The sequence below is a fragment of the Aulonocara sp. 'chitande type north' Nkhata Bay genome, linkage group LG2 (genome assembly GCF_057382095.1).
Source record: "Aulonocara sp. 'chitande type north' Nkhata Bay isolate Kocher_YH1m ecotype deep benthic linkage group LG2, A_spYH_male_GT1.1, whole genome shotgun sequence".
Classification (NCBI taxonomy): Eukaryota; Metazoa; Chordata; class Actinopteri; order Cichliformes; family Cichlidae; genus Aulonocara; species Aulonocara sp. 'chitande type north' Nkhata Bay.
The window spans coordinates 35,540,192-35,607,738 of NC_141345.1; the positions used below are offsets into that span (position 1 = coordinate 35,540,192).

Sequence of the window (67,547 nt, forward strand, 5' to 3'; positions counted from 1 at the left end):
TTGATTTAAATGATTTCCCACCCCTTTATTTTATGGAACTAATGGTGTTTTTTGCATAGCCTGAAGGTGAATATGATCTGAACTACGCTGCACTGCATTTCTCTGGAAGCAAAGCTACAAGAGGAAAGAAGAGGAAGAATGAACTGGAAACTGAAGAAAGTGTTTATTCTCAAGTTAAATGCAGAATGTGAAAGTGTGTATGAAAAACTGTGGGTTGACTTTGAGTACCAATCTCATTCACTGAAAATAAACTAATAAAGAACTTGTTTTTAATTTTACTGAAAACATGATGTATCAGGTTGTTCGTTATATATTCTGTTACCCCATTCTTGTTTTTGTATTCATTAATGTATGACTTTATGAATTTTCAAATCGAACAGTATTAGATAGAACAGTATTACTGTGATTTAGTCTACCTTAGCTTTCACATGTCTGCGACAAAGGAAGTAAGGTTTCCAATCAGACCTGGGTATTGTACACCCATTTCAACGTCCCTGATCAGCTTGCATGACGACAGGGGAAAATTAAGATTCAAACACAAATAAGTAAACATGACTAGTGTTTGTCCCATTTCAGCCACCATAACTCTTTAATAACCTCCCCATCAAAGGCTTGCTGATTTTTTGTGATTCGTGTACACACTGTCCACATTTATAAAGTGCTCTACAAACAATGACATTACAACTAATAGGGGCATTTTCTTGCTTCAGTTCAGTTAGCCAAACAACAGACAATCACTGACGGCTAAGAGACTGAGTAAAAGTGGACAACATAGCCTTAAATAAAAAAAAATCATTGTTGCAGCCAGGGGTAGTGCAAAAGTGACCCCCTTAGACTGTTTTTCAGTTTTAGATTTTTCTACTGAATTATCACTTCTGTCACTAGTTAGTTAACATAAGCTATTGGAAGTCTATTACGAGAAACTAACCAGCCAATCCAGTGATGTCACGTTTTGTAAGGGCACAAGATGGCACTAAACATGGTCTAAAAACTTTAACCCCCTAAAGCGTTGTTTCCCAACCACTGTGTCGCGGCACACAGGTGTGCTGTGAGAAATGATCAGGTCTGCCGTGGAAGATTATCTGGTTTCACCTGATTGGTACTTTAAGCGACCGGCAGGAGTATCAGGCAGAATAATTACATTCTCTTCCACTAGAGGGCAGTACAACTTATTGCTCCAATTAAATGGGTTGCCAACTGCCAGTAAAACAGAAGAAGATGAAGAAGAAGCAAGATGCAAGATGGGGGGTTCAATGGTCACTCAAGCCGGCGAGAGCAGCGGACTCCCGGCTTCATCATTTTCAGACCCCCGCTCTTTCGCTACTCAGGTTAAACATGATATATAAGTCACTCGGATAACTTAAAAATGTAATTTTTCACCCTTTTTTGGTATTTTATTTGTTCCGGAGTAAATCGGTTTGGCTGAGATCAAAGTTATTAGATCCTGTTTCATATGTTAGGCTATGCCCTCTCTATTTTTGGTAATTCCACACTGGTTGAAACCCAAACAAAACACACCTTAAGAGGCTCTAATGCCTGGGTCTCAATCTCGCGGCCCACGTCCCCTCTACTTGCAGCCCACATAATGACGTGAAGAAATATTTTTAAAAAATTATTATTCAAAAAATTACTGCAATAGGCAGGGTGTTACAGGCATAGCCCTAAAGAATGTAGCCTCATGGGCAGTGTAGCCCAGTTGTAAGTAAGCTGTTACGACTTGACTGTACACTGTGTTTGTGTTTTCCTCTGAAACAATAAGCTCCGTTGGAGCAGCCTTTCAATGCCTCTCTCTGTCTCTCGCTAGCAAAGTTGACCCAGACAACAAAGTAAAGCTAGTTTTCGGCTACGAGCCCGACACGAGCCCGACACGAACCCGACGTATTAGCCAGAGGTCCCTTTACTACGGTTCAGAGCCGCGGACCTGTTTTATATATGTGTGGAATAGTTTTCTATACGAGATCGCTGCAAAAAGTGCAGCCTTACCTACTACCCTACTTACCCTACCTACCTACTGTTACTCATTTTATATTAAGATTTAAAAATCTAGTCGGTATTGGTATGGTGAGTAACTTTCAGTAATAGTAATAAATCACACAGCAATAGTACATTCATGTAGTTGTAAAAAGCATGATAATATATTAAGTAATCCAAAGAATTCAGAATACGTTACTCTCACTGGACACATTACAAAATACATTTTGGGGCATGTAGTCTGTTGAGATTAAATTGTAGAGAGATTAAAGAGATTGTTGATTGAGCATTTATACACCGAGTGTTGTTCTTCCTTCAGCCCAAAGATCAAAGAATTGGGGTATTTAACAATTCTGTAATCTGTAAGTATGTAAGTAAGTAAGTAAAGTTTATTTATATAGCACCTTTCACAGACATATGTCACAAAGTGCTTTACATGGTAAAAACATAATACAGTCATAAAATACATCATAAAAACCCTCGTCTAATTAAAAGCTTTTTGAAATAAAAATGTCTTTAGCTGCTTTTTGAAGGTCTCTACTGAGTCCAAACCCTGTAGAAATAGGGCATTCCACAGTCTGGGTCCCCTCAGGTTTTAAAACGAGTGTTGGGGACCCCTAAAAGGTTTTGGTTTGATGACCTCAGGTTACGAGTGGAGGTATGTGTACAAATCAAATCGGCAATGGGGGGGGGGGGGGGGCTGTCTCTGTAATGCTCTAAAAGTTAAAACTAGAATTTTAAAATGTAGTGGAATACATTTTAAAAGTAACCTTCCCAACACTGTTTGGATGTGGCAGCCTGCATGGGATTACCCTTATATTACTGAAAAAGCACAGAGTTGATGGTTTTAGGAGCCATTGGAATTTGTCAAATACGCCATTGATTCAAGGGTTGTGGTAATTTGACCTAAAAAATTTAATTAAAATGGGTTTAATGGGCTAAAAAAACTGTCATAGATTTAACTCTGTCTCTGGATTTAAGAAATACATGTTTATAGCAGGACAGGTGCAAATTAGCCTTTATACATGTAGTGTTTCCTGTACACTTTAAAGGTGAGCTCGCAGCAGTTTCTTAGTGAAATAGAAAACAATACGGAGTCTTGTAAGTAGTGCTGAAAACTGTGTTCTTGATGTTTAAACTAAAATCATCTACAGTACTTTGAAGAGCATGAGGCTGAACATGGTGACTTAGGCAGCTTTTTGTATAGATATGACAAATGTTTTACTTAAAAGATAAAGTGCTGCTCCTGAGGTCCCTATGCACAGTATCCAAGTTTATTTGATGGAAATTTGCCTCATTTCTATGGAGATGTAGTAGTTAATCAACTGCAATATAACATATACCAGCCTCAGAAAAAAAATAGCATAATACTGATGTAATTTTCATATTAATGATTGAAAAACTGACCGCACAGCTCATTGCTAATCAGTGGTGCTAGTTTTGGTCATTGCACAAATGTACAACTTATTAGGTTGGGCAAACTTTATTTAGTGTCACTTTGACGATGCAGTTATCTTGCAGTGCCTGATATCTTGCCTGTTAGTGGTCTCCAGACTCTCCACGCTGTCGATAAAAGCCTTGTTACACCTTCAGTTAAAATCATATTCTATAATAATTACAGAAAGTTTGGACAGTGTGCACTAAACTTTACTCACTTCACTTGGCCTCACATAGCTTTAAGCTTGTCACAGTCTAATGAGCCCCATCGTAAACAAAAGCAGGAACTAAAGTTTGAATTAATAGGAACAAATATTGAACAGTTTGTTAAGCAACATACATTAATGTGGTAATTTTCCATCTTAATTAAGACCAAACTATATAGTGCAATAACTTATTTAAGTGAAGCCTGAAACTTTACTGGAATTACTGAAACAAGAAGTATAAGCCACATAGAACTGATTGCGGTTGTAAATCCTTATTTATTTGCATCACAAAACATTATTAAAGTTATCTACAGTGGAATAACCCACAACATGATTTTATTCACTTTGTAAGAGGGTTGGTTAACACATTCAGATCAGCGCTTAACTTGAGAATAAACACATTCTTCAGTCTTCTGTTCTTTTTTATTGCTTGCTTTTGTAGCTTTCCTTCCAGGGAAATGTATTGCTGCATAGTTCAGATCCTGCTCACCTTCATTCTGTTTGAAATTAAAAGATCATAAAATATTGTAGCTGCTACAGAGATTCATAGTAATGAATTAACAAAAAGCAATACGAGCTAACATAATTACTTACAATATCATCCAGTGGTTGAGTCAAGTTGTCATTTCTTCCTTGTGAAGATGTGCTGTCTATTGCCGATGAATGATGAACAAATACACATATATTATGAAATGTAGCAGATTTTTCATTACAGTGCTCAATAATGCTCCAGTAATAATTAGACCTGCTAGTTCATCAGTTTTAATTTAAAGTTTCAATCAATTTAAAATAATAACTTTCTTTGATGAGTTTTTAACATTGTGCCCTTAAAATTTAAAGCTTTTGAAAGCACAAATATCAATATGGATGCTCAAACCCGACAATTGTTTAATGAAATATAAATTAATGCAGAATAAGCAGAAACTTACTGCTTATTCACTTACCTTTAAATTTATTACATGCTAGTCTTGGTCTTCCGAAACAGGTGAAAACAATATTTACAATCACTGAAATGACCAGGCAGATTATTGCTATTACCAGCGCAATAAATTCCCAACCTGTTCCTTCAAAAAAACAAAAAAAAGTATGTCATTACTTCTTGAAGAATAAAAAAAAGAAGAAGCCATGATGGCGTAAACATGTTATGCGCATTTGTACTTTTGTGTTACCAATTTGCAGTTGAGTTCCATCTCCAAATAATATCGTTCCACATGTGACAACAGCACAGTAGTAAGTCCCAGCATCAGAGGAGCTGACCGTCTTAGAGAAGCGATAAACACAGCTCTTCTGAGTGTCTGATTGCTTCTTACATTCAGTTTGGTTCTTTCCATCAACATAGATGATATTTGGATGAGAGTTTTGTCCTCTGAACCAGAGGACTCTGAGATCTCCAGGACACATCTTGTTATCAGAGTCTGACAGGACTGAACAGTTGAGAGACACAGAATCCCCTGCATGGACTGAATCTAAAACCGTTGGCCACTGACGAACAGTAACGTTTCTCTGGGTGTTTCCTGTGTAATAACAAAAAACAGTGTTTAAAAACTACCTCTAAACACAGTTTTAGTTTTTATTGAAAAATAAATGATAACAGTGCGTCTCGAAAAGGAGAACTTGGAATCGATTTGCAAACACATTAAAATACCTAATATGATGTTTAAACTACGATTTATTAAATTCATATATAATCTATAGTTATTTTTCCCAACCATTTGAAAAAAATTTTGTCAGATGGTTGAGTATTTACAGTGAATCCAAAAGGCTGCAATCACATAATTACCTTTTAATAACAAATAGGTCCCACTCCAAGCATTCACATTCCATTCCATGACTGCACAGTGATACATTCCTTCATCTTCTGGGATTGTCCTGAATATGGTCAGACTGCTGATGTTTTTATTGTCTTTTACTTCCAATCTTGAGGCATTAAACCCTTGTCCATACTGAGGATGTACAGTTTGCCGCAGTGTCGCAATCAGTTTCAGAGCTTCCCCTGCTCTCTGCTTGTACCAGTGAATTTTACTGCTTAAATCACCAGGAGGTAAAACACATGTCAAAGTTACAGGTTCACCAAGTTGAACTGTGGTCACTTGCTCCAGCATATCTGCAGTGAGTTTAAAAAAAACACATAAAAAACTGGGAAATTTGTCTTGAATATAAATAACCGGGACACACAAAAATCCTTATTAACCGTCACATGTTTACTTTGGTTGCAGATTGTGGCAAAAATAAATAAATAGTAGGTTATAAAGTTAGATAAAACTCACGTCCATGGTGAAGTAGAAGAAATGTTACCAATAACAGCATCATCGTGACAATGCCTTTACTAGGAAACTTGTTGATATTTCAGTGACTGAGGAGGATGATGTGATCCAGGTCAACATCTGATTGGTTATCACAGTCTTTACAGTCAACCTGCATTTCCTGGAATCGTCCTGCTTTGTGTGAAAAGTGTTGCCTCTATTCAAATGCATTTGTTAGTCTGTTTTATGCTAATCAAGACATTTCCTTTTCTTTGTGGTTCGGTAGACTGAAACAGACTTAGATAAACTAATGAAAAACAGATGAAACTTATAAACTTTGTTTATTTAGTAGTTTGTCCTGATGCTATAAGGAGGTCAAACTTTTCACTTATTCTTCTTTCCAAAAAAATTGCACATTCATCATTCCCATAGGAGGAAAACTAAAATTGTAGTTATGGTAAGTGTATATCACAAAATCAAATCACTCAACTGCTCGAACTACAAAACAATCTTTCATATATATTATGAATAAGGGAAATATCATCTTTCAATGGAAGAAAGAAAAGCCTAAAAACATGTGATTACACAAAACAGTCAGTCACCACTGCTGTACTAAGCATTATCTCTGATGGAAGTTTACTCGGGGCAGCAAAAGCAAACAGTCCCTGGATATGTCAAACATGCTTTCTATTCTACACATTTCTGAGGGGCTGATTGAGATAGCAAAATGATGGTGATCAATATTCTAACTTTTCCTCTAGCACCACCATGGGGTTAAGAAGTGTGATTATGAGAAAAATTGCTATAAATGATGTAATGAATGATGGAATTTCATCCAAAAACTGCACATTCAGATTTTGTTTTTTTAACAGGCTACACCACCTCACTTTACGAGCTGCACTAGTTTAACCTGGGGAATATACCACAAAACTTAATCAGCATACCTAGGTTAACTTTCTGTTGTGTGAATTCACTTACCATAACATTGTCGATCACAATAAATGGTCGAACAATGCTGGTTGTCAACTCGCAAAGTTAACCCAGGCTTTCCCCTACACATTTATACAAAAGGGGTGGTATTGGCAGCATCTGACCAATCGAAGAGGGACATTTCACAAATTATGACTCTTCTTCCAAAGAAAATGATCCCTACAACAGAAATATTATCAGATGGCGCTTAAACATCTGTAAATATATATCAGTAAAATGCAACACTGTTGTAAAAAACTGAAACTTTAAATTGGATTTATTTGAACAATAAATGTCCGTGTGGGTGTATAGGAATTTCTTTTACTTATGTATTAATAACATTATTTTATTGTATAATGCCTTGGTGCCACTGCACAGCTTAACAAATGTCACATAGAAAACATATTCTACCTGCAGAGAATCTATAATACACTTTACATGCTGTAAATAAAAGAATAAATGAAAACGTGGCACTCCAAGCCAGTTTTAAACTGAATCTCAGAACACAACCTGTTCCCAACAGTTTTAGTTAGACTCTGTGCTGTTTTAGAATTTGAGAGCAAAGATGAGGTCAGCAAGTACAGTGCAGGTGTCCAGTTTTAGGATTAGATATTATTGCTTATAGAACAAAAAGTTGTAAAATTGTTTGCTCTAAGAAGGTACAACTCCTCCTCCGTCTCTTCCAAGAGAGATGGACAGCACATGACAGCACATATTCTTCCATAGTGACTTATTACTGTCCACAACAGGCTGGCCACAGGAGTTTTCACATCAACAAGTTCAGCCAACTGCACCTTTTGTCTCACAGCCCACCACATCCTGCAGAAAACATGCAAACCTTTCAGCTGTGTTTCAAACGCCCTGCAAATGTCCTCTAAAGGTTAAAATGGACAGCCTTCATGGTTCTATTCATACTTTATGGAAGAAATCAGCAACATGTTTCATTGCTGATAGTAATTAAAGCATAAATTATGTATTTTAAATTACTACTTTTTTTTTGTTTTTATTCTACATTTTTTAGCTGATGATAAATGATATTGAGTGAAAGTATTTTGCATTTCAGTTCGTAATCTCAAATGACAGATAGGTAATGTCAGCAACATCATCAACATCAAAATGTGTCTGTTGAAGATTCTCCCTTTCTGCTGTGAGTTCTAGAATTTGGCCTGAGCAGCATGAAGTCATGGATCCATCCTGCATTGCATCAAATATCTGATGTCATGGTGTCAATATGGATCAAGGTCTCTGAGGAATCTTTCCAGCACCTTGTTGAGTACACGTTAGCAACTGTCCAACAAACCAAAAGCAACGTGTAACTAATGAAGTGGCTAATAGAAGGAAAATCACAGCTCAGCAGGACACCAGTACTCCAAGAACAATCACAGAAAGGCCTAATTCTGAAAAAATAAATAAATAAATAAACGAGTTGGAGAGGCTTTTTAGAAATATGGAATTAGGCAGTTACTGGAAATGTATGAAAAATTCTGCTTCTGTGACAATGTCAAATCTTGATTTTTATTTGTTTATCAGTTCCATATTCACAGTTTTACACAACATTTCAAATTGTCACTCAGTAGCAATCCTATGTTGTACTTAAATATTTACTAACTGTATCACAGTGCTTGGTTTGATGTTTTCACTCATATTCAAACTCTTAAGATGAATTAACAATTTAAATACAAACCTGTCAGCACTTCCTTCACCAAACAGCATCTCCTGATAAGTGACCACAGGTCAGTAGCATGACAGCATTTTAGATACAATGTCGACAAATCTCCTTTTCACATCTACATTCATTCCTGTTGTGTTTTTGACACACACCTGTTAAGCTCTAAACTGTAGGTTTTCTATATATACTGGTTCTGAAAGAAACGGTTTTATTCACAGGCTGATATTTGCTTCATGTTTGTTTGTTTAACAAATATACTGTTGACTAAATCATATATAAACGTTACCATTGGAATGGTTAAACACAGTAGCATTTCTAATCAAAGTTTTTTTTCTGTAGCTAAGCTCAACCATAAACTACATAAAAAAAAAAAACTAAAGGATGGCACCACATTAGCTAGATTCATCATTTATAAGTTTTTCAAGTCATTGTGAATCCACAAAACAAAGAAAAAAAACAAAGAACCTCATGAATTTGGGAAAACTCACTACTAAGTCCTTTTGACAGAGAGAGACACACACAGAAAAGAGATAGCCACTGAGGTAGAGCTTAGCATTTTTAGCACAGTGATACAAATGCAAATGAAACCCACTGATTGAACATTGGCTTTAAGGGTCTGTCTTCAATGAAAAGATTCTTCAGCTAAGCTTAAGTTTCAGTGAGTGTCCTTCAGTATCTCAACACAATAAAAAGCAAACACACATTCAACAACTAAACTGGCAGATGAAGGTTGTGGTGGCGTGTTTCTCTGCACTTTGACCAACCACTGAAGCTGCTGACTCAGAAAGGAGCTCATTTTGTGCTACATTGTAACAGTCTTTGGTGGCTTGCCAAACCAACTTTATAGTTTATAGTTTGCCAACCAATTAAAATTCTGCCCTTAAAGGAAAAAAAAGATCAGAGTAAGACGAGTGAATGATAAGCACTTTCTGTTGTTTCTCTGTAACTACCAATGAAAGATGCCAGACCACAGTAAATTGTAGCTTTTACTGATCACACCAAATCTAAGCAGATCTCTGTATGTGTCCCTTTCTCATATACACTTTAACAGCTCTTGTAAATTGTTTAAATATAAATGTTAGTCACACTAATAATATAGTGTTATTACATTTTCCTTTTTTAGCATAGATTGAAAAACAGTGATGCCAGACCAGTTACTTGAGATTAAAACAGAGACAGGAAGTAAAGTCCTATCCATGCCTTTGCTTGAAAGCCTAAACACAACAATGCTTCTGTGTCTCTTTGTGTGTTTCAGGTAAAGCAGCAGTTGAAATTTTTTGGTAATCATTAATAATGTTCATGTCATTAACTGCATTTTGCACAGAGGCAGTAAAGTTGAATCTAAACTACTGAATCGAATCTTGGGCAGCTACTGTCCGATTATGCATTGTTGTAGCGAAAGGTTGGACATAGTTAAGCAGAGTATTTCAGACTTGGTAGTGTAAGGTTTTGAGACTGAGGCTTTGAGACTTGTAAATGTATTTTTTAAAATGTAATAAATAGATAAGTGGCAGCGGTTGAGCCTGGTAATCTCTGGTGATACATTCATTTTGGACATCTTTGCAGTTTTGAGATAGCAAAGTGTAAAATTACATTATAAAAGCCTGAGTATTGGGCAGATTAGTCAAGGAAACTTTACTAAAATGCCTTTCAGGTGCATTAAGGAAAATGAGAGATCCAGTGTTTTGGGGGTGTGACTCATAGTAATTCAATTTACATAATTACAGTGGGGCAAAAAAGTATTTAGTCAGCCACCGATTGTGCAAGTTCCCCCACTTAAAATAATGACAGAGGTCAGTAATTTGCACCAGAGGTACACTTCAATTGTGAGAGACAGAATGTGAAAAAAAAATCCATGAATCCACATAGTAGGATTTGTAAAGAATTTATTCGTAAATTAGAGTGGAAAATAAGTATTTGGTCACCTCAAACAAGGAAAATCTCTGGCTCTCACAGACCTGTAACGTCTTCTGTAAGAAGCTTTTCTGTCCCCCACTCGTTACCTGTATGAATGGCACCTGTTTGAACTCATCATCTGTATAAAAGACACCTGTCCACAGCCTCAAACAGTCAGACTCCAAACTCCGCCATGGCCAAGACCAAAGAGCTTTCGAAGGACACCAGGAAAAGTATTGTAGACCTGCACCAGACTGGGAAGAGTGAATCTACAATAGGCAAGCAGCTTGGTGTGAAAAAATCAACTGTGGGAGCAATCATCAGAAAATGGAAGACATACAAGACCACTGATAATCTCCCTCGATCTGGGGCTCCACGCAAGACTTCATTCCGTGGGGTCAAAATGATCATGAGAACGGTGAGCAAAGATCCCAGAACCACACGGGGGGACCTGGTGAATGAGCTGCAGAGAGCTGGGACCAAAGTAACAAAGGTCACCATCAGTAACACACTACAACGGCAGGGAATCAAATCCCGCAGTGCCAGACGTGTTCCGCTGCTGAAGTCAGTGCATGTCCAGGCCCGTCTGAAGTTTGCCAGAGAGCACATGGATGATACAGCAGAGGATTGGGAGAATGTCATGTGGTCAGATGAAACCAAAGTAGAACTTTTTGGTATAAACTCAACTCGTCGTGTTTGGAGGACGAAGAATACTGAGTTGCATCCCAAGAACACCATACCTACTGTGAAGCATGGGGGTGGAAACATCATGCTATGGGGCTGTTTTTCTGCCAAGGGGACAGGACGACTGATCCGTGTTAAGGACAGAATGAATGGGGCCATGTATCGTGAGATTTTGAGCCAAAACCTCCTTCCATCAGTGAGAACTTTGAAGATGAAACGAGGCTGGGTCTTCCAACATGACAATGATCCAAAACACACCGCCCGGGCAGCAAAGGAGTGGCTCCGTAAGAAGCATTTGAAAGTCCTGGAGTGGCCTAGCCAGTCTCCAGACCTCAACCCCATAGAAAATCTGTGGCGGGAGTTGAAAGTCCGTGTTGCTCGGCGACAGCCCCAAAACATCACTGCTCTCGAGAAGATCTGCATGGAGGAATGGGCCAAAATACCAGCTACTGTGTGTGCAAACCTGGTAAAGACCTATAGTAAACGTTTGACCTCTGTTATTGCCAACAAAGGTTATGTTACAAAGTATTGAGTTGTATTTTTGTTATTGACCAAATACTTATTTTCCACCCTGATTTACGAATAAATTCTTTACAAATCCTACCATGTGGATTCATGGATTTTTTTTTCACATTCTGTCTCTCACAGTTGAAGTGTACCTCTGGTGCAAATTACTGACCTCTGTCATCATTTTAAGTGGGGGAACTTGCACAATCGGTGGCTGACTAAATACTTTTTTGCCCCACTGTATTTATATCACATGTTCTTTACAACATTAAATTGTTGAATTAGATCATTGATATTGTTACAGCAATATTGTAACGGTTAATTTACCATTACAATGTGTTTCCTAACCTTAAGAAAGTACTCCTTAGCTTAAGGTTAAGCATAAACCAAGGCCAGCCTAAATGTTAAATTATACTTTTCAAAGCAATAAATGCTTTAAAAAGTTCCTCACTTATTTATGTTATGATCGTGGGTCATGCTAATAATGGTAACAATTTTATGAGTCCTAAATAGCTTGACCATGTTAGGTAAGATAAAGTCTGTTGCCTCTATATTCTAGAAAATATCCAGACAATTCTGTTTTTGTGTTTTAGTTTACTGTGTCATCTCTTACGTTTACGCCCTCATAAATGAAGAAACCCACCATAAAAAAAAGCATGTTGATGGTGTTGTTTCATATGTTTAGACTGGAAAGATGGTTGATATTATTTCCACTGTGGTAGTGCAGTGAAGCACTAACGTAATAAAAAGCCAATCAGATTGCTCTAAAATTGTTCCCTCCCACTTGATGTGATTATATTAAGTTGCATCATCTTATAATATGTTTTAAATGCTGTGTGCTTTAAGAAATGAGCTGCAAGTGGATTAATCAGAAAATGCTGATAATATTTTACATACTGCTGAGCGTCAGAGTTGGTAGTAAGTTTATTTATTTATTTATTCATATATTTGTACAATTTAGCACTTACAAATCTATCTCTCACTGCTTTTTTCACATTTTATTTTCAGGATGCACAGATGATCTATTCTTTGAAACAAAGAGTTTAGTTGTTGGAGATTATGTGACTCTGAAATGCCCACGCCGAGTAGCTGAGTACAAAGAAACCATGTACTGGATAAGGATAGTTTCTGGAAGCTCAGCTGAATTCTTGGGAGGAACATTTACCTTTGACTATAATGGTGTTAACAAAACTCCCCATATTACAGCAAAACAAGAGCCTGGAACTTTTACTCTTGAAATAAATAAAGTTAATCTTAGTGACATTGGCCTTTACTACTGTATAAAAGTCAGGCAGCTTGCTATGACATTTTTAAAAGGAACGTTTCTTACAATTAAAGGTCAATATGTTTTATTTTTTCGAAAAATCTAATATTTATTTTTCTCGGTGAAGTGAATGAAATATTTTAACTATTTCGTCTTTTATATTTTCCAGAACTAGAACCTGATGTCACTGACATTTTTCAAATGCCTCCATCTGATCATGTCTATCAAGGAGATCCAGTGGCTCTGCAGTGTTCACTCCTCTCTAACACTGAGAAGAAAACTTGTTCTGGAAATCACAGTGTGTTTTGGTTCAGAGCTGGAACAGAAGAGTCTCAACCCAGTCTAATCTATGCTCATGGAAATACTGGTGATGAATGTAACAAGAGTGCCGAGGATCCTTCGCAATACAAATGTGACTATAGCTTCTCCAAGAACGTCAGCACTGCTGATGCTGGGTCTTACTACTGTGCTGTGGCCACCTGTGGACAGATCATTTTTGGAAATGGAACAAAGCTGAACATTAAGGGTAAATTTTCCAATTTTTCTCTAATAATTATACAATAATATTAATATTAAATAACTGTATAACCATTTATTAATATCAGCAGAATACACTAGTGTCAATTTTTTAATGCCAAACAAACATCCTAATGATGGGATTCTTATATTTTTCCAGGGCCCAGCACATGGGACTTGCAGAAGGCCAATACAGTTCTCTTTGTGTTATCTGCTGCACTGGCTACAAGTCTACTTGTTATAGCCTACCTCATCAGGAAATTAAGTGTTTGCTGCCCTGGTAAGTTCTCCCTTCTCTATCTAACAGTATTTGGCAAAAATAACTTCACTTGATTCACATGGTCTTTTTTTTTTTTTTTTTTTAATCAGACAAATCTGATTAAAAATTAAAATCTGTCTTTCATCTTAAATTTCTCTATTTCAAAAAATAGCTAGAACAACTAGTGGGAATCAAGAGAATCAGGAGGTAAGGTGTATATCAGAAACAAAGGTAAATTAATGGCATTTCTATTGTTTATCACTTTATTTTTTCTGTAAATTATATGCATTCTATATGTATATGTATATTCCTCAGAGAGGAGAGAAGTCGATGGTTTATTCTGCACCAACTTTCACCAAAAAGCAAAGTGGCAAATTAATGAGAAGAAATAAAAAACCAGAAGAGGAAGCAACAGTCTACTCTGATATCAGTGCTTCTGCAGTAAAATAACTATTTTCACACTGAATTATAACTAATATTAGCAATTACAAATATTTGTATGATGAACTGTCGAAAATTCCATCACTGCAATATGGCCTCTACTGTACTTTAAACAAAATATATTTTAATAACATGTCTGATTTTAACATTATGTTATTGTCCAGTTTGTATTTTTAATGCTTTTTTTTATTTTAGAAGTTGCAAAATGATATACATTTTGCTTATATACTGTCGTGCCATACATTTAAATAAATGCTTACTTCTTTGGAAAGGAGACTTCCCATCTTTCTTTTGTTTAATATACATATTATCATATATTCATTATCTTAACCATTCCTTAGTTACAGCAAAACTGACCTATGTGAGCCACAAGTCTGTATTGGCTCAACTGGTCAAAAACCAATTCTGGACATCCGTACGACATCTGAACTTGCTCAACAATTTTAATGTCCAACCATGACCCAACGTGGATGTCAGTGTGACGTTTAACATTAACTTGGTCATTTTTTTGGACGTCATGTGTACATCTGTAACAGGTGCAGGGAGTTTACATGATTAATAGATGTAATATTGTTTTATTTAAAAATATCAGCATTGTTGTTGTCAAAATGACACATATGAACATGGATTATTTATAAACAAACATGGTTTATTATGTATTAGCCTATTGAGTTATTTAGTACATGTAGGGTTTTTTTTGTTTTGTTTGTTATTTTGTGATTTTCTGTAACTGGTTTATTTATTTTAATTAATTAACTTATTAGTTTGCAAGAAGTTGCTATGGAAAGTACCAAAGGTTTGTGCTAGTGGTGTATTGAAATATCGATTCCTCCAATACCAGTTATTTATGTTCTAGAATCAATTGTCATATTAAAAAATTTATATTTTAGTAATTTGGGGTAAATTTGTAGTTTATCATTAACAGAAACACAATGTAAAGAAACTAATGTTTGTGTTACATGTGGCAAGACAGTGAGGTGTTGTGGCAACACTATTAACCTTGTCAAACACCTCAGAGTAAATCATATCACAGAATATGATGAGCTTATGTTGAGGCGAACTGAAGAGGAGGAGAGGAGAGGGACAGGTGCTGCTAGGGCGAGACAGACGTCTCTCACAGAGTCCTTTAGTGCTGCAGGCAGGCAACATGTTCAAATAGTGCACAACTTCAGGTTTTTGTTTTATTCTATATGATAATTCTGCATTATTAAGCAATAAAAACAAGTAGTCCGATGCCCTGTAATCATTATGAAGCTATAATTTGAAATACAATAAAACATGAAGTTTGTACAAAGAATCGGTATCGGATCAGTACCGTTGATACCACCCAAACTTTTTACTATGTATCGGATCGAAAAGGGAATCAGTGGTATCGCACTAGTTTGTGCAAGTTTGTACGTATGAATGAACTGGACAGCTCGACAGTGTTTGTTGATGCATACATTTTGTGTCTGTGAGAAGCTGGGGACATTTCTACTCTAAATCCTTCACTCAGCTGCTAACTTTTATTTTAGCTCAAGAACCTGCACCATCTTGAAGATGTCCACTGACCACTCTGCATTCCCTCACACATAACTGTTTCTGTAGAGAAAACATGCCCTCCACCCTCTGGAAACATGGGGTATTATTAATAAATCAACATCTATAAAAAGGCTAAGTTTGACATTGAAAAGGATGGATCAATGGATGTCAAGAGTAGAAGTTTATTGACTGTCATCATAGTCATAATAATGCGTTTGTGTTCATATATAACATAGTAAGGAGGGGTAATACTATATCAATGATGAATGTAGCACTTGTTAATACTTTACTAATACCTTAGCAATGCTTAATAGTGTGGCATTAATATAAAGTGCTATCAGCTTTTGTAACCACAATATTTCATAAAATAAGGATTTAAGATTAAGTTTGGGGAGTGTTAATAGTTTTACGAATTCAGATTTACATTATTTTTTTAAAGATCAGCAAAGATACTTTAGATTCCACTAATGTTATTATACTTTATTTGTCTTATACTTTATTCTAATCTACTGCTGGATCGCAGCTACTAATCACTGTCTGATAATGTCTCTTGAGTAGGTGGCAAGCATTAGGATAAATTGCTGTGGTAAAAAAAAGTCATGTAACCTGTGAAACATAATTTGGATAGATTATTGGCAGCATCACCACCACTTTCACGTGAATGCACAAGGGAAACCCTGGGTTAGATTAGCGAGCTGATAACCAGCTTCGTGTGACCGATTATCATGACTGCCAGTGTTAGGATAAGTGAATCCAGATGATGAAAAGACATCTTGGGTATGCTGAACAAGCTTCATAGTATGGGGCCCTGGTCTTCCATCCAATGTCAGGTGACTATTCTTTGTGCATTATAATAAAAATGAAAAACATCCACCCAAACACCATTTCCCAAGTCAAAGTCTTTCTTACAAACCTGTTACAAAAAAGACTTTGAAACCACCGGTGTCTTTTTTACCAATATATATCACAAAGTAATGCAGTTGCATGCAGCAGTCATGCAACTGCATTACTAGGTCACTGATTATTAATTTTGACAAGCTGCCCATCCATATTTGTGCTAAGTAAAGCATAGCCAGTTCTTTGGCAATAATTAAAACCTTGCCACAGAGACCAGTGAAGAATGTGACAAGTAGATGTTTTCTTTCCTGTTCTACCTCCTTGATGCTCTTGTAAGCTGTTTGTTATGCTATGAATTGATAAAACGGTACTGCAGGCCCAGCTTCCTGAGATTAAAGAAAAGAAAAGTCGCTTTTCTATTCACACCTTTATTTGAAAGCCCAACCACAGAAATGCTTAAGTTTTCATGTATTGCAAGACAATGAAGACTATGAATTGTGTTTGTCACACAAAGAAAAGGCAAATTATGCAAAAAAAAATAAGGGAAAATGTATTTTTTGTTTTTACCCCTCAGCTGCAAAAGGCTGATGGGGTATTGACATTACCCTGCTGTCCAAGCGGGCAATGTGGACACCCAAGTCTGAGAATGTGATAATGAATAATGAACCAATAGATAACATAGGTGTATCTACTGAAAATTTTGGATGAGTTCAAATGTCAACCTCAACCTCAAGGTCAAAGGTCAAATTATTTTGAAAATCTTGTGAATGCGATGACTCGAGAATGAAGTGATGTAGGATTTCCAAATTAATTCTTTAGATTTTTCTACCACAAATCTTGGACGACTTCAAATCTCAGTGACCTTGACCTCAAGGTTGGGGGTCAGGTTTTCTGAAAATGTTGTGAATGCACTTGCAGATAAATAAAAGGGAGACTGCAGTTGCATACAAGATAATAACTTCTACTGGGCAGCTGGTGTTGAATGTGATGTTATCCAGGACAGAATAGGGCTGAGCATAGCAGAGCTTGTAGCTGGACATGCAGATCAGTGCAGTTTTCTGGCTGTTCAAAAGAAAGTTGAGCATAGAGTCCAGAGTGTGACTTGCTAATCCAAATGAATAAAGAATCAAATCTGAAGCAGAGCAGCTGAAATGGCTTTCAGGTCTAAGAAGCAGGGGTGAAGAGAGCTGCAGTCTGAGCAGAGTGGACAGTGGATGAGAAATGGCAAGAAGCTTGCTGAAGACGATGCATATGTAAATGAGATGTTAAACTTCCAATTTTTACTTTTGCAATAATTCATTAGACATTACATACTATTCATATTCCATGCCTTCATAATAAGATGCAGGTCAATTTAGACCTGGGCCTTCTTTCAAGTTTTACAGTACTTATTTCTGGAGAGAAATATTTACTATTGCACAATATCTTCTCCTCTTTTATCTACGTCATGAGAACCTTACAGCCATCACAATTTCATGATATTTTATTGAAACTAAAAATGGCAGGAATTTTCTGGAATGTTGGAATTTATTGTTTAGGGTTAACCCTTACAACTTAAGATGATCAAGTGGGTGTGAGTGGACCTTGGACTGTGTTTTCTGCACCCACTGAATTGACACGCCCAGTGCTTTTATAAGCTTATGACACCCAACTTCTGATATCTGTTTTAGTTAACTTTGCAGTTAGTTTAGAGTTATCTATTTTAGAATAAATGGATTCTAACTTGTTCATCTATGTTTATTGTCAGCATAGCCATATTTGTCAATTGGGGATTGGACCACCAGGTTCTCCGCCCTTGACTCCTTCCTGATCTACAAAGCACCAGACCCCTAACCATCTCTGCAAGCTGTAGGCCCAGGTTGTGTAGGCCCAGCCAGGCCTCGTGGATTAAGGTCAGGCCATCAGGGTAGCTTATAGATTATTTTGTTGCATTACAGTGCAGTGTGGTTGTGGGTGCAGATTTGTCTGTGTTAAGGTACCCTCAGACTGGATACATTGTGACCTTTGTATGATCTCTGTTCCTTATAATCACTTGTATGTGATTTTACCATTTCAGTCTTTCAAAGAACATCACGACCTGTCTGTGAGGAAACCTGGACAAATGTGGTGGGAACACAGGCAGTTCTTTAAGACAGGGTCTAGTTCCCCCTTGAAGTCTGTCAACATTGCACTTGCACCACTGTGTCGATCAGCAGAAAGGACCTAAAAAAATTGTTTTTTGTACATTTCTTTCCAGGTGATACAATATAAACAAATCTGCTATCTCTTATCTTTCTATGAGTTTCAGTTTGAGAAACCCGCAACAAGAACCAAACATAAGATGACAGAGCCTACGATTGGTGTTGTTTCATGTGCTTAGGTTGGAAAGGTGGTTGATGTTGTTTCCACGACGCAGTGGAATACCAACACAATGAGAAGCCAATCAGGTTCTTCTGAAATAGTTTCCTCCCACTTCATGTGATTATATTTAGACAAATCATTTCACCAGGTTTTTAATACAGCAGTACCAAGAGGAAAGACCAGAAATGAGGAATATATTTTATTTATATCTGATGCTTAGTATTGGACGTAAGTATATGTAGATTGCCTGTACTAAAAATGTCTTACAGTCAGAAAACTTAGAAGAGGATTCGGGTGATTCTGTGTGTTGGATCATACTGACAGGTATGATTTTTTCCTCAGGTGGCTCAGATGAACAGATTTTCAAGACAAAGATTGTTCCTGTTGGAAAGGAGATGAAACTGACGTGCCCCCGTAGAGATGTAGGAACCTTGTTTTGGATTAAGCTTGTTTCTGGAGACTTTGCTAAAATCTTAGGAAGGTCATTTAGCTTTGAGAGTGTTGATCAGCGCATTAGAACTGCAACAGAAACTGGAGCATTTGTTCTGTATATTACAAAAGCACGGCAAAGTGATACAGGAGTTTACTTCTGTATGAAAACAGGAAAACAAGACTTTAAAATTTTGAATGGAATATTCCTGAAAGTTGAAGGTAAGTACACAAAAACACCTTTAGGTCCTACAAAAATTTGGGACTTTACATAGTTTACTAATTTAAAAAACATGTATAAAGTTTTTGCTTGTGTTTACACATTTATTCATGTGTAAATAAAAGGACTGTTTAAATAATTACATTTGTAATTTGTTTTTTAATAATTGAATGATTGATGTGTTTCTCAGGACCAAAACCAGCTTTCACTACAGCTCCTCCATCTGATCCCGTCCATGAGAAACCTACATTCATGCTGCAGTGTTCAGTCCTCCATGACTGCCAGGATAAAGCATGTCCAGCAGCTGATACTGTGTTTTGTTTGAATGCTAAATCACATAAATTTCACTCCAGTTTGAATCATACTCATACAAATGGTGGAGCTGAATATGAAAAGAACTTGGATGGACTATCAACAACGAAATGCTTCTCCAGCTACTTGAGAAACTTCAGCACCTTTGATTCTCAGACGTATTACTGTGCCACGGCCACATGTGTGGAGCCATTTTCTGAAGATACAACAAAAGGTGATACTGAAGGCGAGTACATCATATTTTTATATAATGGAGAAAATTATAATATTTGTGCATTTGATTTGATTTTAGTTTTGAATCTAATATTAATCTAAACATGATTAATCAAATAACTAAAAAATACTTTTAACAACCATTTTAATAATGTTTAAGGCTAATTATTTTCATTTTGTGTCAGCAGTCAACAGGAACAATACCGTTCTCTATCTTTTATGTGCTGCTTTGGCTATAAGTCTGATTGTTATAGCCTCTCTAATTTATTCAATCAAGAACCTGAAGACGCAACCATATATGGATTGTAATGGTAAGCAGTCACTCATACTGTGCATCAATGTATCAAATAATACTTGCAAAAGTAAACTAATTTCAGTTCTCTGCTTTTATGTGACAATATAGCTGCTGTTGGCCTGCAAACAAATGTCATTGGAAATGGTGGTCAAGAAAATCTGCAGGTAAAGATACATAAAATATAACTCTGAGCTATAAGAATATTTTAATGTCTGTATGTGTAAATATTAATATGTGATGCTTCCTCAGGTGGATGAGGACTCGATGGTTTATTCTCTAGCAACTTTTAAAAAAGTGAGCAAATCAAGGACAAGAGATACAAAACCTGCAGGGTGCATCTACACCGATGCCAGGGCCCTTGTACTGGATTGACATCTATCAAACTCATCAATGTGGATACAAATGTTTATACAAAGTGTTTGGTATAAATTTAATTTATCATTTGGACAAACTGAAAGAAAATATGAATTGTATTTTTTAGGTTTTTGTCATAGCTTACATGCAAAGATAATAAATAAACAACAGATGCAAACCACTGAATGTTTTTAAGTTTGAAAAATAAAATGTTTTTATTGTGATGTTTCACAATAATCATTTCTATATGTATGCATGTTTTTGTACAAATTAATAAACAGTTATAAATAGTCATGGTGTTAAAATCACAGACACAGATTAATCTCCTTATTGTCCATGGAAAAAAAGTCTTTCCTAATTTGCTTCTTCTTCAGATTAGAAATTAGTGACTAGAAAGCTTCTATTCTTTCTTAACAGACAAACATACTGTTATGCAATGATATTAAAGCCATATTAAACCCAAAATTCAACTCACTAATTATTTCGTGAAGATTTTACTTAATATTGATTGTGGTTAATTTTTTAAAAGTTGATATAGTTGTTATTTTTGATGTTAATTAGCTATGAAGTTTGCATTTTGGAAACCTCTCAGTCAATGTAAGCTGCTTTGAAATAAATAACACATTGTCTTGTTTATTAAAAACTATTTTACAGTTAAATATTAACAGCAAACCAGGAGAAAAATGATTTACATTACATTACATTGGCTTTTTTGTTGTCATCCTTGCCAGTAGTTACACTCGATTAAGAGTAGCGTTCTCCTCCTAAAGGTTCAGAGTGTCAACTTTTGTGAATTTCTTAAAACATTTTTCTCACAATCTGAGTGATGGTGATGGACAGAGCAACATACAGTGCAGGTTTTTGACTGTCAACTTAAGTGTGATGCATTTTCTTTAATTAACTAAAAGAGGCCTACGAGATGAGCATCGAGAGCTTCCTCACAGACAACCAGCCCTATCAGGTGTAGACATTCATCCAACACACACACACACACACACACACACACACACACACACACACACACACACACCTTCAGCTCAACCCACTCTCCCCCTACAAACATGAAGTCTGGAGAAGATTAGTTATGAAATGTTTTAAACGGATACTGCTCAGCACATCAGAGCCTGCCTAGCCCCCTCCCTCGACCCCCACCAGTTTGCTTACAGAGCAAACGGGCCCACAGAGGATGCTGTCACTGTCTCCATCACCCTTCACAGATCACTGAGCCATCTGGAGAACACGAAGAGCTATGTAAGGATGCTCTTCATGGATGACAGCTCAGCATTCAACACTTTAATCCCAGACTTCCTTACCACCAAACGGGACCAGCTTCAGATTCTCCCTGCATCTCCTCCTGGGTCAAAGATTTCCTACTCACTGGTCTCAATCAGTCAGACTCCCAGGACCCCACATCTCTTACCCCACTGTTACTCAGCACCGGATAACCACACGGCTCTGTTCTCAGCCCCCTCCTCTACGTGTTGTACACATATGACTGTACACCAATCCAACCACATCTCCAATTATTTCACCTGGACCCACAACAACCAAAGCTCTAATTAAGAAGGCCCAGCAGCAGCTGCTCATCCTCCCTGTCCTGTGGAAGAATAACCTGGCCCAGAAGTCGCTGGTGGAGAGCGTGCTCTCCTTCTGCCTGGGTGCTTGGTACACAGGGCCGCAACTGAGACCAGGAAGCCTGGCAGAAGGTAATTAACGCCACTCAATAGAGAACTGGTCTCCCTGGAGGACACGCTCAGATCTGTCTCCGGACAACCTGAGCCATCACAGGTGATCCTTCACCACCTGTTTGACTAAGTGCCTTTGGGTAGGCACCTAAGGTCAATCAGGTCCCACACCTCCAGATTTACAAACATTCAGACCCACCAAACACTATCCACCCAACCCACCCCATCCTCCCTCCACATATACACCCCACCCCTTCCCACCCACCTGACCAATCTGAGCCATGGTCTAAGTAACCTCATCATTCAGGCCATTCACACAAAGCCTTTAGTCCTTTGCACTACCTCCAAGCACTTTGCAACCTGCTGTCTCTCGTGTGCCTTTCTTGTTTTGTGCATATTCCTCTTGATTGTATGTATTTCTCCCGTTTGTTATTCATTCCTGCCAGCTTACTATTTATATTTTATTCTTGCACAGTTGCACACACAATTTTGTTGTACATTAACAATGACAATAAAGGGCTATTCTATTGTATTTATTCTATTCTATAATAATGCCACTATCTGATATCTTCCATATAAATATTGTTCAGCTATGGTTTCTTTGATTTCTCTCCTACAAGTTGAGAGAACAATGAGCAGATACACAGTCAGCAGCTACACTGACAGACAAAAGTTGTGGTGGGCTGTTTCTGTGCTCTTTGACTGCTGAAGTTGTTTACTCAGAACAGATCTCAGTATGATCTTTCACAAGACATGAAGTGAGAGAAGAGCTGCACTTCAGCAGGCCAGGTTGAGTTGAACAGTTGGAATAGATCATTTCAGCTGTACATGTTTGTTAAGTTGGAACATTGTTTAAAAAACACATTCAACTGTCCAAATGTGATGTTAGTTTTATTTTTAATTGATAATTGATTTAAACTGGATGGATGTCTGTTACAGCTCTGGGTTAAACACACTGCAATGATCTCTGGTGAGGCTTTATAGTTGTATAGTTTACAGTTTGGCAACCAATTAAAAATCAATTTCTAAAAGAAAGAAAAGGAAAGACAAAGTTAAGAGAAGTGAATGATGAACACCTTCCCCATTGCCCACAGTGACATGTGATTAAGAGTGATCACAGCATGACTGAGCAGGTCTCTGTGTATTTCCCTTTCTCACATACCCTTTGGCCGCTTGTTTTGAAATAATTATTCATATTAATTATACAGTTGTATTCAACCTTCCACCAGTGGTACAAGATCAGTTACTTGAGACTCAAACAGAGATGAGATGAAAAACCCCTTTGTATTCATGGCCTTGTTTGAACTCTCAAACACAGAAGTGTTTCATCAGCACTCCTGTTTATTGGTATCGTTGTGAGTTTCCGGTGCAAGTACTGTTATGAGAACATGCAAAAGATGTAAGGCATGAAAAAGTCACAATCTATAATTATAAGTTATTACCTTATGTGTTTGTAGCAGTCAATATACATATGACTATGTGTACATAGAAGATGTGACCACAGGATTGTCTCAGAAAATTACAGGGAGCTAACTGACTGAACTGTTTGTGCCAAAGATCAAATAGCAGTTTAGGTATTTAGGTAATAATTATTTGTATTTTTATCAAAGTGAACTGGGTAAGTGGTAAGCAACTTCTCTCAGACCATCCAGAGTTCAGCAATTAAACTTCACAATCTTTTGCCCATGAAGATTCCTAACTATATCAGAAATTATGATATCATTATGTTGCCTAGCAACTACCGCCTCTGTCAGTGCGCCCCAGGGTGGCTGTGGCTACAATGTAGCTGCCATCACCAGTGTGTGAATGTGTGTGTGAATGGGTGGGTGACTGGATGTGTAAAGCACTTTGGGGTCCTTAGGGACTAGTAAAGCGCTATACAAATACAGGCCATTTACCTAGCAACTTGTTAAGATGACCATTGTTTTAGCATTTATGCACCTTTAGTACCATTTAAAGCATGCTATCATTTTTCTTTCACAAAAATAACATCTAATTTGTCATTGTTAAAGGTAAATTATGCATGATATATTATGAACCTCTCTCTTTGCTTGGAAACCACTTACCAAAGGGCAAAATTGACCTGTTTTCAGCCTTTATGCACCTCATGAAACAGCATGTCAATTTTATTTAATGATAAAGTCTCATTCATATCCATAAATTTGAATTATACATGCCACCTGAGTAACTTATGTTCATCAAATAATGACCATCCACCACCACTGTTTCTTGCCATTTCTCATTGTGATTGAGCATATAGCTTTAACAACAGCATGAAGCAATACTGTAGCATGGACATCTACTTTTGCACTACATGTGTAAGTGGAATTAAACTGGTCATCATTGGTAATCCATTCACACTGAACTTAATTGCACTCAAATATATACGTATGTGGATGTAATTTATGAAAGAAATGAGCATAATTGGCATTTGAGATGGTTTTTTGAAAATATGTAATCCAGTGTTTTTGACAATTATTTCTATGACTTATTTTGCATTACTTACGCCCTGAAGTCCTGAAGTCAATGATAAATAATAAAATTATGATAAATGTAAAAGTACCGTAAGTAGTAGTTTCATAGCTTTAAGATTAATGCCAATCACGACTCAACCTTAAAGTAAATTTTGGAAGCTGAGAACACTACGGTCTCTAATTTATGTTATCAAAGTTAATAAAGGTGATCTATGGTACACAGTTTAACCATATTAGTATTTTGGAAATTTACAGGCAGTTTTATAATGTTTTAGTCACCATATCATCTCTCATGTTCACTTTGTGTGAGTTACAGAAACCCACCATGAAGAAAACTGTGCTGTTGGTGTTGTTTCAGTTGTTTAGACCGGAAAGATGGTTGATATTATTTCCACTGTGGTAGTACAGCAAAGCACCAACTTGACGAACAGCCAATCAAATTGTTCTGAAATTGTTCCCTCCCATTTAATGTGATTATATTAAGATACCCCTTGCTATAGTATGCTTAAATGGAAATGAACTAGAAGTGGATTAATCAGAAAATGCTGATCATATTTTGCACACTATTGAGCTTCAAAGTTTGTCGTAAGTTTAGAGTCAGCTTTCTTTTTTCCCAATTTAACTCCAGAAATTTATTGTTAACTCATCTGCTTCATTTTATCTTCAGGATGCACTGATTATGTGTTCTTTGGAACAAAGACTATTGGTGTTGGAGAAAATGCGACCCTGACATGTGCACGCCCGACGTCTGAATATGATGCAACCTTGTATTGGATCAGGATTGTTTCTGGAAGCTGGCCTGAATTATTGGGAGGAACATTTGCCTTTGATTATGCTGGTGTTAACAAGACTCCTCATATTACGACAAAACAAGAACCTGGAACATTTATTCTGGAAATAATTGAAGTTAATCAAAGTGATACTGGTCTTTATTACTGCATAAAAGTCAGGCAGCTTGCTATGACATTTTTAAAGGGAACATTTCTGAGGATTAAAGGTGAATTGAATTACTTTGGGGGTTTTTTCAACGTGAAATTTTGTTTTTCTTTTTTTGTTAGTTAAAAAGTGGGTAGAACATGTTAATTATTTCTTCTTTTATATTTTCCAGGACTAGAACCAACTATCAATGATACCATTCAAGTGTTTCCTTCTGATCATGTCCATCCAGGAAACCCAGTGACTCTGCAGTGTTCAGTTTTCTCTAACTCCGAGAACAAAACATGTCCTCGAAATCACAGTGTGTTTTGGTTCAATGTTAGATCTGATAAATCTCATCCTAATGCAATTTATCCAAATGAAAACAGTGATAAATGTGAGAAGATTCAAGAGGCTTCCTCCACACAGAAATGTGTCTACAGCTTCTCCAAGAACGTCAGCTCCTCTGATGCCGGGTCGTACTACTGTGCTGTGGCCACATGTGGACAGATCATTTTTGGTAATGGAATAAGACTGGATGTTAAAGGTAAATTTTAACATTTTATTATTTATTATTTAGAATAGATTATTATGCATTGATTTCAGTTTTTAATGATACCAAAATTCACATTCCATAGTGCATGTATTTTTCTAGAACTCACCACATGGAATTTGCAGAAGGCCACTACAGCCATCTTTCTGTTATGTGCTGTTTAGGTTACAAGTCTGGTTGTTATCGCCTACCTCATTTATACCATCAAGAAGAAAACATGTAATTGTTGTAAAGGTAATACAACTTTCCCCTTTCGTCAGTCAGATCTAAAGGTATTTAGCAAAAGCTAACGTCACGTTTCATATCATTGGTTTGTTTCAGTCAGCCTAAAGCATCTTTTAGCTAAAACTTCTGTGTTTCAAACAGATGTTGGAACAGTCAGTGGTGAGGAGCAGAGTCAGCAGGTAGGGTGTATGTCAGAAAAGTAATGGGGAAATTAATAGGTAAATACTTCTAATCATTTATAGTCAAGACCTTTAGTGTTGATGAATGTTCGATTTTTCTACAGACAGTTGAAGATTCAGTGGTTTATTCATCAACAACTTTCACCTGGAGAAAAACTGACAAAGTGGAGCAAATGAGTTCCAGGAAAGCAGAGGAGACAGTCTACACTGGTGTGAGAGATTTGTAGCAGATCAACAATTCACCTGTGGAAATTGCTGAAAATATGTGGGACAATGTAGCACCATAAACACCACAGGGCCTCTGTTGCACTTCTGAAAATGTTCATGTAATATCTGAACAATATATTATAACAATATATTGTGTAATATGCAGTTTTTGCCTTGTATTTAGTATTGTGATTTAAATTTAGTTTTAATCTCAGAAAACTCTGAAAAGTTAGGCAGTCATTTTAATAATAAAATGAATAATAATAAAACTATGCTCCTTCTCGTCATTTCCACATTGTCCTCCATGTTTTTCATTCTCTCTCTCACGCTCTCTCTTAAAAGATCACCGTTTTAATTTCTTTGATTTTATTTTGATATATTATTGAAGATGAGCAGACTGTTACGTGACTTCCTCTCAACCACAGCTTTAAGCATGGCCGATAGTGGAAGTCATAGAGCCTTCTTAATCTTAACATAAATCTTAGCAGTTTTACTAATTCTCATGTGCATTGTTTTTGTCATAGTATAGAGAGCACATGAGATATATCAGTGCAACAACTGATGCTAAAGAGATCCAATTGTTGTGAGAACAGTCTTTATATTTTTGGCATCATACCATGTCCAGTTAGAGACAACGTAAGAGAAACAGAAACTTGCAGACAGACAGTCGTTTTGCCAAAGGACTTAAATAGTTTAAATAGTTACACCTTACTAGCACTAAGTTGCTTTCCAAACTGTCTTTATTCCAGTTATTATTATTAATTACCCCGTATAGATGCTGTTGCAGTCATTCCTCATAGACTTTGGTGCTTATTAACATTACAGCATGAAGCAGTTCCATCCCACAGGTACTCATTGGATTAAGATCTGGTGACAGTCACGACCATCTGAGCACAGCAAACTCATTGACAGTTTCAAGAGACAGGTTTTTGAGATTGTTTGAATATAGCAGATTATTCTGCCAGAAGCATCCATCATAAAATGGATATGCTGGTCATAAAGAGATGGGCATGATCAGCAACAATATTTAAGTAGGCTGTGTGGTGTTTAAGCAATGCTCAATTATTACTAGGAGTTCTAAGAAAACATCCTTCACAACATTACACAACCACCAATAACCAGAACCAATGATACAAGGCAGGATGGATCCATGCTTTTTTTTTTAAAGACAAATTCTGACGCCACCATCCAAAAGCCTTATCACAAAGTGGGAATTGTTAGAGGTGGTTGTAGTCAGGAGATCTAATAATCAATAGCTTGGTGATCAGATCCCTGGCTGCCTAAGTCTGCATGACAAATTTCTTTCGGAGCGCAGCTAGAGTGAACAAGTGTACCTAATGAAGTGGCAGTGTTGCAGTAACAGGGTGCAGCTCCTAGCAGACGAATGTGTTTGGTCCGCCACAACTTTCCACACATGAGATATTTTTGAGTTTGATATTTAATGTGGTTAAAAAGGTTAATGTCATTGTTTAGAAATGTTTAAAAAAATAAAATAAAATGAATAACATTTGATCTTTTATCTATCTAAAAGCACTTTCTAAAGGCCCTCTGCATTGTTCTCTTGACAAAAAAACAAAACAAGCAAAGCCACATGCAACAACTACACTGACAGACAAAGGCTTTGGTGGGCCATTTCTCCACTCTTTGACCAACCACTGAAGCTGTTTACTGAGAGCAGAGCTCACTGTGCCCTTTAACAGGATATGATATGACAAAGCAGCTACAAGACTCTTTTTATATAGACAAACCAAAATGATTTAGTTTTACTTTAATGCAGAGCACAAATATTGTTTCTTTTTTGTGATTTTAAGCAACAAGCATTTACAACCAACTATCACCAACTATACAAGTGAGGTGTGTAGGAAAATAAGACTTCAGAAGTATGGTTAATAATATAACAAACATTTGAAGACATTGCCATGGATACCAGGAAGGGATACATGATTAGCATCTCCCTGCTTCTGCCAGCAGCTAAGAAAAACCACAGAAAAGGAAAAACTGTCACAGTGTGATGTGCACTTGTTCCTTCCTGTTCCACAGCTCTTATAAGCTGTTCAGTTATATTATTACAACAGTTATATAGTTTTATTCCACTTGTCTCTTTAAAGTAGATAAAAAAAGTACTGCAAGACCAACTTCCTGCAGAAGAGAGTGAAACAGAAACAAAGCAGCTACAGTGGGATGCAAAAGTTTGGGCAACCTTGTTAATGGTCATTATTTTTCTGTATAAATCGTTGGTTGTTACAATAAAAAATGTCAGTTAAATATATCATATAGGAGACACACACAGTGATTTTTAAGAAGTGAAATGAAGTTTATTGGATTTCATTGTGTGCAATAATTGTTTAAACAAAATCAGGCAGGTTACTTAGTTTTTCTATGTTAAGAAAACTCAAATAAATTGAGTTTATCAGCGTTTTTGCATAAAAAGTACTGGTAACTTATTTAAATCTAGTTCTAATAACAAATGGATAAAAATTGAGTTCAGCCTATTTAATATTTTTAATTAACCTCCTAAGACCCAAACTTTTCCACGGCATGCATTTTTAATTTCTCTTTGATATTTGGTCACATTGGGGCCCGATGAATGTAAAAACATTTTTTTTTTTACCTTATCTTTGTTTTTAAGAAAAAACAAGAGCCATATATGAGGATATTCGTTTAAAATTTCAATAGAACAGTAGCTGTATAATGTCCTCGTAAGTGGATATCAAGCCATTATAGAGCAAAATTGAGTATTTTGGTCTAAATAACCCAAAATGTGATGTCCACATATGTGGACACCAGGTCCTAGGAGGTTAAACACAATATTAGATTTTACAGTGTGGAGAGATCTTAAACTTGCTGTTGGGAGAAGGCACCCTTCAAATCTGAGAGATCTTGAGTAGTTTGCAAAAAAGAATGGTCGAAAATTCCAGTTCAGACATGGAGTAAGCTTGTTGATGGTTATTGGAAGTGATTGATTGATTTTTTTCCAAAGAGCACCCAACCAAATATTAAGTTGAGGGTGCCAATAATTTTGTCCAGCCCAGTTTTTTAGTTTGTGTGTGAAATTTTTTTTTGTCTGTTTTTGTGTTGATACACTGCACATAAAGGTGCATTTTCTAGAAAAATCCCTGGGTGTTGACAATTTCAGCTATGACTAAATATCTGTGAGTACAATTAATTTACCAATCAGTAAAATTTCCTGTGGGGATCTTGCTGCTTTCCCCATTATCATAGGCGTGCACCAAGGAACAGCCTGATTTTACCTACAGTTCTTTCTGTACATCAATACAGCAATGGCTGACCTGCAGGTGCCCCACCCTTGTACTCTATAGTACTCTGATTACTTGCCATAAAAGTCATCACAAGGATGGATTATGTGAAGTTTGACAACCACACAAATGGTATGGTTTTTATGGACAGAATTTCTAGACGCAGCCAAGCGGCAGAAGGCCTCCAGCTCACCTTGGAACAGTTTGCAGCTGAGTGTGAAGGAATGAGAATCAGCACCTCCAAATCTGAGGCCATGGTCCTCAGCCGGAAAAGGGTGGAGTGCTCACTCCGGGTTGGGGATGAGTTCTTGCCCCAAGTGGAGGAGTTCAAGCATCTTGGTCTTGTTCACGAGTGACGGGAGAAGGGAGTCGGAGATGGACAGACAGATTGGTGCTGTGGCTGCCATCATGCGGACGCTGTACTGGTCTGTTGTAGTGAAGAGAGAGCTGAGAGTAAAAGCGAAGCTGTCAATTTACCCTCCCTACCCTCACCTATCGTCATGAGCTGTGGGTAGTGAAAGAATGAGATCGCGGATACAAGCAGTGGAAATGGGCTTCCTCCGAAGGGTGGCTGGTCTCTCCCTTAGAAATAGGGTGAGAAGTTCAGCCATCCGGGAGGGGCTCAGAGTAGAGCCGCTGCTCCTCCACATCAAAAGGAGCCAGTTGAGGTGGTTCGGGCATCTGATAAGGATGCCTCCTGGGTGAGGTGTTCTGGGCATGTCCCATCGGGAGGAGGCCCCGGGGCAGACCCAGGACATGCTGGAGAGATTATATCTCTCGACTGGCCTGGAAACACTTTGGTGTTCCCTCATTTTCTGTCCAGCTTATGGGTTATCAGTTCTGAAATGTGCATTTGTGACTTATACCAGTCAGGCCTTTCTGAATTGAGGTTCCCTTTTTTCATAAAACCCACAGTTTCCAGAGTCCTATGTATCACAGAATCCAGGTTCATACACAAAAGTGCAAAGCCAGACTCTGATGGTACAGACACGTGATTCAGGGTGAAGATTCTGTGGCCAAGACTGCCATGCACCTGATGGCTGGGTCAGATCAAAGAAGACATACAACAAGTGAACAAAACTGCTGAAATATATTGCTTGATATCCTGTATAGCTTAGAGATGTACCTCTCTGTTTGATGGACAGCTGGAGGCTGAATTGCTGTTGTAACTTTATAGAGGCAGTTAAAGAACTATAAGAAGCTGGAAGAACTGAAAATATAAGACTGGCTGAGAAGAAGCTGAAATGTGATTTTTTTTAATCATCGGTTGAAAAGTTAAAACTTCTTTCAACAAAAAAATTCAGACAAATTTAATACAAATGTGACACAGCAAAAACCAAGCTAAATTCACAAAAGTTACATTTGTAACTTTATGTTTCCTAAAATGTTAAAGCATTTAGACTTACATGCAAGTATAATTTCTTTTACTTATCTTTGCTAATGTTAATTTTTAATGTAAAGATGTCAAAACGTGTTGGATTTTTGAATTGTTTTCATTTAGTATGCATATAGATCAATTCCCACTTACACATGTATGTTATTAATAAATGATTAACCTTCTGGTAAAACTTCACTGATCACTGTTATGAAAACATATTTAGTTGTACATCTGTGTTGGTTTACATTTTATATATCTATTCTGTATAATAATGACCAATTTTTCTTCTTTGGCTCTCGGAGGAGGCGGACGGACTTTTTCTCTTCTCCCTTATCTTCCCTGCTTATGTCCTTGTCTAGTCTCGTGGGGTTTTTTTGTATTTTACCTGGAACACTCACTCACAGTCTGTTCTCTAAAACCTAAAAGAGGAATTATGGATTGGATCAACTGGTCCCTAAATGCAATCGACACCCCTTCTCAACGAGAAGTTTGGGCTCGGGTGAGCCTGAGTGCTGAAGATATCTACCTATTCGGAACCATGGTAACAGGGTTCTGGCGGATCGGAGCTGGCTTGGCCCTGACTTATCGAAGAATTAAGGAAGCGGAACTGGCTGTTCAAATCCCCACAAGGCTGCCCGCTGGGATTGGAATGGTGGGAGAGGCGTGAGTTTCTCAAAATGGGCTCATTGAGTCAGCACGGATAAGATCTTGGAGAGGCTACCGGTGCTGTGAATACTCAGAATAAGATCTCTGACTGCAGACTGGATACATCTCTGAAGGGCTAGCCCGGAATAACATCTCTGGGCACAAATCGGATGACATCCCGGGGAGGCACACTGCCGTGAGGTCTCAGAATCGGCTCCTTGAGCACAAGAAATGACAACATCATAGAACGCAAGTATGGCGAAGCTCGCGGCTCTCCAACGGGAGATTGAGAGACCAGTGTTGGACTGTAGAACTGCTTTGAAATTCATATGAGCTGTTCGCACTAAAGTAAAAAATAACATCAGTTATGCGGATACCCCTTTGGCGCCAGCTGCAAGGCCGGAGCTGAACAAAACACCCTGATAACGACTGTGTTGAGTCTGTTCCTTCCCATTCCATGCAAGGTCACCTGGGTTGGCTGGTAGACTGTTTACTTAGCCTGGCAGGGCGAAGGACACTGTCTCAGCTGAACTATGGACACGCACACGCACACATACACTGATACTGATAAGCACTCCTGGCACATCACCCTCCCTACCCCGGATCCAACGCCACCTCCAATGCTTACCTCCCCTCTGATGTGGACATCGGGTCAGCTGGAGGCGCAGTCGAAGATTGCAGCGGTCCCAGATCAGATGTACACACTGGAACTCTTTCCCATGTTGCTGTCTGTGTTTATTGTGCTATGGTGTGTTGATATCTGTGCATTCCTGTATTATCCTTCTGTGTTACACATTTTGATGTTTTTTTCCTCGCTACCTAGCCTGACCTGTCTCCCCAATGTGATGTTTGTGTATTGTATGTACGGTCGGCAAAAGACCTGCAACTGACAAATAAAGGCTATCTCATCTCATCTCATCTCAATCATATCAGTTTTCTTCATTTTAAATGTGAAAATGGACATCACTGCTACATTAATGAAAGAAAGCTACCCAGCCAATCATATATCTCCCAGCTGAACACTTGCACAGAAATGGAAAAGAAAGACAGAGTAGCAAGAAGCAGAGAGGCACCTTAGAGAACAGGGAGATGTTTTCCAAGAGTCTGTTGAGGGTGTTTTTTAATGGATCTAATTTGAAAAAAATATTTAAAACCTGTTTATTCTCAAAGGCTTGCACTTATCGTGTGTGTTAACTTGAATTTTATTTCTTTGTAAAGTTTATTTTGTTATTTTTTAGCTTCATAGAGTTGGTGACCTAAATAGATTTTTATTTTTTCATCTTTTATGTTAAGCACATTGAGATTATATAGCACATTTCATTATAAGTAAATAAAATGACCATTGCCAAACAGGCTGTTCTTTATGGCATTACAGCTGGAACTCTCAGTCTGTATCTTTGATTGGCTTTTCCTGCCCTGTGTCACAAATGTTTCATAGGATAATAGGATTATATGAGAGTTTGTACTAATAAGGTCAAGAGCCAATTTATACAGGTCTAAAAAATGTTTTTGTGGCCATTATTTAATGGCAAAAATTAAAAAACCCAAAAGGATATTTTGATTTGATTATTTGATTATTTAGATGTTCTGTGCTGATGGGCTGAAGATGTGTTTGACAAATCTGCAAAATATTTGTAGCTTTTCCCAAAAACCACATTTCAAGATGTCACTTTGACCGGTGGTGGTATCAGGTTTAAACAAAAAGATATAAGGGTAACCTAAAATTAATCTACCTATTTGCATCCTTAATTGTTACAGCAGGACTGAACACAGCAACACTCATCAGCTACCTTCTTTTACACCTGCCATGGGTGAGTACCTGGAATAGCTTAACTCTTGGGGTAACAAGACCAAATGACACGCTACACATCTCCACAAACCAAGACCACAACAAAATATAATATAAATGGTAAATATATTAAAACTTTAAGAAATAATTCAGTAATAATGTTTTAACCAGTTACCCGTGTTAGAGATCCCGATTTGTCACTTTAGTTTGTTTGCTATGTGTGTGATGAGTCACTATTTGCTTGTCTGCTTGGACAAGTGGTTATTGAGAGCTACATTTATGTTTGAAAGTTAATGCCCTCTCATGCCATTGTAAATAAACATTGAGTCTTTGCTTTGAGATTGTGCAGGATGTGGAACACCTAATGACCTAGAAAGTGGAACTTTTCAAAATGTGTTTAAAGCATAAAATTTGATTCAACGAAGACTCAAACTGCCATCCCTGGTGTAGTTATGCATGTTTGTGCCACCATCCTACATTCACTTTCTAAAGTAAACATTTTTGCTCAATCTGGCAATTCAGGAGCATTTTAATGAATTGTTTCCAATAATAGGAAGAAATGGGCAATGCATCAGCTTAGTTTGAGGACTTGTTGTGCAAGATCAATGTCACAGGAAGTGGCCTTCTGAGTCTATGTTTTGTGATAACCAATCAGATGTATGTGACAGTGTGACATGGAGGGTCCATGTTACCTCCTCCACCTCCTACACACTCAATGAAATACTTATTAGATCCCTAACAGAGGACACTGTCAAAATGTTTTTGTTCTGGGTTACACTGATTCTTCTTCATCGAGTATGTAAGTGCTTTCTTATTCTATCAAGTATTTTTTCCATATATGTAGGTTGGTCTTACATTTCTTTTTTCAGTTTTTTTTTTATTGTTATTGACTGTTTTATATTTTATATTTTTTGTTTCAATTTAGCTGCACTCATTCCAATAACTACAGCTCAACTTGGGGGACCTGTCAACTTTACATGTGTTCTGCCCAAAACTGAGACCGGCCGTAGAGATATCCACTGGTACCATCAGAGAGCTGGTGACACACTGAAAATTATCTGGACACTGAAAGAATCGGCAACACCTAAGTTTGCACCTGCATTTGATAACTCAAGATGGGAAGCAAATTATGATAAAAATGTCAGCAACCTGACCATTCTGAAAACAAATCAAGACGACGAGGGAATCTATCACTGTGGGTTTACAGAGTGGCTCCAAGATACTACATGGAGCGGAACGTATTTGTTAGTAAAAGGTAATATTGTGATTTTTTTTTCTCAGCAGCTAAAGCTGTCTCATGTAAATGTGAAAAAAAAAAACAATTAAAATGTCAATAAGCATTTTTGGAAAACCTACTAAACTTTCAATTTATATTGAAGATGTTTGCAGTGATCTTAATGGTTGTTTTAAGTGAAATATATTCTTAAGAATTTTATGACTAGCATGCATTACACCGATTTTTCTCAGGCTTTCAAAAGGTGCTTTATTGTCACATTTGTCAACACATTTGTATTAAACAGGAAACACCCAGACAGCAAACTACACTGTTGTTCAGGAGAAGACAGTCCATGCAGGAAATTCAGTGACTCTTCACTGTTCACTATTTTCTGACGCTGAAAATAAGACATGTCCAGGAGGTCACCACGTGTTCTGGTTCAGAGAAGGATCTCATCCTGATATCATTTACACTGAAGGAAACAGACATCATGAATGTGGGAAAAGATCTGAGGCTCAGCGGAGCTGTGTTTTTCGCTCTTCTAAAAATGTCAGCTCCTCTAACGCTGCGACTTACTATTGTGCTGTGGCCACATGTGGGCTGATATTATTTGGAAATGGAACTAAACAAGAAATGGGTATGACTATGAAATATATCATATCAGATAAATATTCATCTCTTTTAGAATCACTCCTAAGATGTTTTCTTTGTTTTGCAGTGCAAACAGCAGGTTCTGCATTTATTGCACTGGTGATAGCAATAATCTGCTTGGTTATTTCTCTTATTCTTAATGTTATTTTCATCTGTTGGCGAACTCCAGGAGCAGCATGTGAACAAATTAAAAGTAAGTCGTTTAAAATAAATGAAAAATCATAATAATATCGCTCTTCTTAACATTAAAAGGAACTTTCAAAGAAATAGGATTAGTAAAAGTAAATTTACATATCTTTCTATACATTTTATTATTAATATTGCTGACATCTTGCACATCTCATTATGTAGGACTCTATCAAGGTCAATAAGTTATTATTGAATTAGCCAGGTTAGAAACCCAATTTTAAAAAATAAAAATCAAGTAGATAATATTCCTCTTTCATCACCGTTATGCACAGAAAACAGCTCGTCACAAGCAAGGCGAGATGACTTGAGCCAAGCTGTGGATGACAGTGTAAGTAATAATATGGCATCATATTTTTAGTGATTTCTAACAACTTGATGTAATTATAAGAATTTTATTATTTCGCATAGATTGAAGGTGAACTGAACTATGCTGCACTGCAATTCTCTGGAAGGAAAACGACAAGAGGAAAGAAGAAGAAGGATGAACTGGAAACTGAAGAAAGTGTGTACTCTCAAGTAAAATGCAGGATGTGAAAGTGTGTCGGTTGGGTTATAGTACTGATCTTTTATATTGAAAATAAACAAATACAAAGAATTTGTTAGTAATTTTACTAAAAACATGATAATTTACATTCATTGTACCTATTGTGTTTTCCTGTTCTTGCTTTCCAGGTTATTTATTTATAATATGATGAATCAAATTAAATAAATAGTAATACATTGTATTGCATACATAGTATACATGAGAGGTGGGCCGAGTATCCAAAAATTATACTCAAGTAAGAGTAGCATTACTTTAAAATATTATTACTCAAGTAAAAGTGAAAAGTAGTCGTCAAAAAAGTTACTCAAGTAAGAGTAAAAAAGTTCGCTGGATTCACATCCGCAAAGAAGACTATTATAAAGCAATGGTTCAGTCCTGACATTTGTATGGAATCATTCTGGATACGATGTCTTATCCGTGTTATTCATTTTGAACATACCACAGCAAAATTAAATAAAGCTCGACCCACGACTGTTGAAGCTTGGAAAATCTTCTCATCCAAAGTTATCTCCTGGAAGAGGCAATAACTGGTTTTGACTTTGTGTTTTTTTCTTTGCTGTCCCTATGCCTTGTGACCAATGTTTGCTTTGCTACTGCAGTTTACAGTTGTGCTGTATATGTCTGTACCCCCCCCCCCGTTTTAAATCAATAAAATGTTGATCACAAAAAAATAAAGTATATTGTTAGAAAAATATACTTTTCATGTTATAAAGTGATATAGCTCTATTTTTCTTTTGCCTGGGTGGCAGCTCTACGCTTCCATATCCGAGGCTTTTCAATGTGGCCTCACAAAATTATCACAACTACAACAACCATGAAAAGAGTTGGATGGACATTGCTGCTCAATCACAGCTGCCTGGTCAATGTTTTTCATCAGTAATTTAGCAAAGTTGATGGTGGTGTGTGTGTGTGTGTGTGTGTGTGAGTGAAAGATAGAGAGGGAGAGAGATTTTGTATGATAAGCTTCATGTTATGGACGCACAGTTTGAGCACTCAGGTCGCATCAGAGCATCAGGCCGTATAGTGTGAGACCTGCATCGTGATCTATGAACTTCTAACCCCTGAGATTTAATTGTACAGTTTGAGCAGGAGCTGAATAACGTGACTGAAAAAAATCGCAGTGTTTGCCCAGCTTAATGCAGACTGTTTAAACTAAACAAGCCGCTGTTTCACATAATAAACCCTGTCAGCCGCAGTATTGCCTTCTGTTTTAACAGTTAAAGCAGTAGAGACGAGCTGTTTACATGTGCGTGGAACTCTAGCTTGTTTAACCAGGCTAGCTGTTAGCTTATAGCTCACGCTAGCTAACCAGCGAGCAGTTAAAAGGTCAGCCGAAGCTGCACAAAACACCCACAAACTTATCTCACTACAACGTAGCGCCGAAAATATGACTTGCAGCTCGAGCTCGACACAGCGTCTGTAACATAAGACTGACATCCAGCTAACCACAGCTAAAAAGATATTTAGAGACTGTTTCCTCAGGTTACACGAGTTGAGTTGTTTCACGCTGAAAAGTTGGTTGGTTTTGGCTCTCACTGAAGACACCGACGCTGAATACACCGACGCTGATGACATATGAAGGAAATTGCCGTCCCGGGTTTCCTCCGTGGCGTGAGCGATAAGCAGAGTTCTGTCCTTTCCTTCTAAGATTCCTAATTATTTAAAGTAACACTCAGGTATGCCATTCAGCTGGGTTAGTTACGACGTCGGGAGCAGCTTGGGAGAACAAGGAAACACAGACTGCTTCAGGTTGTCTTCCCAAATCGACTCAAAGGTTTATTTGATACACAGCAGTTTATATAGAGGAAAAAAGGTTCGTGTGTCAGCTTTCCCAGTTCAAACCGGTACAGACTAAATAAGGAAACGTCTTCCTGCCTTCTGAGCAAAGTATCCCTTGTGTAGTTTATCAGTTCAGCTATAATTTATGATCATCCCAGCAAAATACACTCCTAGACATAAAATACAGAGTTCTTTCATTAGTGAATTCTGAAACAAACCACCTAGCCTTTAACGAGCCTTTTCCAGGAGATAAAGAAAAAGGGAGGATGGGAGTAAGGAAGTGGTCTCGTCTCTGTGGTATTTTCGACCTTGGGGTACCAGCTTGTGAGTCCTACACATTAATTCTTGGGTCACAGAGAAAGAGAAAAACAACTAGTAGATGGGCCATATTGAGTAACAGTTTTCCTGTATAAAACAATATCCTGTAAATGCTACTATGGTATCAAAATATCATAACAACATAACTGTTCTTTTGTACTGCTTTTAAGAGAAACATTCTTAGTATATGAGTCCGAGGGTGTTCATCCTCTTCAGCTCTAGCGTAGACTCTGCCATGTTTTCATGTGTTTCTTCTTTCCGTGTGTCCGCTACTTTGAAACACTTGGGCCCAGTGTTGGTCAAGTTACTTGAAAAAAGTAATCAGTAACTAATTACTGATTACTTCCCCCAAAAAGTAATCCCGTTACTTTACTGATTACTTATTTTCAAAAGTAATTAATTACTTAGTTACTTAGTTACTTTTTAAAAACACGATTTACAACCTGAAGAGGTGATAAAGCGATAGATCTTTCAGCCCAATTCTACTTTTTCTGCATAAATCATCATACAAAATGTAATCAAATGGAAAAGTCTCTTTTTTTTACTTGTTTTATTAGTTTTATTCTTTTAACTTTATGCATCAAGCAAAAATGTAATTATCTGCAACATTCTCTGACTTGAATAAATTAGGTTAACATTTAAACCTATTTTCTGCACATTCCAGCACATAAAATAAAATATTTTTTGTGTTTACACTCACTCTTTCAAATAGATGCAAGTAAAACACAGTAGAAAATAAATAAAGTCAAAGACTCAGCGGTCCTGTTGCTCTATTTTCACCTGTAAAGCAGGACTACGGTAGGCGGAGGTTTACCCTGGTGCAGGTGTGCTGCGGTCAGTTGATGAATCCGTGAGTTTCTCTGTGAGTTTCCCATTACGTCGTAGCTACTCGGTGCTTGTTGGAAGTTTAGGGGTTTTTTTCGCTGTAAAAAGTTTTCTTCCTACGCACAGCGGACACTAATGTTTTTGTCACTTTTTATGGAATCAAACTCAAAGTAAGGTCAGTACTTCCACGCTTTAAACGCTGCACGCTTATACTCTCTCCCACAATCGATATGTGATCCATTGTTGATCTGCACACAGCTGTTGTCACCAACGGCGCACTCGCTTAAGTCACTGTCATGAGACATTCTCGCAAAAAAATCACGGTTTTAGTAACGCAGCGTTCCTACGGGAAAGTAACGGTAATCTAATTACCGATTTTGCAATAGTAATCCCTTACTTTACTCGTTACTTGAAAAAAGTAATCAGATTACAGTAACGCGTTACTGCCCATCTCTGCTTGGGCCGCTCTGTCCGCCACAGGCTGTATCCCAATTCAGGGTCTGCAGCCTTTAAGGCCGATTACGTCACAGCGACGCGACGAAGGCTGTCCCAATTTGAAGGCTGCTCGAAATGCGGCCCTCAAATGCGTCCTTCATTTCCCTGAATTTCAAGGATGTGGCGGTGTAGACTTCGTGGCCCAACATATCCCAGAATGCATAGCGCGGCGGTGGGTGTGGATAATTTTGCCGAAAAAAAACGGTGGAAGAGGGGCGCCCGAAGAGTAAACTTTAAGTAAGTACTGAATATATTGTCACTTATTTATGTGCAAATGTTTAATAACGAAGAACATTAAAACATGACTGTTGGCCAAATGTTGGCAAAGTTATGTGACATTAGTGACGTTTGTACTAACTTGGTTTTAAAGCCTTTACTTTAAAATATACACCGTTCAATAGCTGAGCTTAATCTTACAGAGAATGATCAAAGCTCATGTTGAAACAAACAAACAAATGAACAAAGGATTTTCTCCTTCATTTCTGTCAAACAAAGCTGTATGACACGTTTCCAGCTGTTAGTATCATGGTTGCTAGGCAACCTGGGCAGCGCAACGGAGGCTAGACCGTCCCATTTCACAAGCCTCGCACTTCTGGCCTTAGTGGCCTAAAGTACGCGGCCCTTGAGGATCGTTGAGGCTGCGTACTTTGAGGCTGCAGACCCTGAATTGGGATACAAACTGGTCATGTGACTGCATGACCACATCTGATTGGTAAAAAAGTTACCGGAAACTCCACTGGCGGCATGTTATCTAATGTGTTAAACTAATTATTTTTTAAAAAGTAACAAATCGAATTTTGCAAATGTAGCGGAGTAAAAGTACCGTTTCTTCTTCACAAATCTGCTCAAGTAAAAGTAAAAAGGATCGTGCAAAAAAATGTACTTTAAAAGTAATTTTTTTTCAAAAACTTACTCAAGTAAATGTAACGGAGTAAATGTAATTCGTTACTACCCACCTCTGGTATACATAGTATTACAGTAGTGCAATATTATCATGATGGTTTCATCACATGATTCAGTGATTTCAGCCTAATAGTTCAATCAGTCCCCCCACCTCAGCATTCGAATGCCTATAACAAAAGCGCTGGGATAAGGTTTCATTCACACTTTACTCTTATCAAATCAAAAATTTGTTGTCACAAGGGCAGAACAGACCCAGGGCAGACAAGCTGAATTCAGAATACAAGACACATGTTTATTTACAATAACACACCTGGTCCACCACCTCCGGCTGCCGAGGTGCCCCACACGGATCCTCCACTGCTTCCCCATCCGCAGCATATGCCTGTGGTGATGGCGGTGGTGGTGTCCACAGCAGCACCACCAGATTCGCTCAGTTTGATGCCGCAGCTCTTCCCGCTGGCGGCGCACCTCTCCTGTTCCCCCCGCATGACCGCCATATTGGCCACCAGCTGAGCCAGCTCCTCCCTTTTCTGGCTCTCTCATGGGCCTGCCGTCTGCCTCATGGATTTCAGCACCAATGTGGCGTAACTGAGACACGGCGGGACCACAGATTCGGTGTTAGAGCCATTTTATTTATTCTGGCTCCAGCTCTCGGCTGTCAGTCGCACCACATCACACCACAAAACTAACTCACAACAACCCCAATTCCCCTTATGTAGGTCGGCAGGGGCAATTGCGGACCACCACACCTAAAGGGGGGGCCTACCAAGTGTGGGTGTTATGGAGAACAGTTTAAGAGTTTGATCTTTATTGCCTCACTAAAATGTGTTTGTCCTATTGTGGCCACTGGAGCTTTGATTATGCACTTGAATTCATAGGAGTAAGAAAACAACATTCAATTCACTGCAGTCTATTGACATCTAGCGGTGAGATATTACACACTCTGCTTAAATGGCATTTCTCTTTTCTTTGTATTTAGAAATCTTAAAACAAAATTTCAATCTTTCATTGAATCTGTGACTCAGATTTTAAAACGATGCATCAAATTTTTCAACAAGTCAGATAAAGAAGGCCTGTCTTGACCATTAAATATATACCCATTATCCCTGATTGGGATTTTAGGTTTTGCCAAGCTAGCGGATGCAAAGAAAGAATGCCTATTTCTAATTAGAAAGCAAATCATGGCTAAAATTTTGTAGTTCGCCATCATTCTGGATTTACCTCTGGCTGCACTATGGAGTTGACATGTGTGATTTCTATTAACATGTCATTAATGCTGATTAAATTTGCTACATAAAAATACCCATATTAATTCATTCTGATCTTCTTTGGGTAAGGGGCATTGGTTCAAGATGCTTTTGAGCTCTACAGGAGACAAAATGTAGAGTTCTGACTCTGAAATGCAAATTATGATGTATTTGAAGTATTAGTAACATAAGACCCAATATAATATCTTTTTTATTGACATAAATTGAGTGAAAAGTAAAAATTGAACAATCAATTGCAATAGAAGATGAAAGAGAGGTAATACATTTTACAAAGCACCGGAGGAGTTAAATGTGACAGGAAGTGTACATCTGAATGTATTCTGGCTTAACCAATCAGATACAATTTTCCATCTGACCTGAAACAATCATCTCACCTCCTTCACTCAGTGAATTACCAGTAAGGTCCACGACAAGAAGCAGTGTCAGGATGATCGTCTTCTGGGTTACATTGTTTTGTCTTCATGAAGGATGTAAGTGTTTTTTTTTTTTAATCTAAAAATGTATCTGTTAACAATTTACACACCAATAGATTTGCGATTGACAGTTACCATGTAAAAAAAATGTTTTACTTTTCCATCTCTTTTCCTTAATTCAGATTCTCTGGTTCCAGTTGAAACTGTTCAGCTTGGTGAACCAGCAACCTTAACATGTGCTATTCCCAAAGAGCTCAGCATTAGAGGAGTCAACTGGTACAAGCAGAGTGTCGGGGATACTCTTAAATTAATAGTTACACTGTATAAATCTACAGCTGATTTTGGTCCTGGATTTTCGAGCTTAAGATTCGGAGTATACGATGGTAAGAATTTCACCAGCTTGACCATTTTAAAGACAGTTCAAGAGGATGAGGGACTCTATCACTGTGCAAACACAGAATGGATTGGAACTACATGGAGTGGGATGTATTTGTTAGTAAAAGGTAATAAGCCAACCTACCTTTACAAACTTTGAAAATTTGTCCAAGCATGTTTTGAAGAATGTCTTTGTAATTGCACAGGAAACACTCAGAGGACATCAAACTATGCAGTCAGTCAGTTGCTGATAGAATCAAATCCAGTCCGTCCAGGAGACACAATGACGCTCCAGTGTTCAGTCTTCTCTGACTCTGACAACAAGACGTGTCCAGGAGATCTCAATATTCTCTGGTTCAGAGATGGATCAAATAAATCTCAACCAAACATCATCTACACTGACAGAAACAGAAGTAATGAATGTGAGAAAAGGTCTGACCATCAGAAGACATGTGTTTATCGCTTCTCTAAGAACGTCAGCTCCTCTGATGCTGGGACTTACTACTGTGCTGTGGCCACATGTGGGGAGATATTATTTGGAAGTGGAGCTAAACTAGATATTCAAGGTAGCTCTATCAATCAATCATAATTAACTATTACCAATTTTTAGTGAACGTTCACAGCAATGTCATTATTGGGTGACATTGCTGTTGAGTATTAGAAGTTATATGCCAAATATGTTGATAATGTAATGTGTAAATATTTGTTAATTTTCTTTTTAATTTTTTGACACTTAGATGTGTTTATTGTATATATTTTAAATTTTTCATTATTAGTCTATTCTTTGTATGTTTTGTTTATATTCTCTGTTAATAGTTAGTGTTTATTTGTTCCCTTTGTGTTCCCACTGTGTAGTTATAGCTAAATGTTATTTACTGTCTTGCTACGTTCACCTCTTCCTTGTTTTCCCCTTCTGTGTCTCATTCCCCTGATTAGTGTTCGGTGCGTCTGTGAGTATAAATAGTGATGTCTTCTCTTGTCCTTTGTCAAACTGTCTGTTGGAGTTCTGTTTGCCTTTTGTATGTGGACTTTTAATTCTTTTCTTTTACATATTTTTCTGTCACCCAAAAATATGTCTTTTGTTTGTAATGTAATAATGTGACAGATTGTGAACAACAGGAGCAAGGCTGAAAATAATTTTTCTGTTTGTTTTTTGTAGTGTTACCCACACAGTCAGCATTTATTCAGCTGACAATATTAATAGTATTTTTGGCAATTTCTGTCATTGGAAACGTGTTCCTCATCTGCAACCGAGGAGTATGTAAAAAACTTCAAAGTAAGTGTTACGCGAAACTGAAAATATTTAAAAGATGAAACTTGTGCAAATTATATTTAAATGATGAAAAGACTGATCCGTCTTATATACAGAATTATAATGTAAAATATACTGTAAAAGGCCCTAGCAGTGCTTAAGTTCTGCAAATAACTTATTTCTTTAAATGAGATTTTTATCAATGACAAAACGTTCTCAGGGACATGCAATAGTAAGTTAATTTCACTAATATATAAATATATTTATTATTTTGTTTATCCTTAGGAAAAGAAAGTGCTATAGCATATGCACAAACTGACACCTCATGCCAACCAGTAAGTGATGAAAATTAGTGTTATTCACTTCAAATATGTCAGAAAATGTTAAATGCCACTTCATAGATAACATGTTTTATGTTACCACACAGACTGTCGTGGATGAAGAACTAAACTACGCTGCACTGAATTTCTCTGAAAGAAAAACAAGAGGAAGAAGGAAGCGAGAGTGTGCTGAAGACAGTGTCTACTCTCATGTTAAATGCTGATGTTAATAACGATGTTTAGCATCTCCTGAAATTAAAATTGATCCTGACATCTTGTTTTTGTTTGGGTTTTTTTTATTAATATGTAAGGTTGACAGTTAATTTTCAATCTTGCTGAAAATACTTTGACTGCCAAAACCTTAAACTTAGTTGTGTTGCATTTCTGGCATTCTTGAGTTTTAATTGTATGAACTGTTTTGTAGTCATGCTTTCTGGAATAAATAAATATACATTTGCCTCAAAAGTGTCTTTTATGTTTAAAGCAAGACAATGCAGGCAAAAAAGAACCCTGAAAGAACAAAAACGATCATTTCAGTACTCAGTATACTAAGTGGACAGGTTTAGCAAATACATGGAGTCATGAACATCCACTGCAGTGATGAAATGGAACCATTGGTTTGTAGGGTAAAGCCTCCAGTTCAGTTTTTATCTGTCTTCTTTACTTGTTTTTTTGGCTTCTTTGTTTGATTTTTTTAACTGAGTGTAACAGATGATGGTTAAATCTGACTGAGAAGACACTGCATGCATGTAGCAACCACAACCTAAATCATTTACAAAATGAACATCAAACTGTCTTAAAAGTAGTGATCACGACCACAAATCAAGGGCACAGTAATTACATTCCTGGACAAAGAAGACATGTGTACCATGGAATTTCCTGATCAAATTACTGTAATTCTTCAACCATTTGAGTAGAGCAATGCTTAACTGGTTCCGGTAAGTATGTTTAGCTCATTAATTTGGATATTAATTTGTACAAGTTGTTATTATGCGCTATATTTATGTTTACAAGGTACATGGCCTCTAATGTACATATAATTAAGCACATATGGAGACTAAACTTTTAGATGGGGCTGAGTGTGGAACACCTATTAAATTAAAAAGTGAAAATGTAAGGTGTGTTTAAAGCATAAAAATTGTATCAAAAAAGTCCTGCAAATGTTCTCTAAAATGCAGAGTGTGACTATAGTGTTAGCTTTCTGCTTGCTTAAGGTTTAAGGGCAAAAATAACAATCACTTAGAGACGGATAAAATTGTAGTTCATAATTTGGACAATTGCAAGAGAAGATGAAATTGAAGTGAAAGGTTTTACAAAGCCCAGGAAGAAGAATTTTGAATCTATCATCCCCCCATCCATCTTCTGCTCCTTATCTTATATAACCCAATCTTCTCCCCAACCGCCTCATCTTGGAAGAGACTGGTCAAGGGGAGAGGCACAGGTGTGCCCTGATGCCTCCTCCTAGTCGAACATTCCTGAAATACCTCTCCCAGGAAGCGTCCTAATCAAATGCCTGAACCACCTCAACTGGCTCCTCATGGCTCTACCCTTTAGAGGAAGCTCATTTCAGGTGCTTGTATCCACAACCTTAAGCATCTATTCTGTGTTAACCAATCACATGCATTTTACTGTCTTAGGTAATACAATTATTTCACCTCTTTTAATCACTAAAATACAAGCGAGATCACCAACAACAAGCAGTCTTAAGGATTTTCTTCATCAAGGATGTAAGTGCTCTTTAAATATGTTGTCAAAAAATTGGTGTACGCAGAAAACATGTCATGTGAAGAATAATATAAAATAATTTTGCATTAGACTGTTTCCATATCATATGCATTTGATTCTATGGCCTTTCTTACCTGAAATTTGGTCCCGATTTGCAGAGGCAAATTGTGCGGCAAGAAAGAGAAGTGGACCCAAGAGCAGACACTGGTTACTGTGAGTGAGTTTATTTACAGGTGTGGGGATACAAACAGAAGCGGGGATGGCATGAACAAAAACTAAGGAAAACCTAAACTGGGAACTAAGAAACAAGAAACCAAACCTGAAACGCGAGGAGACTGAGGGCAGAGGTAACACAGGGCACAACAAACAGCTTCGTAAAACATGTGCTATTTGTCTTATCTCCTTCACGTCACCCCTAACTGGTCAAGGCAGATGGCTGCTCCTCTTTGAGCCTAGATTTGCAGGAGGTTTCTTTCTATTAAAAGGAAGTTTTTCCTTCCCACTGTCGCAGAAGGGTTTACTCAAAGGGGGTCTTATTATAGTTGGAGTTTCTCTGTATGAAGTGCCTTTAGGCAACTGTTGTTGTGATTTGGCGCTATATGAATAAAATTGAATTGAATAAGATTGTGTTTGCCTGTTATTGTGTTCCTGTTTGTGTGATGTTGTAGATTATGCAATTAACAGCATCACTCATAATATCATTATGATCTCACAGTTTACCTAATAAAGAGTTCAGCAGTAGGGGAGTAGTACAGGAAGCAGTGATGAGATGATCCTGCAGTGACCCTGTGTTAGTAGTTTTTGGTAAATAGAGAGCTGGCCATGAAAGCAAAACTGTGGATTCTGGATTCTGTGGATTATTTATTGGCACAAATTTTGGGTAATGACTAAAACAGTTAGATCACAGATATAGAGAGCAGAAAAGAGCTCCCAGAGCATATCAGAACTCAATCCTAGAACCTTTCTCCATCATAAGGAGACAGCAGAGGTGGTTCGGAGATCCGGTATTAATCTGGGATGAATCTGGGATTCAGTAAGACACTTCCTTGTCTTACTGACCAATTACTCACCTAAAAATGAACAGCAGGTATTGACAATACACTGAGTGAAAAATTGAGATTTACTGATATATATTTACTATTTTAATATTTCTCTTTCTCTCCATGAGTTGAAATATATTTTTAAACTATCTTTCATTGGTCTGCATTACCTGTTCATCATCTCAGCTCATGAAATAGATGGGATGTTTTTAATAGGTCAGGAAAAAAGGCTGTCTTGACCAATAAAGAGTTGATATTATCTCATTATAATACCCATTATTGGGTTCATAGGTTTTGTCAAGCCAGCTGATGCAAAGAAAACATGCATATTCTAATTTAAAAAATCATGTAGCTTATGCTCAGCATCATTCTGGATTTACCTCTAGCTCCACCGTGGGGTTATCGAGTGAGACTTCTCTTGACATATCTCATTAATGCTAATTAAATTCGCTACAAAAATTACCAATTGGTTATTATTTTTTATAGGAGCTTAAACCATCTCCTTAGGCCAAGAAACATTGGTTCACCCTGCTCTTCAGCACTTCGGGGTGTCATGACCTCTGAACTATAAAATACCCAACCTGCACATTTCCTCTGAAATGCAGAGTGTGAAATGTTTGAGGTATTTTTTTACATAAGATCCAAGAACAAGAATAAACATCAAATAAACAGCGTTCAAAAGTAGTCAAACGTAAAAACTGAATATCTGGAAAATTGCAATAGAACATGAAAGAGAGGTGGTGTTACAAAGCGCAGGAGGAGGTACTTTAAGTGTACGTTTGAATCTATTCTCTTAGCCAATCAGATACATTTTTGTCATCTGAATACATCTCACCGCCTTCACTCACTAAAATACCAGTAAGGTCCCCAACAAGAAACACTGTCAAAATGCTTGTCCTATGGATTACATTATTTTGTCTTCACAAAGGATGTAAGTGCCTTTTAAAAAAAATTGTCTAAAAATGTTCTCGGTTAAGAATTTATATGTCAAATACATTTGCACAAACTAAACTAGCTTTACAATGGAAAGTTACCACAGCAAAAAAAGTTAATTTTTTCTGTTTTCTCTTATTTCAGATTCTCTGGTTCCAGTTGAAACTGTTCAGCTTGGTGAACCAGCAACCTTGACATGTGCTATTCCCAAAGAGCTCAGCATTAGAGGAGTCAACTGGTACAAGCAGAGTGTCGGGGATACTCTTAAATTAATAGTTACTCTAATTCAGTCTAAAGCTGATTTTGGTCCTGGATTTTCGAGCTCAAGATTTCGGATAAATAGTGATGCAAATTTTAGCAGCTTGACCATTTTGGAGACAGTTCAAGAGGATGAGGGTCACTATCATTGTACAAACACAGAATGGATTGGAACTACATGGGGTGGGACATATTTGTTAGTAAAAGGTAATAAGCCAACCTACTTTTACAAACATTGAAAATTTTTCTGTGCATGTTTGGAAAAATGTGATTTGTATTACACAGGAAAAGCTCAGAGGACATCAAACTTTGCAGTCAGTCAGTTACTGATAGAATCAAATCCAGTCCGTCCAGGAGACACAATGACGCTCCAGTGTTCAGTCTTCTCTGACTCTGACAACAAGACGTGTCCAGGAGGTCTCAATATTCTCTGGGTCAGAGAGGGATCAGATAAATCTCTTCCAAACATCATCTACACTGACAGAAATAAAAGTAATATATGTGAGAAAAGATCTGACCATCAGAAGACATGTGTTTATCACTTCTCTAAGAACGTCAGCTCCTCTGATGCTGGGACTTACTACTGTGCTGTGGCCACATGTGGGGAGATATTATTTGGAAGTGGAACTACACTGGTTATTCAAGGTAAGTTTATGATTTATAAATTAATTAGAAAAAATGTGAATTTCAGTTTTAAACAGCCAGTCAGAATTATTAGTAATTTTATGTGTTATTACGTGACATTACTGTCCAATTCTTTAGTTATACAACCAATAATATCAGCAATAATAATGTGGTTTTTTTTCAGAATTCATTTTCTTTGATCTTTTGCAGAGTCATCCACAAAATCAGCATTTATTCACCTGGGAGTATTAATTGTTTGTTTGGGCATTTCTGTCATTGGAAATGTTTTCCTCATGTGCAACCGAACAGCAGGTAAACAATTTAAAGGTAAGAAATGTAAGAATCTACAAATATTTGAAAGGCTAAGTGTATTTCAGTTATACTCCCATATGGAAAAGAAATAGTAAAAACTTATAAAAGACTTGCATCAGATGTGGCCTACTTCATATAGTGAATCATATAAGGCTTATATGATTTACTCATGAAAGTGGCCACTTTCTCATTACTTTCATATATTGTTTTAGTAAGTATCCAAAACATTCAAGTTTCATTTATATAATTTTTCTAGGGATCTTATATCTGTTTTTACTCTTGTATGCTTTTCATACAAGTTTCACACAAGACAGATACAAACATTATAAGATCTTTTCCATATGGGCTTAAATGATGGAAATACTAAATATGTATTTATTATATATAGATAATCACATTACAAGAACTACTGTAACCACTGTACACATCATTAATAATTCTTGCAATACTGAGGCCTCCATAATGATTTTTTGTAGCCTTCATTAGTCAATAAATATTAAGTTCTGAAAATATTTCGTATTTGTCTTTATTATTTATCTTGTTCTTAGGAAAAGAAAATGCTATATCAGATGCACAAACTGGCGCCTCACGCCAACCAGTAAGTGATGAAAATGCATCATTATTTACTTAAAATATGTCAGAATATATCTATATAGCTACATAGATAACGTCTGGACTTCTTTAAGTTGCTTGAAGACGTTTCACCTCTCATCCGAGAAGCTTCTTCAGTTCTAAAGTCAAATGGTGGAGAGTCCCAGATATAAACCCAGTGGGAGTTTCCCCCCACAGAGGGACAAAAGGAACCCCTGACGATCCTCTAATCGCCTGAGCCAAGGTGTGAAACTGGGTGTGGGTCCCAATCAGCCAGAGTTTCGGGTGAGCTCATTGTGAAACCTGACCCCACCTTATCATGCGAATTCCTGAGGTCAGATGGCCCAGGATGTGAGTGGGCGTTAAGGCGTCTGGGAAGGGATCTCAAAACTGGATTATAGATGGCAGACAGTTGGTGTCGTAAACCCCCGCCTCTGTTCAAAGATGGTCGCTCACAGTGGACATAGATGCTTCTTTCAAAATGTGAACATTGGCATCCTCGAAAGAGTGACCTTTATCCTTAAGATGCAGACGGACTGCTGAGTCTTGTCCTGTGGAGGTGGCTCTTCTGTGTTGTGCCATGCGCTTGTGAAGTGGCTGTTTGGTCTCTCCGATGTAGAGGTCTGGGCATTCCTCGCTGCACTGTACAGCATACACCACATTGTTAAGTCTGTGTTTTGGCGTTTTATCTTTCGGGTGAACCAGTTTTTGTCTGAGCGTGTTGCTGGGTCTGAAATGCACCGGGATGTCATGCTTGGAGAAAACTCTCCTGAGTTTTTCTGATACACCGGCTACATAGGGGATGACAATGTTGTTGCGTCTGTCCTTCTTATCCTCCCTCGCTGGTGTCTGGTCCCTCTGTGGGGGATTACTCCCACTAGGTTTATATCTGGGACTCTCCACCATTTGACCTTAGAACTGAAGAAGCTTCTCGGATGAGAGGTGAAACGCCTTCAAGCAACTTAAAGAAGTCCAGACGCTTTTCTTTGCAAGCTCCTTTGACTACGATGACCTGGATGACTGAGAACCTTCACAGACCTACATAGATAACATTTTTTTAATTACTACCCAGACTGTAGTTGATGAAGAACTAAACTACGCTGCGCTGAATTTCTCTGAAAGAAAAACAAGAGGAAGAAAGAAGAGAGAGTGTGCTGAAGACAGTGTCTACTCTCAAGTTAAATGCTGATGTCAATGATAATTTTAAGCATCTCCTCAAATTTAAATTGATCCTGATTTTTTCCTTGTTAAACATGCTGTATATTGGACTCTTTGGTCTTTTCTTTGTTTTTGTGTCTTTTTTAATCTTAATTAATATTTACAGTCAACAGACACCATCACTGGCAATGTCTCATAGCAACATACTTGTGTTGTATTACATCCTTGATTTTTAACTGTATTAACTGTTTGTTCTCCTTTTTGCAATAAAGAAACAATCATATGGCCAAGAACATTATTTTCAGTGAGTACACAGAAAAAAAAATAAAAAGCTACAGTACAGCTTAGAGACCTTAACATGTGAAAGAGCTCAGCAATAGATGGGTCAAATGGTGCAAGCAGATCTGATAGCTAGACAGATAGACCTTTGCATGTTCTCCCCATGTATACATGGGTACTATAGCTTCCTCCTGCAGTCCAAAAGACAAGCACTTAGTGGGATACATCAGAGATTATAAATTGCCCGTAAGTGTGGATGTGAGTGTAAAAGGATTTTGCTAATAGTGTGTGTTATTTGCCATAAGTTAATTGAGAGGCATTCCTATCAGAGTAACCAGATTTTAATTATAGTGCTTTTTTTAAATTTTTTCCAAGACTGAGTACAACATCATCATATAAAAGTCCAGAGACTCTGTGCAGTGCTTCTAACGCTACACAAAGTTTGCTATTGTACTGTTCAAAAAGTGCTGGGTTTATCTGTCTTTATCTGCCTAAACTGGAGGTCCAAAGAATATTTCCCTCATTGAGAGCTCAGAAAGTTTTTGAGTCCTGTTGTTTTTCCTGCTGATGATGTTTCTGAAAATATGTCAGAAACATCATCTGATTATTTATCATCAAATCTGAAAACGGCGTTTTCATCTAAAAACGCTCCGTATCCACACTATTGTTTTCAATCATTTTCATCCACACACATGCTACGTTCCCGTACCGTGCATGCATGAAACCTAAGACCTGCCGTTTATTCACTTTCCGGCTCTTTGAAATGTTGTGGCAAAAAGTGCCGAGTTTTATCTGGAGCTATCTGGAGCATGTACAAACTGATAATCTTTAATGGGGCTGTCAAAATTGAGAGCAAACAAAACAACTGCTGTACAATGTTGTCCGCCATCTTAGTAGAATTGATCACATGACTGCATCATATGACTAAAATGTGCAATCGTTTTCAAAAGCCTCCGTTTTCGCAGTCCACACTGCGATACGAAAACAGCGTTTTCAAATGTATCCACTTTGGAGATCATTTTCAAAAAGCTCAGTTTTCCTTGACCAAAAACGCCAAAATGGAAAGAAAAAGATGCATTTTCAAACAAAAAAATGTATTAGTGTGGACATGGCCTCAGTGGGTCAACGGAACATCTGGCACAGGACAGCGGTGAGGAAAGAAGGGGAGGAATTGTCTCCAAATTTCTGGAACCAGGTAACCACACTCAGCCTGGCTCTGATGGTCTTCTTCCAACATTTTCCCCAGGGTCTGGGGGAAAATCTGCTGTTAAATAAAAAGACAAATTACATTCCTATAAAACATTCCATTTAAACTTTTCTATCTTCATGCTATCAGGCAGGAGAGCTCTGTGAGTGTGTGATGGATGTCAAGCTGTCAAACTGAATGAGCTTGTTTTCTATCATCCTCATTCATATGGTAAAGTATCAAAGGACAGCATTTAATTTTAAGTTGTGATAATTACAACACTATAGGCCTGTGTAATGTGTAATGCTTGATATAATCTCTTTGTCTAAATTGAGGATAACAAAAAATAATAAGGGATTATCATTCAAACATATTAACTATGACAGCAACTAGGGCTGCTCAATTAATCGAATTTTAATCACGATTACGATCTGGGCTTTCAACGATCATTAAAAATTAGTGAGCCGATTATTAGCCCCTCCCTCGTGCTTTACTCTCGCGCTGCTCCGTGTGGCAAATCGAGCGCACCTCTCTGCATTTCGAACACGCCTCACAACAATTAAGAGGACCCGAGGGAAGCTCGGAAAGCTAAGCAGAAGTTATTTGGAGAGGAGAGTGACTGCCGTTGGTTGAAAAGAGAGGTAAAAAAAACTTCAGTGGTCTGGAAACATTGTGGGTTCGCGGAGTCAAGACGTGGATCAAGTAGACATAGTGTGTAAACTTTGCTACGGTGTCGTAGCTGCACCACAGAGCAACACTGCAAAGTTCACTAAACATAGATGTTTACATTTTTCATTTATTTCTTATATTGCAAACATTTGCACTGTTATCAGTATTTGCACACTATGTTATTGTTAACCCTTTAAATCCCTGTAGAACCGGAACCGCGTAAGCTAGCACAATAATTTGTTTTGCATATGAAACCGGAGGAGTTGTACTTACATCTTATGCCATCAGCTTGTCCTAGGTCACGGTTTCCTTCCTTTGCAAAAATTGCATAGAAAGCACTTGCAGGAACAAAAACATAATATTCCAGAAACACGCTTTGCCGATCCGATCAGCTGTTCGTAACACTTCCGACATTGAAAAAGATGTCAACGCGAACTATCGCATGTCCGCCATTTCCTGTCCGAAACCGTCGTTTTTTACTTGAAGGCCTTAAAAGCCTATACTGGTGTTTTTATAAGTTATGTTTGACTCTATACTTTTCTGAATAGTTTCTGGGATGCTTAGAACTCGAATTGCACTGCTGGAAATAGTTTATTTTGATGCACGTGCTGTTTTCTTTGCAAATTTGCATCATAGGATTGTTTTTTGTTTTCCCTGCAGTATATAAAAATTGCTGTATCTCCAAAATAAAACTATGAAGACACTCAAGATAAATTTCCTGTTGTTGTAAACTATTTTTTGCAACTTTTTTGTATTTAAAGTTTAGAGGGATAAGCCTCTTAAATTTCTCCAAGTAGAAATATATGTAAAAAAACAAAACAAAAAAGTTTTTCAATTTTTTTGTAGTTTATTGCACTTTTTTGCAATTAATGTAGTGACTATGGACTTAATACATACATATCATTAAAATATGGGCTATAACAGTTGTATTGATGTATAGCAACTTGAAATGCTCCCAAAAATGGCACTACAACATGTAAAAAAATATAATATAAGCTCTGGCGGACTTGGTTCTATGGTAGGTCTTAAAGGGTTAAATAAATATCGTCAAATAATCGAGATCTCAATTTCAGTGAAAATAATCGTGATTATCATTTTTGCCATAATCGAGCAGCCCTAACAGCAAGACAGGTGTGTAGAATTGCTAAAAAGCCTCGAACACAGTGTAGCACTAGCTAGATGCTAATGGCTATTCTAGCTAATGAATTAATCAGTAGAGGCTACAGAATGATGTGAGCTGTGTTGCTTTTTAAAAGCAGTCATGTGGCTGCATTTACATTAGTTTAATAGTCAGTTGCTGTAAAACCACCAGCGGACATTGTTAAAACTATTAAAAGCTGTAAAAAGTGCAGAGGGGCGTGTTCCCAGTCACCTCCAGCGGGTGAGTGGGTGGAGTTCAAAGCAGCAACTCCACCCCAGAGTCACTACTGTGCAGCTCAGGCTCCAAACATGCAAAACACGGTAGCCATGATAAACAGAGCTTCATTTTTGTACAGTGGGAGGAATCACGTTGGAGCCACATTGTCTATCTTTGATACGGTCATTGTGTTGAGTCCTACACTCGCAGCATTTTCTCCATGTTGTCTCTAAAAGCAACATTTTTAGCATATTTGCTGAGCACATCGACACATTTCCTAACCATAAGCCTAGTCTGATGTCAGCTGGATGTATGCTAGTATATTGTACCAAAATTGCACTGATTTATTTGACTTTATTAGTGACTATGTTAGACATATATAAAAGGTACTGGTGGAGTGGGTACTAAAACACACTTGGGTAAACACGTTTAAAAAAAAAATTCTGCTCGTGTTAAGCTAAACTCAGACATAGACTGTATTTAAAAGATGGAAAACATAGCGTAAGATCTGCAATTGTTTTGTGAAGTCTTGTTGTGAATTTATGAAGTGTCTTAATTCAATTCAATTCGATTTTATTTATATAGCGCCAAATCACAACAAAAGTCGCCTCAAGGCGCTTCATAGATACAGAGAAAAACCCAACAATCATATGACCCCCTATGAGCAAGCACTTTGGCGACAGTGGGAAGGAAAAAGTCCCTTTTAACAGGAAGAAACCTCCAGCAGAACCAGGCTCAGGGAGGGGCGGCGCCATGTGCTGCGACCGGTTGGGGTGAGAGAAGGAAGACAGGATAAAAGACATGCTGTGGAAGAGAGTGTTACCACTCTTAGGTGTTACCATGTTGATGTAACCAGACATGATAAGTGAGTGGTGGAGCTGGCAGGAAAACCAAAGGATACTGGAAACCCATATGATTATAACATGTCAATTACAAAGTCACCAGACCCTAAAGCACAATTTCCTTTTTGTTATTTTAGACTGTAATAGGGATCAGCAGTGTATAGGAATTTCTTTTATTTATGTATTAATCACATTATTTTATTGTATGATACCTTGGTGCCACTGGATTTTAGCATGTCTCACACTCATACAGTAAGACAAATGGTGGGGGTGTAGTAAGGAAGTTGGGGGAAGCAGACAACTCCACAGGAAGAGTCTTTTGTCTCTTCGAGGACTCTGGGAGGTAGCAAGGGAGTGTGAACCTTAAGGTGTGAAACAGCTGTGTACTGCCTTTTGTTCCTGAAGAAGGTATTTAACTGAGAGCCATGCTAGACTCAGGGAGACTCTGCTGACCGTCTGTCCCACGATCATGCAGGCTCTCCACCAAGCTTGGGTTTTCTGTTCTTTGTGATTTGATTAAAGAATGTTAGCTACCGCTCACCGCTTTTCTGCAGGCTTTATTTAATGGAAAACTTCCACAACAGAAGCTACATCAGATTGCATTCAGTATGTCAAAGGGTTTATTTAAGAGGACCCAAACGCTGAAGACAGAAATCATATTTAACAAAAGACGAGCTGTTTATTAAGGTGAAACACAAAGATACAGTGAAGGAAGTGGAAACACATGGGGAACAAAACTGATACAAATGGATGTGACGCCACAGGGGAACTGAACATACTGAACATGGACCACGACACTATTAAAATAAAACAGGAAACACAGAGACGTAGAGTGACACATGAGCGTGAAACAGGAGGAAATGCAGATGGGAGAGGGAGCAAGGGATCACGAGAGAGAGAGGACAAGAGAGCACCAGAGAGAGAGACATGATGGGCTGGGGAATTATGGAATAAACATGACCGGCAGGGGAGACATGGAATGACACACAGGAAGGGGAGACGAGACATCTCAACAAGACACCAGGGAAACGGTAATATAACTAAACAATAGAGAGAACTCAGTAATCAAAAAATAGAAAAACACCAAGAGCACAGTTTTTGTTTTACAGTGGGTATTACAACATACATAAAAGCGCCATAAACTCAAAAGGCTGGGTCAAATGGCCCAGAACATTGACACAATTAGGCTTGAAACAGGTTAATCTAGTCATCAACTCAACATAAAAATATTGAATCACCCCCAGACTGTCAAAGGAAATATTTTGGGTCTAAGGTACTCGTTCATTAGCTTTAATTTTCTGGATTGGAAGCTACATTGATGTTTTATACAGGGAGTGCAGAATTATTAGGCAAATGAGTATTTTGTCCACATCATCCTCTTCATGCATGTTGTCTTACTCCAAGCTGTATAGGCTCGAAAGCCTACTACCAATTAAGCATATTAGGTGATGTGCATCTCTGTAATGAGAAGGGGTGTGGTCTAATGACATCAACACCCTATATCAGGTGTGCATAATTATTAGGCAACGTCCTTTCCTTTGGCAAAACGGGTCAAAAGAAGGACTTGACAGGCTCAGAAAAGTCAAAAATAGTGAGATATCTTGCAGAGGGATGCAGCAGTCTCAAAATTGCAAAGCTTCTGAAGCGTGATCATCGAACAATCAAGCGTTTCATTCAAAATAGTCAACAGGGTCGCAAGAAGCGTGTGGAAAAACCAAGGCGCAAAATAACTGCCCATGAACTGAGAAAAGTCAAGCGTGCAGCTGCCAAGATGCCACTTGCCACCAGTTTGGCCATATTTCAGAGCTGCAACATCACTGGAGTGCCCAAAAGCACAAGGTGTGCAATACTCAGAGACATGGCCAAGGTAAGAAAGGCTGAAAGACGACCACCACTGAACAAGACACACAAGCTGAAACGTCAAGACTGGGCCAAGAAATATCTCAAGACTGGTTTTTCTAAGGTTTTATGGACTGATGAAATGAGAGTGAGTCTTGATGGGCCAGATGGATGGGCCCGTGGCTGGATTGGTAAAGGGCAGAGAGCTCCAGTCCCACTCAGACGCCAGCAAGGTGGAGGTGGAGTACTGGTTTGGGCTGGTGTCATCAAAGATGAGCTTGTGGGGCCTTTTCGGGTTGAGGATGGAGTCAAGCTCAACTCCCAGTCCTACTGCCAGTTTCTGGAAGACACCTTCTTCAAGCAGTGGTACAGGAAGAAGTCTGCATCCTTCAAGAAAAACATGATTTTCATGCAGGACAATGCTCCATCACACGCGTCCAAGTACTCCACAGCGTGGCTGGCAAGAAAGGGTATAAAAGAAGAAAAACTAATGACATGGCCTCCTTGTTCACCTGATCTGAACCCCATTGAGAACCTGTGGTCCATCATCAAATGTGAGATTTACAAGGAGGGAAAACAGTACACCTCTCTGAACAGTGTCTGGGAGGCTGTGGTTGCTGCTGCACGCAATGTTGATGGTGAACAGATCAAAACACTGACAGAATCCATGGATGGCAGGCTTTTGAGTGTCCTTGCAAAGAAAGGTGGCTATATTGGTCGCTGATTTGTTTTTGTTTTGTTTTTGAATGTCAGAAATGTATATTTGTGAATGTGGAGATGTTATATTGGTTTCACTGGTAAAAATAAATAATTGAAATGGGTATATATTTGTTTTTTGTTAAGTTGCCTAATAATTCTGCACAGTAATAGTCACCTGCACACACAGATATCCCCCTAAAATAGCTAAAACTAAAAACAAACTAAAAACTACTTCCAAAAACATTCAGCTTTGATATTAATGAGATTTTTGGGTTCATTGAGAACATGGTTGTTGTTCAATAATAACATTATTCCTCAAAAATACAACTTGCCTAATAATTCTGCACTCCCTGTATACACTCTATGACCTAAGTTCAAATCTTTATGCATAGTTGTGCCCCACCCCCACCAAAAAAAAAAAGAGCTATATCTCACACTCAGCAGACATCGGTCTCAATATTAATGTTTGTGATAGCTCAATTATTAAAACACTAATCAAGTATGGTTTGTTTGAAAGCACCTCATACCAAACTGGTGAAATGGATAAATTAGGCTGTTTTTGCAGTCACAGGCTTCGTTTCCTTTCCATCATTTAATCAACTATGAAATCCTCTTAATATCAAAGTATTATAGTGTAAAGTTTGAAGCCATCTGTAAGACAGCTGAAGTGTGAAGAAAAGTGAGACAGCCTACAGAACAATGATCTCGCGCACACCAGCAGTAAAGGTGCTGCAATGCCCCAGGCACACAAACTTGACTGAAATGCTGTGGCATCATGTATGTATATATATATATATATACATGATCTCACACAATTTATGTTATTGTAGTTGATAAAGATGTTGTTTGTATGATGCATAAACAGCACGACCAGTTAGCATGAAGACAATGATGGAAATTTAAAGGTGTTTTTGTGAGAGTGTTTTGGTTTACCGTAACGCCTCTTTTGTTTACTTTCTGTGTGTTAAAGAAACCCACTGTAAAAGAAAACTGTGCTCTTGGTGTTGTTTCGGTTGTTTACGCCGGAAAGATGATTGATATAATTTCCATTGTGGTAGTAGAACGGAGCACCAACATAACAAACAGCCAATCAGATTGTTCTGAAATTGTTCCCTCCCACTTGATGTGATTATATTAAGGAGCATCATCTTAGTATGCCTAAATGTAAATGAGTCACAAGTAAATCCATCAGAAAATGCTGATCATATTTTATATGCTGCTGGGCTTCAGAGCTGGTCGTAAGTTTAGAGTCGGCTTTTTTCCATATATATTTCTCCAATTTAACATGTGGAATATAGAACTCTATATCTAACTGCTCTGTTTAATTTGACTTTCAGGATGCACTGATTATGTGTTTTTTGGAACGAAGACTATTGGTGTTGGAGAAAATGTGACCCTGACATGTGCGCGCCTGACATCTGAATATGATGCAACCTTGTATTGGATCAGGATTGTTTCTGGAAGCTGGCCTGAATTCTTGGGAGGAACATTTACCTTTGATTATGACGGTGTTAACACCACTCCTCACATTACAGCAAAGCAAGAACCTGGAACATTTATTCTGGAAATAAGTCAAACTAGGCTAAGTGACACTGGTCTTTATTACTGCATAAAAGTGGACCAACTGGACATGGAATTTTTAAATGCAACATTTTTAAAAATTAAAGGTAAACAGAACTGATTATTTCTTACCCATGTTTACAAATCAATAGCTAACTAAAACGAGTAAAACATGACTTTACTGATTTATGTATTTATATTAACAGTTACTTAATTATTTTCTAAGGGCCAGAGACAGCTATCACTGACATCATTCAGGTTCCTCAATCTGGTCCCCTCCATCCGGGAAACCCAGTGACTCTGCAGTGTTCAGTCCTCTCTAACCCAGAGAACAGTGCATGTCCTGGAAATGACAGTGTGTTTTGGTTCAGCACTAGATCTGATAACTCTCACCCCAACTTGATTTATGCTGATGGAAACAGTGATAAATGTGAGAGGAGTCCAGAGGTTTCCTCCACACAGAAATGTGTCTACAGCTTCTCCAAGAACGTCAGCTCCTCTGATGCCGGGTCGTACTACTGCGCTGTGGCCACATGTGGACATATAATTTTTGGAAATGGAATAAAACTGGATGTTAAAGGTAACTTTGAAGAATTCTATAATAATTTAGAATAGGCTAGTTTAACATCAGCGTAAAAGTTTTTTTTTCCCAGTTTATAATGTCACTAAAAGTAATAATTATTACTGGGTGCTTTTATTTTTCCAGGACTCAACATGTGGGACTTGCAAAAGGCCAATACAGTTCTATTTATATTATGTGCTGCTTTGGCTACAAGTCTGATCGTTATAGCCTTCCTGATTTATACCATCAAGAAGAAAACATCCAGTTGTTGGTGTGGTAATAAAAGTTATACTCACATTAGTGTATCTATCAGCTTTGATGCAAAATAACCATGAAGAAAGTATCTGTCATTGTAAATTTCTCTGTCTTTTAAACAGATGTTGGGACAGGGAGTGGTGATCAGCAGAGTCAGCAGGTAAGGTAAACTGAAAACAAAGAAAAATATAAAGTCAATGGTACATTTTACTCTTGAATGTTTGTTTTTTGTTTTTTTTTACTCAGACAGTAGTGGTTTACTCTGCACCAAACATCACTTCGAGGAAAAGCAGCAAATTACCACAAAGGAGTGAAAAAGCAGCAGAGGGGGGGACAGTCTACACTGATGTCAGTGCTTCTGCAGTCGAGTAACTGCTGTTATTAGGGTTTACTATATTTTTTATGACAAATGCAAGTGTGAAATGCATTTCAAGCTCCATCGTGGGTTTTATTTAAATTCTGAAACAAAAAATACAGTTATATTTATTGAAAAAATAAATAACATATTATAATAAAATTATATATTTGAATGTTATCACGTTTTAATGTCATTCTGTTATTTTCCACTTTGTTTTGTGATGATGTTTTAGAAAAGGTAGACAGTCATGTATATTAGAGAGTCAACCACATGTACACAGTCAAAAATTTAAGTCTAGAATTGTCTAATTGTGGAAAATTGTGTGGTTACTTGACTCCTTAGATGAAGTGTTTCAAATGTATAGCCTGTGGGCCACATTATATCTGTCCTGCAAGATAATTTCATATGTTAGTTATTAATGGCCCATCAGTATGAGGGAGTCAAATCTTCAGCCCTGCTGAGAATCCATGCAGGTAGGGATGGGACTTTTATTGTCATGGGCACATCATGCAGCCAATCACGTGCAAAGACAGACTGGGATCATAACATTATGTGAGAGAAGGAAGGGGGCAGACAAGACAGCAAGTGTAGTGGTACAGCCCGTGTACACAGAGATAAAATACTATAGTTTAAAATGCAAGCGTCTCAGGAAAAAGTGGAGATACAAGCAAAATGAGCAGCATCTGGCTGCATTTCAGTGACACTGGAGCCTCCAAAGCTGAGTCCATAATTTATAAACCTAGAAGCTGGCTAAAGTGATACCCGTTCTAATTTTCAACCATTTTCCATTGTGGTGGACAAAAGGTTTCAAACCTCTCGGGGCCTCAAACCTCAAGGAGGTTTTCTCTAGTAGAAAATGCATAAAAATAAGGCTTTTATGAAAACAGTGAAAAAAGAAATTGCTTTCTTGAAAAAGACTAAATTTACAGTTCAGTACTGAATATTACATAAAAGAAACTATAAGGAAAGTGTCTTTGAATGGTAAATTCTTAATTTGCTTGATCTGATGCTCACCAAAAACAAGCACAAGTATCACTTTTGAACTTTTAACTGCATTTTTTTTTTACAAGTTTTATAGCTTTTCCTATTGAAAAGCCCCCTTAAGGCCATTCATACAACACAAAGTAAAACAGATGCATCCCCAGATCTGTTTTCATACATAGACGTGTGGAAACTAGTGAAACGTCAGAATCTCAGCTAAAACTCACAAAACCATTTCAACAACCACCAAAGTGCTAAAACAACAAACGATAAAGCACAGGCAAACAGCTTCCACAAAAACATGTAAACACAAAGCAGCAAATCCTGTTCACCTGACAGTACGTACACAAATATGCCATTGGATGCTGAAAACAGACATCTCAAAGAGTCAGAAACTGAAGGTTTTGTCTCTCTCTGACCAAAATTCACTGAACCAACAGCAAAAGAAGACCAAAACTACACTTCACATTTAACAAAAGCATAGTAATGAATTCCTACTTGTCTGTCTTACTTCCACCACGACTATGTCTCATTATGCTTCGAGACCAGTTTCGCATCAAAACTCTATTTTCTGCCTTATTTGCTCGCTTATTATGCAGCTGTCAACTGTTGAGCACAGTGTTGTCAGCCGCTGATTTAGTCCCCCCCCCCAATGACTGCTGACACAATGTCTCTAATAAACAATGTCTCTAGGCAATGTCTCTAATAAACCTTAGTGTGTAACTTTCTGAAAAACAGAAAAGTTTCTGTTTTTCATTTTATACTCCAGAAATGCCAGTTTTTTTACAACTACATTTGTAAAATGAGCGTGACACCCCTGCCTTAGACAGACTTTTGTCAGTTGAGATACTTCCTCAGTGTCTGAGCCAGAGCATATGGACTGGATGGGCAACTTGACAGGGAGGCATTTGTCTCACCTCTTACCTCCTATTTATTTATTTATTTTTAAATGAGGACGTTTTTTTAATACTCTACTGTATACTATATATAGTTGTGAAAATATGTCGATAGAATTTAGCTCAGTAGGCACCTTTTTGGATGGGACTGGAACCCCAAAGGCTCCATAAAGGCAACAGTGTACTCATCCAGCTGAACGAGGAAGTACACTGGATGAACACCTGCTGACCAAGCATTGCTGTGTGACATTTGACCCATCTGTTCCAGTCCAAGGACATATCTGCTGAGTCATCATTGAATCATTCAGTCTTTTGTGCAATCAACCAATCACCTCCCACTACCACCCCCTAGATGAGTCACCGATGCACTCCAAGAGATCCAAGGGTCAGCCAGATCTTCAGACTGCCTGTTTTCACATGAAAACAAGACACGTGTTATAATCATAACTAACCCAAAAGCAAAACCCAGTAATTTACTTGGAATCAACAAAAAAATAAAAGTCCTAACACTTTTTTCAGTCCTTTATAAAGCATACCAAGAACAGGGGAAGGATTACTATAATTGCTAATGAAATAAGAAAATTCTGTGTTTAACCAGGTTCTTGTCTTTGGTTTCTTGCTGTATGCAAATGGAGACAGAAAGTGAGTGAGACAACTTGCAGAGAGGCAGTGGTTTTGCTAGAATGGCGATATTTGTCTACCAAGCCTTTCCACAACTATTTTATATTGTTAAAACAATGTCTATGTTTAAAAATATGCAATAATATTTATACATATGATAAAAACTTTCTTTATACTCTCAAATGACTTTGAAAGGGCCTTCTGCGTTTTAGTCATGAGAACAACAAGCAAAGCCACAAGCAACAACTATACTGACAAACTAAAGTTGTGGTGGGCCATTTCTCCACCCCTTGACCAACTACTGAAGCTGTTTACTCAGAACAGAACTCACTGTGTGCTTTAACAGGATATGAAGTGAGCAAAGACGTCAGCAAGCTCCCTTCAAACACCAAGCGTCTACAACTTTATGCATCTCTCATAAAGTGTTACATGTATGCAATATTCATACAACTGTATTTAAATGCATACTTAATGTGATCTTTCAAATTAAAGTACTTATCCATCACTGTGCTAAGAGAGGCACATATGAACACACTTTACCAAGGTTTCAAACCTATAGTCAATAATTTGCCATTAAATAATTTCACTGCCACAAAGGACAGGGAGGGACAATTGATTAGCACCTCCCCTCTTCTGGAAGCAGCTATAAAAACATAGAAAAGTGTAGAATAAAAAAAAATAGTCTAGTTTGTTTCCTTGTTGCTGTACCCTTCAAATACTCTTTTAAATGTGTTCTGATAATATTTTTACTTTTATATAGTGTTAATCTGCTAGACTTCTCAAATGGATGGAAAAAAAACAAGAGCAGCTTCCTGAAACTGAAGTATAGAGTGAAACAGGAAGAAAAGCCGCTTTGTATTTACACCTTTCTTTGAAAGCCCAACCACAGAAATGCTTAAGTTTCCATGCACTGTTTGTTTGTCAGCGATGACTTTGACTTTAGGTTTAGTTGTCTTTGTGTGCAGACATTAAGAAAAGGCAGAATATGCAAAGTAAAACAACTTTTTAAGAAAAAGCTTTTCATGTTCACCCTTTAAACTTCACATTTACTTCTTAAATGCTTACCTATGGTATATTGTTATGTGTAAATCATCATGCACATTACTAATGTGAAGAATTTCTTTTATTATTATTGTTGTAAGCAGAACTGAAAGTGGTCTCAGACGGGAGGCTGTCATGTAACACACAGATCTCTAGCTTGACCAAAACTGAGATTGTGGTTTTGTGCTACAATAGACTTTTCTGCCAGGAACAGACACACGTGATTTGGTAATGACTTGATTCAAGCATATAAAACCCGTGCTGAGGCAAAAAGGGAGGAATAGTGCCAGAAGAGGCTGAGTTGCGCACCTGTGCACATTCTCTAAACATTTTTCGTTTTATGCAGGGGATTCCAGTCACCTGTGCTACTCTGTGTAAGCACAAGGTCTGGAACAGCTGCAAACAAAAGTAATACTGAGGAAAATAGTTTGCAGTGCTGGAGTGTAACAGTGAGAAACAAAAATAATAAAACACAGCAAACATGAGTGAACATGAAAAGTTCAGTTCAGGTGAGAGTGATACCAAAGAATGTGTGCATAGCTAAAATCTTCCCTTTGTTAGTTGCCCTTGCCTTTAACAAGAGTGCAATATTTAACATCCTAAGAATAAGAACACAGAATAAGAAATGCACTACAAGGACTGTTGTTGTAAACATCTATTGTGCCATATTTAATACAGAAGTGAGATGTTGAGACTTATACATCATCATGAATATTTTTCCATCAACATGCAGCAAGAAAAACATTTTTTTTAGAGCATGCAATTTATTCAACGCTTAAACTGAAACAGGCTGATTTGCAGCTGATCAAAAGTTTAAGACCGCACTTCCAAAAAAACCCATAAACCCACCCAAAAATAAATTCTAAACACGAACTCAGCAATGAGTAGTTCCATCATTTTATTGTTGATCATTTCAAAAATGCGTTGCAGCATGCTTGATGCAAGTGTTTCCATGAGGTGAGTGGGAACATTTCTCCAAGTGGTGAAGATGGCCACACGAAGGACATCTACTGTCTGGAACACTTTTCTATTTTTCTTCTATTTTTAACTTCCCTTGCCATCCATCCCCAAAGGTTCTCAACTGGATTTAGATCAGGTGAACACACAGGATGCTCCAAAAGGGGTGATGTTATTCTCCTGGAAGAAGTCCCTTGTCCTGCGGGCATTGCGTGCTGTAGCGTTGTTCTGTTGAGAAACCCAGTAGTTACCACACAGACGGGGGCCCTCAGTCATGAGGAATGCTCTCTACAATATCTTGACATAGCCAGCAGCCATTTAATACCCCTGCACCTCCTGAAGCCCCATTGTTCCACTGAAGGAAAAAGCACCCCAGACCATTATTGCGCTCCGTCCACTGTGGTGAGTAGAAAACATCTCAGGTGGGATCTGCTTGTCATGCCAGTCGCGCTGGAAACCATCAAGGTTACATTGTTTCTCATCAGAGAATAAAACTTTGTTCCACCTTTCAGTGTCTCATGTTAGTCCAAAAGCTCAGATCTGTGATGTTCAAGGAGACGAGGCCTTTGAAGAAGTTTTACATTTTTGAAGCCGTTCAGTCTCAGATGTCGTCTGATGGTTATGGGGTTGCAGTCGGCACCAGTAACGACCTTAATCTGGGTCGAGGATCATCCAGTGTCAGACAGCCAATTGGATCCTCCAGCTCAGTGCTGATGAAATGTTTTTGGGTCTTCCATTTGACTTTTTTGTTCCATAACTAAAATTAGAAATACCCTGTCTCAGAGTGGCACTGAAAAACTAGTTCATGCATTTATAACTTCTAGGTTGGACTACTCTAATTTGTTGTTATCGGGAAGTCCTAAAAACTCCCTGAAAAGCCTTCAGTTAATCCAAGATACTGCAGCCAGAGTACTGACAGGTACTCGAAAGAGAGAACATTTTTCGCCTAAATTGGTTTCCCGTCATTGGCTCTTGAGCCACGGGGCGGTCGTGGCTCAAGAGTTGGCGGTTCGTCTTGTAATCGGAAGGTTGCTGGTTTGAGCCCCGGCTCTTACAGTCTCGGTCGTTGTGTCCTTGGGCAAGACACTTCACCCGTTGCCTACTGGTGGTGGTCAGAGGGCCCGGTGGCGCCAGTGTCCGGCAGCCTTGCCAGTGCGCCCCAGGGTGGCTGTGGCTACAATGTAGCTGCCATCACCAGTGTGTGAATGTGTGGATGACTGAACGTGGAAAGTGCTTTGGGGTCCCTAGGGACTAAGTAAAGCGCTGTACAAATACAGGCCATTTACCATAGAATTGAATTCACAATCCTGCTCCTCACATACAAGGCCTTGAACAATCAGGCTCCATTTTATCTCAACAACTTTGTAGTACCATATCACCCCATTAGAGCACTTTGCTCTCGCGCTGCAGGCCTACTTGTTGTTCCTAGAGTATTTAAAAGTAGAATGGGAGGCAGAACCTTCAGTTTTCAGGCTCCTCCTCTGTGGAACCAGCTTCCAGTTTGGATACAGGAGACAGACACTATCTCTACTTTTAGGATTAGGCTTAACCATTGTATGGTGTTCGGGTCTGTGAGACCCGTTTTCAATTTTTTTCAAAAGAAAAATGAAACAATTAATTATTTTTTCAACCTGAAATTCATTGGCTTTGGCTTATTTTCTGTGAAGAACATAAATCCGAACTAATTTTCAATGACCTCATACGGTACCTCCCCCCACGCATTTACATTACATACAAGGTGTTCGGGTCCACTGGACCCAGGTCTAATAAAAGTGTTGAAAGTGTAGGTCCTGTGTTCCTACACTCTGTCTTCCTCCTTTCTGGTGCTGCTGATAGTGTTTTCTTCCCCTCCTGCTCCCGCGCAAAGTTGCAACATTGTTGTCTGCTCTGACATTCCCACACATTTTACCCTCTTTCTTGAGGGATCCAAGTTTTATTTTCTCATACCCTGTCCCTCCTGCTAATTAGGGGCATAATACTATAAATAAGACTTTGCCAGTGTGGTTCTTTATCACAACTGATCAAGATGGCAAAAGATTATCTGCTGCGAGGGCCATCCAATTGATTTTGGAAGAGAGAGGAGCTTCGGATGATGATGTTGACAAAGAGGTTTCAGAATATTTCACATTTCTGAAAATTCAGAGTCTGACAGTGACTTTGAAGAAGAGGATGAGGTTGAGCACCATTTAGTAACAAAACGAAGATGAGTACCCCATCTGCTGCCAGCTCCAGGACCAGAACAAGCCCACCAGACAGCAAGTGAAGAAATATGGATGTCAATAACTGGTGAAATTGAATGGTCTTCTTGCCCAAGAAATGAGCCACCCTGCAGAGCTGTTACTGTGATAAGCCAGGGCCAACACGGC

The 67,547-nt window shown here is 38.0% G+C and overlaps 7 protein-coding genes and 1 pseudogene across 11 annotated transcripts in view; 7 read left to right on the top strand and 1 right to left on the bottom strand.

Annotated features, from left to right (window-relative positions):
• Positions 1–191, top strand: part of LOC147338297 (signal-regulatory protein beta-2-like) — a 1,913-nt gene extending 1,722 nt beyond the window's left edge. The window contains exon 6 of the mRNA XM_086260760.1: positions 60–191. Within this exon, the coding sequence (XP_086116886.1) occupies positions 60–191 (132 nt within the window). The remainder of the gene's footprint in view (positions 1–59) is intronic.
• Positions 192–3,898: 3,707 nt separating this feature from the next.
• On the bottom strand, positions 3,899–5,745 carry LOC147338298 (uncharacterized). Its single transcript, XM_086260689.1, is given in 4 exon segments — positions 3,899–4,111; positions 4,209–4,264; positions 4,559–5,128; positions 5,395–5,745. Coding segments are annotated over 4 exon segments (1,071 nt in total). The 5' UTR covers positions 5,717–5,745; the 3' UTR covers positions 3,899–3,988.
• Positions 5,746–12,457: 6,712 nt separating this feature from the next.
• On the top strand, positions 12,458–14,071 carry LOC147338299 (hemicentin-1-like). Of its 2 annotated transcripts, none has more exons than XM_086260830.1 (6): positions 12,458–12,500; positions 12,591–12,920; positions 13,016–13,372; positions 13,523–13,646; positions 13,798–13,828; positions 13,937–14,071. In XM_086260830.1, exons 1-6 carry the CDS (start codon positions 12,458–12,460, stop codon positions 14,069–14,071), a joined length of 1,020 nt encoding a protein of 339 aa, XP_086116956.1. The 2 variants fall into 2 exon arrangements, with proteins under 2 accessions (XP_086116956.1, XP_086116964.1); XM_086260838.1 differs by having other exon boundaries at positions 13,523–13,642; positions 13,794–13,828; positions 13,946–14,071.
• A 4,874-nt stretch (positions 14,072–18,945) lies between these two features.
• Positions 18,946–20,601, top strand: LOC147338300 (uncharacterized). 2 transcript variants are annotated; one of them, XM_086260872.1, is made up of 6 exons: positions 18,946–18,988; positions 19,103–19,411; positions 19,600–19,947; positions 20,120–20,245; positions 20,338–20,393; positions 20,479–20,601. In XM_086260872.1, exons 1-6 carry the CDS (start codon positions 18,946–18,948, stop codon positions 20,599–20,601), a joined length of 1,005 nt encoding a protein of 334 aa, XP_086116998.1. The 2 variants fall into 2 exon arrangements, with proteins under 2 accessions (XP_086116998.1, XP_086117008.1); XM_086260882.1 differs by having other exon boundaries at positions 20,123–20,245.
• Positions 20,602–21,502: 901 nt separating this feature from the next.
• On the top strand, positions 21,503–26,841 carry LOC147338301 (uncharacterized; annotated as a pseudogene).
• A 7,682-nt stretch (positions 26,842–34,523) lies between these two features.
• On the top strand, positions 34,524–36,507 carry LOC147338302 (uncharacterized). Of its 2 annotated transcripts, XM_086260676.1 has the most exons (6): positions 34,647–34,689; positions 34,816–35,145; positions 35,411–35,743; positions 35,825–35,950; positions 36,219–36,274; positions 36,355–36,507. In XM_086260676.1, the coding sequence occupies exons 1-6, from the start codon at positions 34,647–34,649 to the stop codon at positions 36,478–36,480; spliced, it is 1,014 nt and encodes a 337-aa protein (XP_086116802.1). In that variant the 3' UTR covers positions 36,481–36,507. The 2 variants fall into 2 exon arrangements, with proteins under 2 accessions (XP_086116793.1, XP_086116802.1); XM_086260667.1 differs by having other exon boundaries at positions 34,524–35,145; positions 35,411–35,950.
• Positions 36,508–42,488: 5,981 nt separating this feature from the next.
• Positions 42,489–44,662, top strand: LOC147338303 (uncharacterized). The gene is made up of 6 exons (XM_086309561.1): positions 42,489–42,548; positions 42,674–42,994; positions 43,073–43,432; positions 44,026–44,142; positions 44,404–44,453; positions 44,546–44,662. The coding sequence occupies exons 1-6, from the start codon at positions 42,506–42,508 to the stop codon at positions 44,660–44,662; spliced, it is 1,008 nt and encodes a 335-aa protein (XP_086165687.1). The 5' UTR covers positions 42,489–42,505.
• Positions 44,663–48,077: 3,415 nt separating this feature from the next.
• LOC147338304 (signal-regulatory protein beta-2-like) lies at positions 48,078–60,716 on the top strand. 2 transcript variants are annotated; one of them, XM_086260859.1, is made up of 6 exons: positions 48,078–48,134; positions 48,281–48,601; positions 48,680–49,039; positions 60,217–60,348; positions 60,450–60,487; positions 60,574–60,716. In XM_086260859.1, exons 1-6 carry the CDS (start codon positions 48,092–48,094, stop codon positions 60,697–60,699), a joined length of 1,020 nt encoding a protein of 339 aa, XP_086116985.1. In that variant the 5' UTR covers positions 48,078–48,091; the 3' UTR covers positions 60,700–60,716. The 2 variants fall into 2 exon arrangements, with proteins under 2 accessions (XP_086116985.1, XP_086116976.1); XM_086260850.1 differs by lacking the exons at positions 60,217–60,348; positions 60,450–60,487; positions 60,574–60,716 and adding an exon at positions 49,229–49,567.
• The last annotated feature ends 6,831 nt before the right edge of the window (positions 60,717–67,547 follow it).

What these genes read in the sequence shown, in the direction of transcription:
- LOC147338304 (XM_086260859.1), top strand. Translation starts at nt 48,092, where the DNA reads ATGCTTGTCCTATGGATTACATTATTTTGTCTTCACAAAGGAT. An exon ending in ATTTTGTCTTCACAAAGGAT is followed by an intron (nt 48,135 to 48,280) that starts GTAAGTGCCTTT and finishes CTCTTATTTCAG; the next exon opens with ATTCTCTGGTTCCAGTTGAA. An exon ending in GTGATCAGCAGAGTCAGCAG is followed by an intron (nt 60,488 to 60,573) that starts GTAAGGTAAACT and finishes TTTTTTACTCAG; the next exon opens with ACAGTAGTGGTTTACTCTGC.
- LOC147338302 (XM_086260667.1), top strand. Translation starts at nt 34,524, where the DNA reads ATGTTTTGTGATAACCAATCAGATGTATGTGACAGTGTGACATGGAGG. An exon ending in AGCATGTGAACAAATTAAAA is followed by an intron (nt 35,951 to 36,218) that starts GTAAGTCGTTTA and finishes CGTTATGCACAG; the next exon opens with AAAACAGCTCGTCACAAGCA. An exon ending in GCCAAGCTGTGGATGACAGT is followed by an intron (nt 36,275 to 36,354) that starts GTAAGTAATAAT and finishes TATTTCGCATAG; the next exon opens with ATTGAAGGTGAACTGAACTA.
- LOC147338300 (XM_086260872.1), top strand. Translation starts at nt 18,946, where the DNA reads ATGAGGAATATATTTTATTTATATCTGATGCTTAGTATTGGAC. An exon ending in AATATTCCTGAAAGTTGAAG is followed by an intron (nt 19,412 to 19,599) that starts GTAAGTACACAA and finishes TGTGTTTCTCAG; the next exon opens with GACCAAAACCAGCTTTCACT. An exon ending in GTGGTCAAGAAAATCTGCAG is followed by an intron (nt 20,394 to 20,478) that starts GTAAAGATACAT and finishes ATGCTTCCTCAG; the next exon opens with GTGGATGAGGACTCGATGGT.
- LOC147338303 (XM_086309561.1), top strand. Translation starts at nt 42,506, where the DNA reads ATGATCGTCTTCTGGGTTACATTGTTTTGTCTTCATGAAGGAT. An exon ending in GATGTATTTGTTAGTAAAAG is followed by an intron (nt 42,995 to 43,072) that starts GTAATAAGCCAA and finishes GTAATTGCACAG; the next exon opens with GAAACACTCAGAGGACATCA. An exon ending in CTGACACCTCATGCCAACCA is followed by an intron (nt 44,454 to 44,545) that starts GTAAGTGATGAA and finishes GTTACCACACAG; the next exon opens with ACTGTCGTGGATGAAGAACT.
- LOC147338299 (XM_086260830.1), top strand. Translation starts at nt 12,458, where the DNA reads ATGCTGATAATATTTTACATACTGCTGAGCGTCAGAGTTGGTA. An exon ending in AACAAAGCTGAACATTAAGG is followed by an intron (nt 13,373 to 13,522) that starts GTAAATTTTCCA and finishes ATATTTTTCCAG; the next exon opens with GGCCCAGCACATGGGACTTG. An exon ending in GGAATCAAGAGAATCAGGAG is followed by an intron (nt 13,829 to 13,936) that starts GTAAGGTGTATA and finishes TATATTCCTCAG; the next exon opens with AGAGGAGAGAAGTCGATGGT.